Source organism: Camponotus vicinus, unplaced genomic scaffold (genome assembly GCF_025532165.1).
Source record: "Camponotus vicinus isolate PSW18456_S1 unplaced genomic scaffold, iyCamVici1.0 SCAF_13, whole genome shotgun sequence".
Lineage (NCBI taxonomy): Eukaryota > Metazoa > Arthropoda > Insecta > Hymenoptera > Formicidae > Camponotus > Camponotus vicinus.
In genome coordinates this window covers 9,996,273-10,068,361 of record NW_028141949.1, presented here as the reverse complement: position 1 = coordinate 10,068,361, position 72,089 = coordinate 9,996,273, and the positions used below count along the sequence as shown (strand labels likewise).

At 36.0% G+C, this 72,089-nt stretch overlaps 2 protein-coding genes and 2 pseudogenes across 2 annotated transcripts; 3 read left to right on the top strand and 1 right to left on the bottom strand.

The window, feature by feature from the left end:
• Positions 1–23,016: 23,016 nt before the first annotated feature.
• Positions 23,017–28,493, top strand: LOC145964368 (uncharacterized). The gene is made up of 2 exons (XM_083087022.1): positions 23,017–23,739; positions 28,275–28,493. Exons 1-2 carry the CDS (start codon positions 23,157–23,159, stop codon positions 28,283–28,285), a joined length of 594 nt encoding a protein of 197 aa, XP_082943148.1. The 5' UTR covers positions 23,017–23,156; the 3' UTR covers positions 28,286–28,493.
• Positions 28,494–33,400: 4,907 nt separating this feature from the next.
• On the bottom strand, positions 33,401–55,216 carry LOC145963950 (uncharacterized; annotated as a pseudogene).
• On the top strand, positions 48,497–49,108 carry LOC145964574 (NADH-ubiquinone oxidoreductase chain 5-like). The gene is given in 1 exon segment (XM_083087516.1): positions 48,497–49,108. A coding segment is annotated over 1 exon segment (612 nt).
• A 745-nt stretch (positions 55,217–55,961) lies between the features above and the next one.
• LOC145964530 (uncharacterized) lies at positions 55,962–57,663 on the top strand (annotated as a pseudogene).
• The last annotated feature ends 14,426 nt before the right edge of the window (positions 57,664–72,089 follow it).

Genomic DNA, 72,089 nt, shown 5'->3' with positions numbered 1-72,089 from the left:
TTAGAACTAGAGAACTGCAGAGGGCACAATAAGCATGAATGGTAAAGAAATTTTTTTCGACCTCCTTTTGAGTCTTGATATACTTCGGTCGGTAATTATATTGCGATCCTATGATTATGAATATTTCTCGGGAGTGGATGATGGTTTAAACATAAAAGCAGAGAATGATAAATTACGTTCATAGTCTATGTGACACTAGGACGAGATATCTATACGAAGAAGCGAGCAAGATCTACGCCACACTCGATGAAGTGTTTCTAATTTCCGCTTCAAATATATTCGAACCAAAAAATCCAGTCGATCCAGACTCAGGCCAATGCGAACCAATTGAATCGAAAACAAAAAAATCCAGTCGATCTTAAACCAATCGAAATAAACTGAATTCAAACTAATCACGTTGAATCTAATCTGTCAAATATATATATATGTATTATAAAAAATCGTTGAAAATATGAACAATCATATACATTGCAATAATCATATGCATATATCCTGAAAAGTTTAATTGAAAAAAAAAAAAAAGGAAATGATAATACAAAATACAAAATTAAAAATTATTAAAAAAATTAAAAATTAGAAATTAATAAAAAAAAAATAAAAATTTATATAAAAATTACAAATTAATACATATAAAAAAATTTTAGTTAAAAAACTTAGCGCTGCTACGTTTAATAATGTGCTAATGAAATTAGCACTATTTTGGAGACAGGTTTTTTACAATAGTTTTTTACAGTTAATAATACACTATTTTGCAAATACATATACTGTTTTTTACGCGGACTTAGCACCTTTTTTTACCTTTTTTTTAAAAGGGTAAGTTATTACGAAATTATAAATTATAAAAGAATATATATATATATTATATGATAAATTAATCCATATCGTTAACTAACAAGATCCAACAGTAATGCATTTTTTTTAGCAAACTTTCAAGCCTTCAAAAGGGAAATAACAATATGTATAATACATATTTAATTAATAAATAATCAAATAAATTCAATAATGAAGTTAAAATTTTTAACAACTACATTTATTAACTTTTACAAACAATATATAAGTATATATATATATATATATATATATATATTCTATACAATTAACAAGTAAGGAATATATGAATAAATTATAACGAATGAAATTATTAAATCGATTTATAAAGCGTTATAAATTCACTCACCAAAAGATAAGCGACCCTCCGAGCTTCATCCGGTGCAGCTGCACATGAGCTCACTCAGCGATAAGATAAGGCCTGGCGCGACTGCCTGGCGCGACTGCCTGGCACGGCGAACACCTGCATCCGGTGATAAAACAGCTCGACACATCCTTTGTTCCAAGAGCTGAATAATAAAAAGAATAATTAATACACTTTTATATTATAATGTAACACAATTATTATTAACAACTATCTAGACCATGCACCCATATGCACATACATATATACATATAATTATTATATAGCAAATTGTAATTATAATGGTTTATAACACCAGAATTTGTTTATAACATTGTTAACTAAAACTATATAATTAATATAAAGAAAGTTAAAAATCAATTCTAAACGGAACATGCTAGAACGATCATTCACACTTCTATTGAAAGAGGTTGAAATTCTACATTAAAAAATATATGCATGCAAATTATTAAAATTCTGGTGACTAAAAACCTATTGTAAAAGCCTTACCTTTTGTAAAATGAATTAACGAGCTCGATGCACGGACAATACTGACAGCTCCGTCGTCCCCACTATCCCCATGCAAGAGCGCGGCCACCACGTCATAGCGCGCTCGAAGAAGAAGGACAGCTATAGCGGCAAGCGGCGGTCGAGCCGCCTACGCCCGGGAGCGCCGCATTCTCCTACCACTGCGGATAGCCGGCACGGAGTAGGGACCAGAGGGTACCTCAGGGAGCGCAGCTCAGTCTTCCGCGCATTTGACCTGGAGCTCTCGAGAAGAAAACAACTAAAGCGATCACGAGCGTATTACAGAACATTTTCGAGTCGAAAAAGAACTTAGTCGCAGGATATTTTTCCGGACTAAGAACTTAGTCTAGAGAGCAGTCGAATATTATAGTATACTTTAAGAAAATAAAGTGTCTTTGAACCATCACTTGGGTCTTCTGCCAATCATTTGTCACCGGCTCCTCCGACTCTCCTACAGGGACATCGCCGAGGCAGACCGTCCTCCACGGAGATTCATCGCATATCCTGACAGCAGTACTTTTGGGTAAGTACTCGTTTTAATTATTCAATATTTTCCTTTTCATCTCTCGTGATCTGCAACCATCAACCGAATATTATTATTATTTTTGCATGACATATTGAAGAATTTTATTACACATAATAGTCAACAACTTACCTTCATACAATTCCAACGTCTTCTCCTTCCGATAACACGAGTACGTTGATTGCCTTTGAACGTTAAACGCTCAGTCTGTCTTTAGTTTTATCCACAAGAGTGAATCGTCGCCTTCGACTTGTCAATCGATGTGCATTGGGTAGTCTACTCTACCCCTCTGCCGTTTCCGCGAAGAATTTTCTCCAGGGAAATTTCTTTACGGACTCTGTGCCGCTGTGACGTGACGTCTTGCACATCGAAACTTGTCGTAGAGCACGGGACGCGCTCTTTAAGGACCGACTGACACATAGTATGATAACTCTGGTTTAGTATAATATATTAGAAGAATTATTTTATAATAATAAAACTAAACCAGCAGGTACGGTATCCATCTTATATTCAAATATCCCTACACACCCTTCTTTACCACGTCACTGCATGAGAAGTAACTAACTAATAATTTTCTCTTATAATAAATGAGGAGTCGCGATTTCAGAATCTGTCCTGTCTCTTTCTCTAAACCGGTTACGAAACTTTAGATTCACGCGGTACATTCTTTTTTGACAGGTGACCCCTCGAAATTTCCATCGTAAGTATTAGATGCCGCGAAATAATTTCAAATTATCCTTTCGATAAAACAAATTTTAAAACTTAAATTATTTCAATAATAGATGGTAAACGCATTACGCATCGATCCAGTTCTCCGTCGCGAGATCCCCTTCCATCGGGCGGGTATAAGGCGTCGCGAGTATTTCCGACAGCGTCTGTTGAGAGACCGACATACTGTTCCTTACCATTTATACATAGACCGAGATGAAATTCCGAGCGAGATAATTCGAGCAGTCAATGATCGTGAAAACACCCCACACGACCTTTCATTTGCCCCTTTGCCCTCCGAACTAAACCCCGAGAACAGCAGACAACCCCAAGCGATACCGGCTGGAGAAGAACCGGAAGAAGAACAGGAATCGTCAGATAGTTGCTCTGTCAGCTCAACAGCTTCCACGATTGTCCTCGACCCGGATGACCTTACTGCTGGAATACCACGGGGATTACTCCGAGCTTGGGAGGCCAACGCCGAAATAAGACGGGACAGGCAGGTCCAAACGTCTCCCCGTCGCCCCGATAGCCCGGCCTCATTTTCAGATTATTCAACCCCAGATTATTCCCCGGTTAGACCCGGAGAATTCGGGTTTGACCCCGTGGATATCTCCCCAGCAGAAGAAGGCTTGGCGGACCAAGCGGTTAATCATTTTCTGGACTATCTGAACAGCGAAGAATTCTTAGATACAGTCGACGACATGTACCATACCTAATTCAACGATAAACTGTTCACCTAATATATTTCTAAAGCTAACCAAATATATTTCTAAAGGAAAAATCTAATATATATATATATTGCGACGTCTTTTTATTTTTAATTTTTCGATCCTCCTCGGGTGTTGGAGAGGAGGATGTTAATGGGGAGCGAAAACGCCGTCAAAAAAAAGACACAAGGTGGATAGAGATACTCGCGCTCGGAGGAACTCAGATGAAGGGTGTTCTCGCGCGAGCCGCGGCGAAGCGAAGGCCGTCTCGAGATCTTGAAGTTGGGCGCCAGATACGGTCTTCCACGTATCAATTCGCAAAATCGTCAGAATAACGCGAAGAACGTTAGCCTGTTTCGCCACGGGCCGACTAGCTCACCTAACGGTAGAGGGGCAGGGTCCGTTGAAAAGGATCCAGAATTATTTTATGCGAGGCGGTCGGTGATTACGAAAATTGACGAACACAACGGGATTTAACGCTCACGACAAACGAACACTCAAATAAGTTACGCGAATTTAATAGAAAAGAGAATGTAACAAATTTATTTAAATAAAAGAAATATAATAGAAAAGAATATAAAGGGAAAGAAATAACAAGTTCTAGAAAGAAATAGTAATAATGACATAAATTAGCGAGACTGAATTAACGAAATATAACTGAGTTTAAAATAAATGCGAAAATTTGAAATAACGTACAACAGATCGACAGCGGTGATAACAATAGCAATACGAAATCGAGATCATAAGACAGCGGAGATATTTATCGTCCTTCAGGCCCGTTTTTATGGCCGGACTTTGCGAAACCGAACGGCGTTTCGAGAGCGTAACGGAAATTTCGACAATCTCCTCGAGGACGCATTTAACAGATCTATTCCCTTTGTTACTCGCTCTTTTAATCGACAGCACTATGTTTGAAATGAGGCTTAATAATTGAGCGATAGTAATCAAGCGATTTGCGAAGACGAAAAATCTCGCTTGCTACGAGCAAGATCGATTCGCTCGGAATTCGATAGCCGTCGGACGCCGCTTCGCCTCTTTTCGGCGTACCGCTTTCTATCTATGCGAAACCCTCGAATTTCGACACTTTCTTAATCTATTATGCACCGCGACACACTCCAACGTACGACAAATACCGCGCAATAAACGCAATTCGTACAAGTATCAAGAGCGACAAGGACAGCACGACATTTGCCACGTCGTCACACGCACACGGTCACACGCTCACATACACGCTAATTACAGACGAAAATTGCCCGGAGATCGATTGCGGGGATGTCTTACGCGGTTTCGACAACTCTTTTCGACAGCACGGATAGCGGACGCATTCCCCGCGATTTACCGCGCACGTGGTCGATATACGAGAGCCGGTCACTACGCGTTTTACGACACCCCGAATCCCGGAGAGAGACGAACGGTTCCTTATCAGCTACGGCCTACGTTACGATCGTCCTTGATGCCTCGGTCGCTTGTCTCCGGTCGCCCGAAATACACGAAAATCGCGAGCTCGGTACAATGCCCGAGCGACAACGAGACACGAAAATGGCGACGGCGACAGAACGGCCGGTCCGCGGACGGAATCGCGTACGTGGCGTACAAGATAGCGATGGGCAACCTCACCGATACTCGCTCCCGTTGACAAGGGATGATCCTCGGTCTCGTCCTCTCGACAACCTCGGCTACGACACACACAAAACGACAACGACAAAATACGTTTCGCAGAACGACTACAAGCTGAGAGCGCCCGCACCAGAGTGAGTCCCTGGATCTCGCGATCCAGGGTCGATAGCGGCGTCAATTCTGCGCGCAGGGGTGCGCGGATTAGCGGCTAATAGCGCCGCGACACGCGAGGTATTACTGCGCCCCGCGACAACGCCGTATCGGGGGCCGTAACGGCCCCGATAATTTAAAATTCCGAATCTCGGTGACCCTGTTATCCGCGGTCTTCCGGATGCTGGTCCTTCGTCCTCCGTCCTTGGAGGGTGGCGCCGATCCGGTCCGGTTACTCCGGCTCAAGACAGCTGTTTCTTGGCTGTTTTCCCTCCGTTATTTGAAGGGGGCGAAATCCACCCGCGACTCTGTTCCTACGGCGTTGTCGTATCGGCTGTCGTAATGATTCCTCTTGGGCCTCTTCTGGTTTCCCTCCGGCGGGTTGCCCGACGTACAAAAATGATACAAAAAAAATAATTAATACTAGCGCGAAAAAGTATAATGGCTCGTCTCTCCGGAGATTTCGCTACGGCTCTCGCAATCTTTTTCTGGCGCGGCCGCTCGGCTCGCGCCCCGTGAAGATTTCCGGGGCGGATGGACGCGCCTCGGGACGGCAACGTCACAATATATATACACTGCGATTTTGTATCCTCAATATAACCATAATAAATAGGGAAATTTTATAAAGGAATATAATAACAAGGATTCAACTCATATTTATTTGTCAACCTGAACACCTCAGAATAAGCTTCCTATAGATCCTAATCTCTCGGCGTCCCAGGGTATAGCCGGCGTGGCAGGTTGCCCTGAAAAACAAAATAGAGAGATATAATATTGTTCGTCCCTGCACGGTGCGCCCTGCAGAATCGTTGAATAAACGATCGAATAGGACGTAACATCGTACAATAATAAACCTCGTTTCGCCCTGAAAGCACAGGGTGGTGTGAATTGAATTCATTTCGCGTGTAAAGTTGCAAACCCATGTGGAACCGTACAATAATAGACTTCGTTTCGCATTAAAAGCACAGGGCGAAAGCATGTGTCCGATCGGGTCTGTGTCCGATCGGGACTGTGTCCGATCGGGTCTGTGTCCGATCGGGACTGTGTCCGATCGGGTCTGTGTCCAATCGGGAAATGTCATCATGTCCGATCGGGAAATGTCATCGTGTCCGATCGAGAATGTGCGCAATTAGGACGATCCCATAATAAATTAGATTTGACAAGGAATAATTATATTTTTTTTAAATTTGTATGTATTTATGAAAAATATATTTCTTAAGAGTTTCTATCTATTTAAATTTATCTCTTATTTATTATCTTATTTTATTAATTATATTTCTATTATATACCGTTATATATATATATATTAGGGTGTCTCTTATTTTTCGATCTCGGAATTTTTTTGCTCTCATCCCATAAAATCTTTTCAATGTGGATAAAAATAAGCTCTAATTTTTTTAAATTTTTTTTATCATTGTTAACCCGTGCCGACAAGCCATTGATGTTTTTAGAATAGACTGTTTAAGTAAAGATGTTCTTATTAAATGTATTCTTATAATTTAATATTATATTCTTATAATTTCTTATAATTATGACATCAATTAAATGTAAAAATAAAAAATATTAATTAAAGTTATTTGTAAAAACTTAAATTTTTTTTAAGTATCCAAATAGACCGATGTACGTAAACTTTATAGGTACGTAAACATTATTAATTCACGAAATTTATTAACGTTGAATTTCTAATGACTGATCAGACTTAATTTATATTTCTCATATTTAGAATGACAAAAAATGTGAAAAAAAATAATCACAATTTACGCCAAACAATATGTCAAATGGCACGTATAATATGAAAATCGAAATGTAACTTTTAGTGAATTTGTTGCTGCATCAATACAACAACATTATTGTATGACGTTCTATATTGTTGTATGATGTAAATTTAATAATTAATTCAATACACAATAAACACACCACATTAGTGTATTTACTTCATAAATGTAACAAAAAGAATTGTAAAGTTTTCATGATTAATTTGTCTCTGACGTCGTGATAGTTATGAAAATTTATTTGGATGAAGGCACTGTTTCGCAAGTTTTTTGTTTTTGATGTGTTTTTGTTGATCGTGCGCTGACATGTTGAAACTTGTGTTAAATCAGTCAAGCACAAGTTTAGCTCCTTGACGGATGTTGTGCATATAAACGAAGTTAAATTTTTTACTAAATTTATTAATATGGCTGTAGTACTTCGACGTGATACTAACATATTTTTAGTTGGTAGTATAAATACTCAAATTCTTGGTTCAAAACTACCATCAAATAGACAAGTGCTTTCAGTATTATTTTATAATATAAGATGCGTAAAATTAAATGTACGTGAAAGTGCAAACTTAGCTGTTCGTGAATGTGTCATTTTTTGGGAAAAAGCAAGAATTCCTATCAGGGCTCTTCAACACTGCGTGCCTAAATTAATAAACTTGTATGAAAAATGGCGTTCTTTACAAAAAAATTCAAAAAAAAATGGAGAAATTTATAGGCAAAAGGAAATAGAGTTTATGGAAAATTTGGATAACTTATTTGACATTGCACATTTAGATGCTTTAAATATTATTAAAATTGAAGAAGATAAACAATTTTTAATAAATCAAAGACAGCGAGAAAGGATAGGCTGTCTTGGATCGATTGATAAAAAAGTAACAATGATAGAAGAAAGATCACAAGAACGTAAGAACAAGGAAAATTCAGTATGAAAAACAGAGAGAGATAGCACTTCAGTCAACAACAGCGTCAATGTCATTATCTGATAAGTTTGATACAGAATCAAATATTTCCGAACAAGATTCGAACAATGCAGAGCAGTCAGAATCAAATGTTTCCGAACAAGATTTGAACAATGCAGAACAGTCAGAATCTTTATCACCACCTGCAGTTAAAAAAAGGAGAGGTCGCATCAATTTTATTACGCCTAAGCTCGTTGGAAGTTTAGACAGATGTCGATTAAGTGTGAGAGATTCAGTGTATGTCCTACATGCAGTGGCGGAGGCTTTAGGGCATAATTCAGATGATTTAATAATAAATCGATCTTCAATCCATCGATATCGACAGATTTTAAGAGCTGAGCGTTCTGAAATCATTAAATCTAGATTTCAAGAAATATCACCTAATTATGTTATTGCTCATTGGGATGGAAAGCTTTTATCATCATTAAATGTTAGAGACTCGCCTGTTGAACGTTTGCCAATAGTTGTAAGTAGTCAAAACATGGAACAACTCTTTGGTGTACCAAAATTAGAAAGATCCACAGGTGAAGAAATAGCGATGGCCGTGTGTAATGTTTTGGAAAATTGGAACTTTTCAGACATTCTCGAAGCTTTATGTTGTGACACTACAGCTTCTAACACAGGACGATTAAATGAAGCAATGATTTTGATAGAACAGAAATTTAAGAAAGATCTACTTTATTACCTTGTCGACATCATATTTATGAACTTATTCTCCGAAATGTTTTCGAATGTAAACTTCCACAGGTAACATCAAGCCCTGATATTCCACTATTCAAGAAATTTCAGAAAAACTGGAATAAGATTAATAAGACTAACTATGTGTCAGGCATAGAAGACAGTGAGTGTTATACTGCTTTGAAAGATGTAAAAGAAGAAATTCTCAATTTTACTCAGTGCAAGTTGCAAAATAAACATTTTAGACATGATTATAATGAATTACTTGAATTGGTGATTATATTTCTTAATGGCGATTCAGAAAGCAATTTAAAAATTCATCCTCCTGGTGCAATGCATCAAGCTCGATGGATGAGTCGAGCAATTTATTGTTTAAAAATTTATTTATTTCGTAAAGAGTATACGATTTCTTCTGCCGAAAGAAATTCGCTGCGTGATATTTGTATTTTCATCATCCGATTTTATGTGCAAGCATGGTTTCATTGCCCATTACCACACAAAGCTCCATGTCAAGATTTAAATTTTATAAAAAACTTAAAATTCTATGAAAAAATCGACCCAGACACTTCAAAGGCAGCAATAAAAAAATTATGCGGTCACCTTTGGTACTTATCCGAAGAAACAGCAGCTTTAGCGTTTTTTGATGATACTATATCAATTGAAACCAAAAAACTTATGGTAAAATCGCTTCAAAATGAAGGCACTATTAATCCTACATAGCGTTTCATAATCCTGCCAAAAGATATTGATCATAATTTTACAGGTATGTTTCAGTTTCTCGGTTTTGAATTTATTGTCACATTGAATTATCACCAATAACTAACTAATCTAACTATTTAAAATATAATTTATCTTTAGCTAATAATTTTATTTTATCTTTTAGAAAAAACTATAGATGTGTTCATTTCACATAATAGTTTAAAATTGTTTTCACGATTCAGAATCAATACAGATTTTTGAACTAAGATCCAATTACATGGAACACAAATGTTAGTTATCTAAATGGAAAAGAAGTTATAAAATCCTTAAAAGTAATAAATGATATCGCTGAAAGGGCAGTGAAGTTAATTCAAGATTATAATGGACGTGTTGTAAGAAATGCAGAGCAACAGGAATTTCTTCTGCGTTGTGTACAAGAACACAGACGTTTATATCCAAATTGTAACAAGGATACTTTAAAAGAACCCTACTAATTTTAAAAGTTATATTTATGTTTCTGGTTTATTAAAAAATATTTTTTGCTATTTAGATAATTATTTATCATTAATTTATAACCCTACTACCTGTTATATAAATTTATTAGCTATTTTGGCATTTTTGTTTTTTAAAACATAGAGCTCAAATTCTTTTGCCTTATTATTCTATCAAATATCTATTCTATATAGTAGTAGTAGTAGTAGTAGTAGTAGTAGTAATATCATTTATTTTAATTCCGAGGAATTACAAAAAGGCGTTTGTAGGGACGTACCCAACCCTTTACAAAGCTTCTCTTACACTACCCGACCTGGCCATAGGCGACCTTTCACATACTGAACCCTCCCACCCCTTCGCGGGGACTTGGTTGGACTTTTCTACGGGGGACCCCTTCTCACACACACTCATACTCCTCCGACCTAACCTAACCCCCTGTCCTACTTGACTCTGAGCAACTCTTCTGTTCCTACTCTCCTTTTTCCTTTTATCCTCCCACTCCTTAAGCCATCTGTAACCTCCTTCTGTCTCCTTCTCGCCTATTATATCATCCAACACTACTCTGCTAGTACTTTTCCATACACACCGTTCCATCAGATGTTCCAGAGTACCCTCTTCCTTATCACATATGTTACAATTCCTTTCCTCCTCTCGTAACCAGTACCTGTTTCCTAACTCCTCATTCCCGCATCTAGCCCTCGCCCTTCTTTTATGACTACCACTCTCCTCCTTCCTCCTCAAGTATTCTGGGAGCCCAGCCACCTTGATCCTCCTGTATCGTTTATTGTATCTGGCCCCCTCAATTAGAATCTCTTGCTCTTCCCTTTGTCGCCTTCTATCTTTACTACTTAGCTCTTCTGCCACACACCTACCCCGTTCTCTCCATTGTTCCAGATCCGCCTCTTGTACTCCACACCTACTTAAGTATTCCTCTCTCTCCGACCTCCCTCTTGTCAATGTTCCTCTTCCCTCCCTTTCCTTAATACATTCCACCACCCATCTTCTCCGACCATATCCTTGTCTTGCCTTTTCTTCAAAGTTCACCGCCAACTTGGCCGTCCTTATCCTCATCTTGTCCCTCTTGATCTCCTCCAGGACCACATAACCTGGTGTGCATCTCTCCAGGCCCAGTGACCATCTCAGATACCGTGCCTCCACCCCTTCCACGTTACCATGCTCCAACCAACCCCACACTTCTGCCCCATATACCATCACGCTGCCTACTAAGCTATCGAACAACATCATCCTCCTCCCCCAATCGTTCGCAAACTTCCTTTCCCCCAAGCTCCATGTCTTCTTCATCACTATCGTTGCTCTTCTTACCCTCTCCCTAATATGCTTCGTATGACCTCCATTTCTCTGCAGTATGAAGCCCAGGTATTCAAACTCCTTCACCTCTTGAATCTTCTGGCCTTTCTAATACCAGTCTTTCTCTTTTTCCACACCCCCTCCCCTTCTGAATTTCAGGATCTTGGATTTTCCCACGTTCAATTCCAGCTTCCTCTTCCTCAAGTACTTCTCCAGCCTCTTAATCATCTCCTCTAGCGCCTCCTCCTCTCTGGCCAGCAGAACGATATCATCCGCGTAAGCCAGTGTCCAAATCCTACCCTGTCCGATTCTCATGCCTCCTACCAATCCCCCGGCCATCTCCTCCTCCAGGTCTGATATAAAGATGGAGAACAGCAGCGGGCTCAAAGGACATCCTTGTCTCACTCCCTTTGTCGTCCAAAAGGAGCTTGACTCCCTGTCCCCCACCCTAACCTTGTTACTGGTCTCCTGATAAATTTGCTTCACTCTCTCTGTTAGTCCTCTCCTTACCCCTCTCTCCTCCATCATCCTCCATAACACATTCCTGTCGACCCTGTCAAAGGCCCCCTTTAAATCAATAAAGAAGGCATTCACCTTCTTTCCAGCTCCATTCAGCTCTCTGTCGACCAGGTGGTTCAGGATGAAGATGTTATCCATCACACCTCTTCCCTTCCGGAAGCCAGCCTGGGTCTCCGGAAGAATCTGCTTCTCCACCACATCCTTCATCAATCTCTCCGCCAGCACCGCCGCATAGATCTTATAGGCCATACTTAATAGGGTAATTCCCCTGTAATTAGCGGGGGATTGTTTATCCCCCTTTTTATACAGCGGGGAGATTACTCCCTCCTTCCACGAATCCGGCCAACCTTCACCTCTCCACACCCCCTTGATCACCTCCTTCAGCCTTTCTCTCACCTGTCCTCTGCAGAACTTCCAAGCCTCACTCCTTATGCCATCCGGCCCCGCCGCTTTCCCTCTCCTCAATCTCCTTATCTGTTTTTCGATTTCTTCATCCGCGAGGTCCTCTTCTTCGTCACCCCCTCTCCTTTCCTCCCCTAAAATCCTTTCATCTGTCCCCTCTAACCATAAAATGCTGCCTCCAACCCTCCGTGGATATCTCTTCACTCACCTTGTCCCTGACCTTCCTTTGCTTGTTGATATATTTCCAAACTTCTGTCTCCGTCCTAATTCCATTCAACTCCTCCACTTCCCTTTTACTCCACTCTTCTCTCTTCTTCTCACAGAGCTCCGCTAATTCCCTTTTCGCCTGCAACACCGCTTCCTTGCTTCCACCCCCTATCCTCCATCTCTTTAGCTTTCTTTCTGCCTTTCTTTTCTTTCTGGTGCACTCACTGTCCCACCATTTCTTGTAACCTAGTTTCCTTTTTCTCCATCTGACCTTCTTCTCTACTACCGCCTCACCCACCTTACCTCTTAGTTCCTCCCATTTCTCCAGCAAGCCCCCTTCAGACAAACTAATCTCCTCCGTTCTTCCAGCAAAGGTTCTAGTGCTCTCCTCGTCCCAGCACTGTATTATCCTCTCTACCTGTCTTCTTTCCTCCTTTCTCCCCTCCTCCTTCAGGCCTTCTTTCGACGTCCATACACTCACCAAAGACATATGGTCTGATTCTATCCTACTCTTGACTTCAAACTCCTCTAGCAGGTCCCACCCTTCTGTGTTAACTAACAAATAATCTATAACCGACGCTCCTCTCGCCCCTACGTACGTGAATTCTCCCTCTTCATCACCCTGCTTTGTACCATTGGCCAGACACCATCCCCCTTCCTCTACCCACTCTAACAAACACGCTCCCTCCTTGCTGACCTTTTTGTCCTTAGACCTTCTTCCTTCTACTACCCCATCCCTGTACACCTCCCTTCTTCTCCAGTCCAGACGTTAAAGTCCCCTCCAATTACCATCAGCTCTTCCGGACGCTGCTGCTCCGAGCTAGCTATGTCTTCCTTAAAATCCTCGGGACCATCCTTAGCGTAGACCGTACTAATTGTCCACTTGTAACCACCTCCTCGTCCCTTCCACTTCACCAAGCCTCTCCTACCGTCGTCGACCTCCTCCGTCATCATTACCCCTTTTCTGTTTCCAGTAATTATTCCCCCACTTCCCCTACCTCTGCTCTGCTCTCTCACCGCATATTGCACGTGCCAGTCGAACTCCGAAGGTAGATTCTTTATCCAAACTTCCCCCTCATCCTCCCTTATCCAAGTCTCCACCATACCAACAAAGTCCAGCTGTCTTATAAACTCCCAAAAGTCCACCCCTTTTCCCTTAAGCCCGGCTACATTCCAGAACCCTATCTTAATTTTGCCCCTAACCTTGTCGGAAATCGAGCTTCTCGGATCCCGCTGTCTCTGCCGCGACTTTTCGAGCGTTTCCTTCTTCTGCTCTTCCCCCCTTACTCCGAAGTTTCTCCTCCGTTTGCTCCAACAGCGAGACATGTTCCTTTCTCTCAATCTGTCTCCAACTGAACCATCTATCCACCAAAAAGACTCTCCTGAATCTGACATTGGTGTGCTCCCCCCATCCTTTAACTACCCTCGCAATGCCTCTCAGTCTCCATTGAATTTCTTCCTCCTCCTTGGATAGCAATTCATCCATGAAAATCGGCTCCTTCCCTAACTCCTTCTTCCTTCTTAGTATCTCCATTTTTGCTGCCAGGTCCTTCACTTGAACCCCCAGTCTCCCCCCTTCTCTTGACTTTCCTCAGGCCGCTGATCCTCAAACTTTTCTTTCTTTTCTGCTCCTGATTCTCCTGTTTCCAATCCAATAGCTCCTGCACTTTGGCTTCCAAAGCTGTCTCCTTTACTCCTGTCTTCGTCTTCTTTCCTCTCCTCACTATCTCACTCCAGGAATGAGATTTTTCTTCCTCTTTTCCCCCCTCCACCACCTCCATTTCCTCCTCTCTAGACTCACCATTCTCCAGTTTGAGAATCTTCTCCCAAAGCAGCTTCTTCTCTTCTTCCCACTTTGTCTCCTTCCTCTTCATCTCCTCCCTTAACTCATCTCTTTCCATCTTCATCTTCTTCTCCAGTTTCTCAATCTCATTTACCCTCTCTCTCTTCAGCTTTGCCACCTCCTCTTTCACCCCCCCCCCCAGAATTTTCTGCAGCTCTGCAATAACGCTTTCTTGTCTGTTCATTCTGTCCATCCATGCTCCTTCAAATTCAAAAACCGACCCCAAGTCGGAGTCAGTCTTCTCTCGGTCCCTGCCATCCCCCTCTGATACTGTCTTTCTCTTCTTTCTAACTCCTCGCGCCATATCTACCCCCCCTCCCCCCTGGCCAAGCCACTTCTCTATGTATCCCTTGGGAATACCCTTCTCCCTATCCAACATTTCCCTGTTTGATCTCCTCCCTCTCTTAACTACCCCCTCTGTAGACAAGAATCTAGTAACCGGGGTTTCCAAGCTATTCCCTTCCCCATCCTCCGCATTACCTTCCATTACGTTATCCCTGTCTACTACATCGAGTGATTGGCCCGCCGCCTCACTCGGCTTCTCATTCGTCGCCGCGCTCTCAACTTCGCTACTCGCCGCTTGGCGCTCCGCACTCGGCCTCGCGTCTTCCAGCGGGTCGCATCTATCGACGAGTATACTCGGCACGATCCCTTCCATCCCGCTCCGCCTGTTGTCTCTCTCTCTCGCTCTTAAACCTAACCTGCTCCCCTTCTCGCCGCAAAACTCCGTCCCTCCACGCGTGGCGCCTCCACTCTGCCCTACTCCAACCCTATCACGCGACACACACAGTCTCCGCCATCCAAAGAACACACCACTGCCAAGCCTCCACTCCTCTTTACAACAAACCGCTCTTAATATTCTCGACAAACAACACACGCATGCACACTCTGTCGCACCTCAATATATATATATCTATCTATTCTATATATTATAAATATATATATTATATATTATATATTATATTGTAGCGACACACATGCGCTACGTCACCCTCATCGTTGACCGCGTATGGACGATTGTCTCCTACTCCGCTTTCACTTTCGTAAATTTTACAACCCTTGCATGTTATGCAGCCTTCCATCGATCCCTTACATCGCCGACTAACATATGGCAAGCACACGGTTTTTTCCTACACAACGGTCACTCGTCCCTCCGAGAATCTTTCCGATTATAAAACTTTCTCCCGAATCGTGCATGCCGAATCCTGGTTTTCCAGGATTCATTCAGTATCCCGCTTTCGAAGAGTGATTGTCGAGTCGCAAGAGAATCTATCTCGCGCCTACCGATAGTTCACATCGCGCCTTCACACAGTACACACAAGACTTCGCATAGTATACAAGACGTCCAAAATTATAGATCAAAATAAATTCGGAGCTATTTAACTGAGAAACGTTCATTTCTTATATCCTGAGATTACCCACAATATAATAATTATTTGGGGTTGTAAAACATTATTTGCCTACAGAAATTAAAAAATTCAATTTTGATGTTTTTTTTTAATTACGTTCTGTTTTATCAGACTTAAAGCCTTTGTCGGCACGGGAAGTAATTAATCTAGGAGGCTGAAATTTTTTGTGTGTGATTCTTATACCAATTGTAAACTTTTTAGAGGGTGAGACCGAAAAAAATGAATTTTTTTTTATCATGTAGAAATAAGGGACACCCTAATATATATATATATATATATATATATATATATATATATATATGCATGTATATATTTACCATTTTTTTGAAGGAGGAGAAATACTTAACACATATCCCATTGGCCATCCGGCGGAATAATATGAGTATCCACTAAACCACTCCTCCTCTCTTTTAATCACTCTTAACCACTACATGATTCGAGAATCGTGTATTACTTCTAAGAATGTATTATGTGCTGCAATATAAAATGGCGTTGAGAGATTCTGCGGCATGCCTCTTCATTCAATAGAAGCTGAATGCTTGCAATAATCCGCTTTTCAGACAACTGTTTCTTTCTAAATCGACCTGCAACAATAAATAATTTTGCTACGCACATAGATTAATATCAATATAACAAAAGAAAATTATAATGAAAAATTATTAATTTAAAAAATCTGAAAAAATAACATTAATTATGCATATTAAAATTTGACATAATAAAAACATGGTTCTTTACGCTTACGTCGGAAACACAACAACAAGAGCGCTAGAACATATATTCTTATTCCAAAAAAAGGAATGTAATAAAAAATGTAATATAAATATGAAAATATGATAGACATTATAATAACAAGTATAACACAACAATTAATATAAATAGCAAAAATGATAAGCAAAAGTTTTATTATTATGTGTGTAATTCTTAACAATGCCACTGCATTATAATTACATACAATTCTTATTCCATAAGAATTGTAATTATAATGCAGTGGCATTGTTAAACATTACACATAATAATAAAACTTTTGCTTATCATTTTTGCTATTTATATTAATTGTTGTGTTATATATATATATATATATATACAGGGTGAGCCATTTTAATTAACGCACGCAATTATTTCGGAAACAAAGCATTTTAGAGAAAAATGTTTCAGACAAAAGTTTTATGGTTTCGAGGGGGCCATAAGATGGTATCATTGGTTTGACTTTGAAGAGTCATTTGAAGGTCACGTGAAGGTCACTTCAATTTTTTTAAATGGGACACCCTACATATTTTTGCACATTCTTGTAGCTTATCTCGAGAGCTTTCCAAAACACTATAATTAAGTACCTTTTCGTTAAGTACTTTTTGAGTTATGAGGCTTGAAATAATTTCTTAATTCTACATAAACCGTAAAATATCTAGTAAAATATTCATTTTTCGATTATCTTACCTTAATACTTTTACGTACAAAATAATGAGAGGAATCAATTGGTGTAACACATAGTTGTTTTGAAGAAAAAATATGTAATTTGCAATTAACAATTCCATATTTTTTCTTAAAAACAACTATGTGTTTTTTTTACACCAATTGATTCCTCTCATTATTTTGTACATAAAAGTATTAAGGTAAGATAATCGAAAAGTGAATATTTTACAAGATATTTTACGGTTTATGTAAAATTAAGAAATTATTTCAACCCTCATAACTCAAAAAGTACTTAACGAAAAGGTACTTAATGATAGTGTTTTGGAAAGCTCTCGAGATAAGCTACAAGAGTGTGCAAAAATATATAGGGTGTTCCATTTAAAAAAATTGAAGTGACCTTCACGTGACCTTCAAATGACTCTTCAAGGTCAAACCAATGATACCGTCTTATGGCCCCCTCGAAACCAAACAACTTTTGTCTGAAATATTTTTCTCTCCCGGGCTTGGTTTTCGACATATTCGACTGGTCGGATTAAAATGAAACACCCTGTATATATATATATATATATATATACAGGGTGGGCCATTTTAATCCGTCCACTCAAATATCTCCAAACCTGTAAGTTTTAGAAGAAAACTTTTTAGAAAAAAGTTGTTTGGTTCTGAAGGGGACAGAAGATAGAAATATTAATTAGACCTTGGGTGGCGTTGTTACGGTCATATCAAGGTCACATTGAATTTTTTAAATTGAAACCTCTATCAGAGAGAAACCTGAGAGCGGCCACCTCGCTTTAACGAGCACATTGTCCTAATGCGCCGCCTGACAAAGTGGACGTCAACTACGTCCGTTACGCTCGATAATGATACATAGTTCGTGTCCGAGCTATGGTTCATGTCCGAGCTATGGTTCATGTCCAAACTATTCACATGAGATGGACATGAGAGTTAGACAAGAGCCGATAATCTATCGTTCTGCTTTTGTCTCACCAACGATGGCAGACCACGCGGCGGTAGGCATGAGGCGAGCTAGTGGTGATTTTATATCGTAAAGCTCATGTCTCCTTCCATCCCTCGTCAGCCCCATTTCATCTTTCACGCGCTACATTTTACATAATTCGGATAGGATTTCGAGACGACTTCGGGCGCCCAATACATAGAGACAAATTTATTTATTTATTATAGATTAAAAATGTTTTTTAATAAAACCTTTTCTTTTTATTTAAAATAATTATATCTGTATTTCATAAATGCTTGCAACTCTCATATTATTAATATTTTATTTTATATATTTTTTAAATAATTAATTCGAAAAATATACATGTCGATGCGAATGATATCTTACTTTGATGCATTTGCGTGTTAGTGTTAGACATGAAAAACATAATGTAATACAACATCTAGCGTATCGAATGCTGTGAACAGTTTTCTGGTAAAAAAATAAAGTTTCAATAAGATTACTCACACGTATACGGCACAATACAGCATCCAATGCGCTAGATGTTGTATTACATTATGTTTTTCATGTTTTTATGATAAATATCATCCTGGCTCATGTCTTGATGAGATCGATAATTCGGATGATTAATTTTATGTAATCATTTTTTATGTAATCATGTTTAATTTTGAAAATAATAACAAAAAGATAGATAAACCAGTTTGTGAAACTATAATTCTTTGTATGATGACATACAAAATAACTTTACATTAACAATAAACAGATTCTTTAATCTTTTATTAATATATAAAAGAATTACGTTTCAAAGTGTCGTGATTTCGCGGCTATTTGATGCTATGAAACAAGTAAAGCGCGACAACACGCTGAAAATAATCAGTCAGCGTAGCGAGCTTTACAAGTGACGTTCGATTCTGCGGTGCTTCATTATCTGTGCATAACAGATCTCTTCTATTGTTTTAAATTTATATTTTTTTTAACGATCTGTAAGATCTGTGTATTTTGCAACACGTGTTATCGTTTCTTTTATAGAACACGACACATTATCTGTAAATATTTTTGCGTGTACACGTACGTGCGTGTATGCTTTTATTGTGTCGGTTGGTGTAATTTCTTTATTTTTTTATCACGTATTGTATTTCTCTTTTATTTCTATTTTTAAGTTTTTTTAATTTTATTTTTATATTTTTTTGTTTTGCATTACAATAAACAATCACTATGTCGAGTCAGTGCCCTGTAGATAGTTATTATGATAAGTGCGTGTACAAAGAATGTAAGAATGGGAGATTTTCGCATGGGAAACGGCTATTCCGATTTCCAATGCAGAAGGATACAAGATGCAATACATGGATACGCAATACAGGTATGTTTTTGTGCAATAATTGTCATTATTTTATTAATTTTTTGCCTTTTCTGCTCCCAAATTAAATACATATTATTTGCTATTTTATTATTATAAAATAAAAATAAAAAAAAGACAGCAGTGAGATTCGAACTCGGATCAGCGCCGTGACAAGCAGACATCTTTTTTTTTTTTTAAATTGTTTATTAAAGACCAATAAAGAGATACAAATTTTAATGCTACATAAACAAAAGCAAATATATTAACATAAATCTTTTTAACAAGACTAATCGGCTACGCAGAGCTCTCGCTGTCATGTACAATAATTTATTGAAAATAAGTATGTGTAACTTATGGGTTAATATTAGTATCGAGTAATATAGTCTACTCATTAAATATCTATATAATGTTAGAATTACCAGTAAAAAATCAGGTCTAGTAAAAAAACTGGTTTATCATATAATTTTAACTATTCAGTTAAAACAAAAGAAAAAAAAGAGAAAAAAAAGGGATAGGAAGAGGATAAATATAGATATATCTACTTATTTACATTTACTTGAACCTATATTCATTCTGTATAATAATATATACATATATACATATATAATTAATACACTATAATTAATGTTTATCGCAATGCTGATTATTGTTATGATCACAACGCTACCAATATTTTTTTTTATTCTTTAACAGGTAATTATTGTTTACATCCTTGTCAGATAAGGCCAAATTATATTGGAGATATACAGGGTGTCCCATTTTAAATAATACGCTCAAATATCGCCGAAACGGTGCGTTAAATAAAAAAATGTTTCAAACAAAAGTTGTATGGCTTGAAGGGGCCCATCAGATGGTGGCAATGATTGACCTTGGAGAGTCATTTGAAGGTCACGTGAAGGTCACCTTCAATTTTTTAAACAGAACCCCCTATTTTTTATTACTTATTATTATTATAGCTTACCTCGAGAGCTTTCCAAAACACTATAATAAAGTATTTCTTCATTCAGTACTTTTCGAGTTATGAGGCTTGAAATAATTTCTTAATTTTAAATAAACCATATAATATCTAGTAAAATATTCATTTTTCGATTATCTTACCTTAATACTTTTATGTACAAAATAATGAGAAGAATCAATTGATGTAAAAAAAAAACAGTTGTTTAAAAACAAATATGTGAATTGCAAATTACATATTTTTTCTTCGAAACAACTATGTTTTTTCTTTACACCAATTGATTCCAATGATTATTTTGTACATAAAAGTATTAAGGTAAGATAATCGAAAAATGAATATTTTACTAGATATTTTATGGTTTATGTAAAATTAAGAAATTATTTCAAGCTTCATAACTCGAAAAGTACTGAATGAAGAAATACTTTATTATAGTGTTTTGGAAAGCCCTCGAGATAAGCTACAAGAATATGCAATACAAAATAAAGAGTTCCGTTTAAGAAATTGACGGTGACCTTCAAATGACTCTCCAAGGTCAAATCATTGCCACCATCTGATGGCCCCCTTCAAGCCATACAATTTTTGTTTGAAACTTTTTATTTAACGCACTGTTTCTGAGAGATATTTGAGCGTATTATTTAAAATGGGACACCTTGTATATTTGAATTATTGCTGTTTATATTAGAAAGATATGTGATAGTTTTTTGGTTCTTTCGAGCAGACATCTTACGTGCTCTGCCACGCGCTATTACGAAGTAGCGCTTTATCGAATTGATTATAACCGACACGCCCGACATAGAAAATTTTTTTTTACCAAACACTGGTATACCAATTGCTATGTCAGCTTGAAGTAAACATGTAATCGTAATTTTCATAATGTGTTGTATTTTTGTTACAGGAAATACAAATTTGGAAAAATTGTCTGCCAATACCCTTAGAAAATTAAGATTGTGTGAAGATCATTTCTTTATTACATCATTTACAAACGCAACAAAAGGACGATTAAGAAAGGATGCTACACCAATTGCGTATGAAAACGCTGGCTCAAATTCTGCAAACGAAAATGTTGAAGTAGGTGAAATGCAAAGAGATATTACAGAAGCACTTTCACCCAACGATGAAAATCTAATAATGGAGGAACAAATATCTGAAGAATGCGCTCTACGGACATACAGGCCTGCAGCTTTAAATTTCGAAATATCTGCGGAAGAGGAAAACGTAATGGAATGGGTACATTTGGAACCACTACATCAAGATATTGAATGTAAAAGCAGTGAAAGAAATGTTGAATGCGAAGATGATAGCATTCCAAGAAATAATAAAGAAAAAAGTGATCTAAAAGCAAAAAACAAAGCATTGAAAATTGAGAATTTGAATTTGCGGCAAAAAATTAAGCGCTTAGAATTTCGAATTCAAAGGATGGCACAAACATGTAAATGTAAAAATTCAAATAAAAAGAAAGAAAAGAAAAAAGTGCTAAAAAATTTAATAAATGCACAAGAACTGCATCCTGTAGTAAAGACCATGATACATTTACAACTGCATACATCACGTACACGATATACTGAGGAAGAGAAAATACTTTCAAAACAATTATATTATTATTCAGCATCAGCATTTTGCCGTTTAAAGAAAGCAGGTTGCAATTTTCCTGGACAAAGAACAATTAGAAGATGGGTAGAAGAATATAATATAAAACCAGGATTTTGTGATATTATATTTCAAAAATTGAAAGAAAAAATTGCACAAATTCCTAAGGAAGAAAGAGTGCGTGCCTTGAAATGGGACGAGATGTCTGTTAAAAGCTATGAAGAATATTCCTCAAAATTAGACGAAATAGAAGGTCTTGTTGATCTAGGACCTTTGGGCAGACAAACAGAAAGAACGAAGTGCGTTTTTGTCTTTTGCCTTGATAGCTTAAATGCACGTCATCCATGGCGACAACCATTGGCATATTTTCTTCCAGGTAAATGTATGAAATCACATGAAATAATTCACTTAGTTGAGATGTGTCTAGATAAATTGAATGACACGGGTGCGAATGTGAAACTTTTGACATGTGATCAAGGTACAAATAATCAAGCCACTTATGATCAACTAGGCGTTGATGTAAAAAATCCATATTTTATATATAATAATAAAAAATATTATACTTTATACGATTTTCCGCATCTAGTAAAAAGATTAGCGAGTTTTCTTAGAACACATGGCAATATATATTGCAAAGGAGAAATAATTGCATCATATTCTGATTTTGTGAAAACCTGGAGCATTGATAATGCGACAAAAGGAGGCTCTAATTTATTGTCCCATATTTCAAGGGCACACATTCATCCAAATTGTTTTGAAGCAATGAATGTAAAAAGAGCGTTTCAATTATTTAGCCATACATTCGCATGTGCAATTAAAATAGCCGGTGACTCAAAAGAATTAAATTCAAATACATGGGAAGCGACAGCTGATTTTGCAGAGCATATGAACAGCGTAATTGATGCTTGCAACTCCTACAGTTTTATTGTCACATTCGGCGGAAAACGATCATTATCAAGGAAAAATCCAGATATTGAAGATCTGTTGTCAAACTTTGTGCAGTGGTGTTCAGGATGGTCAAAATTTTCGGACAGAATATATCAAGTTCCTTGTTTCAAAAGTTTTATCATTACGACACAAGCAATTCTTGCTCTGTATAAAGAACTTGCAAGTAAAAATGAAGAATTTGAACTTGCAACAGGTTTATGCAACCAGGATTCAGTGGAACATTTATTTTCAAAACTTCGGCAACGAGGAGGATTTAATCCAAATCCAACTGCAAGAATGGTCCGACTATCAATTAGACATATATTATCCACTGGTTACATTCAGACAAGCGATAAAGGCAATGTGCAATGCTCTGAAAGTGAAGCTCTCATTAATAAACCGAATCAAGTTATTAAGACGGTTGAAAATTGTATGAGTGCAAATAATGTTGTTGCTGTTGATGATGTTGAAGACGATGTTGATGATGCCGATTTAGTAACAGAATTACTTGACAAACATTCAGACATTCTCGAGGAATATGATGTGGACATAAATAATGTAAGTATATTTAATAATTATGATGATAATGCAATAACATATTTTGCAGGGTATGTCGCACGACGATGTATTGAGAAAAATAATTGTGTGAATTGTCGTACAACAATGTTAAAAACGCCAATGGAGGACGCAACGCCAAATGAAAGATACATTGAATACCGTGAATATCCCAACGCAGACGAGGATGCTCCAACAGTTACAAAATTAACTCGACCAACAAGCCTCTTTATAAATATAATTAAAACACAGTTGATGAGCTTCAATCGTACGTGGCAACATCAACGGGGATCCACACAGATTCTTGAGAAGATTGCGAATGAAGGTATGTATGCAACGAATAAAATGCATGCCGGATGGTTTGATATAAATGATAAGTGTTACAATCACCGCATGCAAGCGTCAAAATTTTTAATGACAGTTAAAATATATTCCCGTACGCGATACAATAATCACGCTGCAAAGGCAGTGAATACATTTAAAAAAAAAATAAAAAACTTGTCAAATAAGTAGTTTTATAAAAAGATTAAAATATTATAAAATAAAGAAAATAAGTAACGTAGAACGTACTTTAAATTTATATTGTAACTTACATAAAAGTACGAAAATATTTCCTTCATTTTTTATATTATTAGTATCTTAAAAATCGTTACATATATCTTAAAGATTGTTGTACTAATTAATTTAAAACTGATTTTTAATTTACTGACATTTTCTGTTCAATAACGGGAAAAAGAAATATGCAATTCCCAATGTCATGGAAGATCGCAATCACAGTTAAAATTATTGCATAAATGTCTGAGACTAGCAAATCTATCACGAAAAGACAAAAAAATAAAACAAAAAGTTATAATGCGAGCATGCCATGAAATTGGGAAATCATATTTAAATGTCTTACTATTAATGATATCCTAAGATACGAATAATATAAATATTTTAAGGAAATGCATTTATGTTTGTCTTATTACTCGTTGGCACACGGTATTCATACATGAATATTCATATATAATTAAAGGGAAAGATGTAAATGAATATCGTGCAGATATAACAAATATAAAATAAATCACATAAAAATATATAACAATGATTTTGAACAAATCACAATCAAAAGAGACGTCTATAAAAATACAATTAGTATATAATTAGTATATAATTACAGAAAAAGAGACGTAACATACACATTCATACACTTCAAGGAAATCTACATATAGATTTCCGCGTGATAAGATTTGCTAGTCTTTCATTTATGCAATTTTTTTAACTGTGAGTGCAATCTTAACGTCATGCTTAATAATGTCAACGAGAAATAAATTTCTTTTTCTAAACTTCGAATTTAAATACACGTTCTATGTTACATACAATAAGAAATATGGATAAAATTATTAAATAATCATGGAGACTAAAATTAGTACACAGAAGAGACAGCTTACTATAAGAGATTAGAATCTCAAACTTAGTGATATTGCAAAAAAAGTCACTTACATGTGTTATGTACATATATGTTTAATTACAATTAAAAATTAAAATTTTTATGTATAAAAATCTAAATAAAAAACATTATACATGTTATTTGAAATGAAGCTACTACCTGGTTTCGCGAATAACATCTATATGTATACTTCTATTTATTTGTCAATTTGTTTTTCATTCTGGTCGAATTATATTGATATACAGGGTTTAGCAAAAGTGTGGAAACCCCTTAATATTTCGAAAAATACGCATTTAAAAAAAAAATGTTTCATACAAAAGTTATAGGGTTTTATGTGGCGCATTACACAGCAACATTATTATGACCTCGAATAGCGTTGTCAAGGTTATGTGAAGGTCACCTCCAACTTTTTAAATGGGATACCCTATATGCTTTTGCATATTCTTGTAGCTTATCTCGAGAGCTTTCCAAAACACTATAATTAAGTTAGTTTTCATTAAGTACTTTCCGAGTTATGAGGCTTGAAATCATTTCTTAATTTTACATAAACCATAAAATGTCTTTTAAAATATTCATTTTTCGATTATCTTACCTTAATACTTTTATGTACAAAATAATGAGAGGAATCAATTAGTGTAAAGAAAACACACAGTTGTTTTAAAAAAAAAAATGTAATTGTTAATTGCAAATTCTTAAAAACAACTATGTTTTTTCTTTACACCAATTGATTCCTCTCATTATTTTGTACATAAAAGTATTAAGGTAAGATAATCGAAAAATGAATATTTTACAAGATATTTTATGGTTTATGTAAAATTAAGAAATGATTTCAAGCCTCATAACTCGGAAAGTACTTAATGAAAACTAACTTAATTATAGTGTTTTGGAAAGCTCTCGAGATAAGCTACAAAAATATGCAAAAGCATATAGGGTGTCCCATTTAAAAAGTTGGAGGTGACCTTCACATAACCTTGACAACGCTATTCGAGGTCATAATAATGTTGCTGTGTAATGCGCCACATAAAACCCTATAACTTTTGTATGAAACATTTTTTTTTTAAATACGTATTTTTCGAAATATTAAGGGGTTTCCACACTTTTGCTAAACCCTGTATAATTACTTATTGGCGAAGCCAGATATTAGTATTATTTATTTACAACCTAATCTGTCCTTATTCCAAATATTTGTTCTATATTTTCCTTATTCCCATAATATTTTATCTTAATCGACACATATATTAAATTACCACAAATCTTTTCTCAGTTTAAACATCATATATGGCACATTAATATTTTTAACATGGATGTATCACATATATGACTGTCTTCGTATCTCAATGAAATAATTATGATATATTAAAATATTTGTGAAACATTAGTTTTCGTTAAACAATATAATTTATGTTCTAAAAGTAATAGAAAAATTAAAAATTTTATTAAATAAAGAAAAAGAAAAAATTAACACACTCTTCATATAATAACGTAGACTGTTGCTAAAAAAGCGAGATATACTACATGCTCCTTACATTTAATATATATGTAATACATTTATAACTGTGCACACAAATATGAGTTGGAAGATTGTCTCACTCGTTGCAAGACTCACGCAAGATGTAAGTAGAATTGTTTTTTTTTTATATACTAAAATCTTGTATACTTAAAATGTACTAGATTTATTGTCAGATAAAGTTAGATAAAGTAAGATAAAAGTTTTTTTATTATGTAAAGTCCTTCAAGGAAATGTTGTATTAAATTGTACAAAAATTGGAATATTTTTGGGAACAACAAATAAAATATATAATTAAAATATATAATTTATTATATATTTTAGATTATACATTAATTATACAAATAATTTACAATTTGTATTTTATACAATATTAAGAATAAAGAATAAAGTGTGATTATCATTGTCTGTAACTTTACAATCTAGCGATTTGATAGAACGCGCGTACATGCGCATGTCAGAAATTATTTGACTATCTTTGCGTCTTGCTTGCCATCAACGTTTACGCGATCGGCGTTTTCGGTGATGCCAGATTCGAGACGCTGCCCGCTACGCACACAAGGAAAGAACCGTGTATGTGTGCGCTCGGTTAACTTCGGACAATAGAAGGGCGCAGACAATAATTCGCTGACTCTTTCTTTCCCGAGCGGCTCTTTCTTTGTCAGCGTCTCGAATCTGGCATCACTATCGGCGATCGGATTCACAATTATTCGTTGCCTGGAAGCAAAGCTGCCAGATCTTCTCCGCAAGCAACATGCAACGCGTAGTGGAGGGGGTAACGAGGATGTGAGCGTAAGTGAACGTGTGAGCTCGACGCTTCGGCTAGCTTCGGATAGTAGAAGAGGACAGAATACAGTCTTCTGCCTCCTTCCAAAAATCATTGAATTAGCAAATAAATAAATTCAATGATTTTTAAGTATATTTTATAATTAAAATAATAATTTGTTAAAATAATAAAAATTATAAATATAAATAATAAAAATTTGTTAAAATAATAAAAATATATAGCACAATAATAAAATAAAAAAAAGTCAAAGGTAAGATTTGAACCAGCGACACGCAGCGTACCAATCAGGTGCCTTATCCACTGCGCTACGCTGTTAGTTTAAAATTCGTTCTTTCCGCTAGATACATAACGAGCATGTAAATTTTGGACGCTGCTCGCGTTTCGATATCTCGATACATACGACAGCGTTAAACGTTTTTCTCTTTTAGCTTGTTATATTATAGATATTTTTTATAACTGATAAATATATTATATATATTTGCTAATTGTAAGAAAATATTGTGATATCTTTTCATATTAAAAAATCAAATCGTATAATTCTTAAAAATGAATATATATATACATTTGTTTATAAAAATTATGCCATTTAATTTTTCACATGAAAAAATATATCGATATTTTCTTACAACTGATAAATGTATAATATGTAAAATATATTTATCAGTTAAAAAATATATTAAAAAGATTAATGTTTATCAGATAAAAAATATATTTATCAGTTAAAAATATGTGTATAATATAAAAAGCTATAAGGGAAAAACATTTAACGTTGTTGCACGTATTGAGATATCGAGAAGCGAGAATCGTCGCGCATCGCCCGTCTTTCGTTGCCAGCTTGGTAGGAAGGAGACAGAAGAATGTATTCTGTCCTCTTCTACTATCCGAAGCTAGCCGAAGCGCTGAGCTCACATGCACGCTTACGCTCACATCCTCGTTACCCCCTCCACTACGCGTTGCATGTTGCTTGCGTTGAAGATCTGGCAGCTTTGCCTAGAAGTACAGAAGGAAGGATAAGGAAGGACGGCGCTGAGTTTAGTGAGTATCATACATATAATTATTCATGTTATACATATAATTATACATGTTATTTTAAATACATAAATGCTTATGTACTTTATTAATATTGAATTGTTGCAGCATACATATAAATATAATGACGACGATGACGACGACGGCCCCGACGGCTACGGCGGATACGGTGGCGACGACGGCGACGACTGCGGCGGCCACGGTGTCCACGCTGGCGACAACGACGACGGCCCCGATGGCCTCGATGGTCTCGACGGCGACCACGGTGGCGACGGCCCCAACGGCCACGGCAACGGGCCCGATGATCACGGCAACGGGCCCGATGACCACGGCGACCACGGTGGCGACGGCCACAGCATCGGCTCCGATGACCACGGCGACCACGGTAGCGATGATGACGACGGCCCCGACGACGGCGACGGCGACGGCCCCGACGGCCACGACAACGGCCCCGACGGCCACGACAACGGCCCCGATGACCACGGTGGCGACGGTCCCGACCGCCACGACAACGGAGCCGATTGTATTAACCGTAAGTAAAGATTAATACATTTTATATTATAAATATTAATATTTTGACGGCCGCACATATATCACACGTGTAACAGCGGTCAACAGTGTTAATAAAAGAAATCGTGAAATGTTTTGCTTTGTCTTGCTTTCATGTATATTTACATATTACATGTTGTTTTTAGATATATATACATATATACATATATATATATATATATTTATATTTGACGCCTTGCACGAGGCTGTTTCAGAGTTCGCTTTTCGAGGGTAATATAATATTTATCTCTTATTGCAGCAAGAACAATTACAATCAGTCATACAAGCAGCTGTTGCTGCTGCGCAGAGAGGATGGAGAGGTAGAAGAGGAAGAGGAAGAGGTAGAGGCCGGGGTAGAGGTGGAGGCGGAGAAAAAGGGATTCAAATTTATTATTATTAAAAATAAAAAATAATGTATAAATAAATAAATAAAAAATAACTAAAAAATATTTTTATAAATGTATTTATTTAATGTTAACTGCCCGAATTTTTTAAACATTTTCTGTCAATTAACCTTTTAAGGACGGGAGTGGTCGAAATATCGACCACCCAAAGGACGCAAAATATTTGATGTTTTCCTACGTAATTTGATGCACTGAACACGAAAAAAACAGTATTACGTCTCGCAAAAATCATCTTCAAGGTGAATGTAAGGCCGAAAATTGAAATTATCGTTAGTTCCTATCAGCAGGTTAGCACTTGGTTGTTTCTTTCTTGTGGAGGATTTCTTACTATTATAATTATTATTATAATTATTATTATTGGCACTATTATTTTTGACACTATTGTCAAAACAATATATCAGATTCTTATCTTTGATGAAATGGCTGAAAATAAAGCTTGGAGTAGCGGTGAGTCCGAACCAGAGGTACAAGACACGGAGAATGAAGAAATTGATGATATTGATTTGGAAGACAATGATTATGCCGAAACTCAAATTTTCGAGGACGCGAATTTTAGACCATCAATCAAAGATTTTGAAGGTAGCTCTAAAATAAATCCGAATATCTCTATATCGGGGAATAGGCCAATCGACTATTTCAAATATTTTTTTGATTCCTCTCTGTTTGAAAGGATTGTAGAGGAGAGTAATTGTTATAAAACTTAAAATCCTGGAGTTCGACTTTCCCATGAGAAAAGTTGGTGTCCTCTCACAAAAGATGAGTTAGAAATTTTTTTCGGTCTTTCAATTCTAATGGGCCATATTCGGAAAGGCGATTTGAAAAATTATTGGTCTAAAGATCATTTGCTGCATACTCCGATTTTTGGTCAAACAATGCCTCGCGATAGATATCTTGCAATTCTACGTTGTTTACATTTTCACAATAACGAAGATGACTAAGAAATCGCACATCATCCTTTACTGAAAATAAAGCCAATAATAGACCACCTACAAAGTAAATTCTCAGCAGCTCTAATTCCAGGCAAAAATCTGTGCATAGATGAAAGTCTTGTGTTATGGAAAGGTAGGCTTAAATTCAAGCAATATATTCCCTTGAAGAGAAATCGTTTTGGCATCAAGCTTTTTGAGTTAGTAAACTGCGAGACTGGATTCGTATTGGGCTTTATTGTTTACACTGGTGCAAACACTGATTATCAAAAGTTTGATTTGGGTGTTACTGGCGATATTGTCGCTCACTTTTTACAACCTTATTTTTATAAAGGTCATGTTGTATATATAGATAATTGGTATACATCTCCTACTTTGGCAGAATTTTTGCATGATCGTGATACAGGTATGTGTGGTACAGTAAAAGCAAATAGAAAGGGAATGCCAAAGTTAGAAAACAAATTAGTGCGAGGTGAAGTACAAGTCGCTCATAATAATGTGTGGATGGCAATGAAGTGGGAAGATAAGCGTAGTGTTCGCATGCTTACAAGTGTGCACGAATTTGAATTCTGTACAACTGGAAAAAAACATTATGAACAAATGAAGACATTGTAAAACCAAAGTGTGTCCACGAATAGAATCAAAATATGGGTGGTGTAGATAATGTAGATAGACAATTATCTATAATGGAAACAGTGAGAAAAACAATGAAGTGGTATCGCAAGCTATTTTTTCACCTTGTTGATCTAAGTCTATCTAATGCTCATGCTTTATATAAAATGAAAAGTGAAGGACAGACGTCATTTCCTTCATTCCGATTAGAGGTTGTTAGATCATTATTGAAATTGGAACCTACTGATAACATCTCTCGCCTCGTTAGCCCTCCTACTCGATTAGTTGGCCGTCATTTCCCGAGGCATAGTACAAGTCGAAGGTGCCACTTGTGCGCTTTGCGTAATATTGTACGTCGAACGATGTACATATGCCCTAATTGTAATACTCCTCTATGCGCAGCACCATGCTTTGAAGAGTACCACACACAAGAGACATTACCATAAAGTCAGGTATTCCGACGTGAGAGGCAAGGGGACTCACGAAAATCAAGCACCCCAAAGGGATCATATTTTCGCCACATCCACGTTGTTGATCCTGAGTCACGCTAAGAGCGAAAGCCGGAGTACTTCTTTCATAGAATTCGATGGAGCTACTAGTTTTTTTGTCAAACTCAATTTTAGAAAGCCATTGTCCACGTTCATATGGAAGGGTTTTACGTAAGAGAGACTGAAAAAGCCATTTTCCACCTTCAGTTCTGTTGGGTTTCCTGAGTTCAGGCCTTGAAAAAGTGGGCTTGAAAAAGTCATTATTTGAGAAACAGACGAGCAAAAAGAAGTAAAAGGGCTTGAAAATAATGTACAAATATTCAGCAGTCTCTTCGTGACATACTTTAGGCAGTAAGTAAGTTTACTGCCGAATACTTTTTCTATAATAATTGGTGTCCTTGAAATATTCTTGAGGGTTACATTTGTGACACATATGAATATTTTTTCCATACTCAACGCATCAAAAAACGTGGGTATACCAATTTTGAGGCCGAAAAAGCAACAACAATAAATTTAACCTTGAATTTTGAGGCCGAAATAGCAACAACAATAAATTTGACTTTGAAATGCGATTTTCAAGGTCAAGCATGCTTCCAAGATTTTTTTCACAATTTTTTTCGTATTCAGCGCATCAAATTACGTAGGAAAACACCCTCAAATCGTCAAACTAAATTTTTTACAGTGGACTTTCCGTTACGGCCCGGACTGGTCGATATATCGACCAGCAATTTGGTCGGGCACGCCACGTGAGAAATTAATTGATTTTAAGTACAAATTTTGTGTAAAAAAAAGGTCAATTTCAACGTAAAAATCCCCGTCCTTAAAAGGTTAATAACGTTAAGCAGTAAAAGAACGTAAAAGCGGGACGAGAGGAAGGGGAAGGGAAAAAAGATAAAATCGTAAGCTCGTCGCGTGGCAGTCGCGTGATCTGTCATTGATGAGACAAAGGCAGAACGATGGATTATCGGTTCTTATCTGACTGTCCATCTCATCTGAATAGTTCAGACATGAACCATATCATAGACACAAACCATGTCTCGTTACCGAGCGTAATGGACATAGTTCACATCCACTTTGTCAGACGGCGCGTCAAGCGTCGAGAAATGTGCCCGTCGAGGCTGGTGGCCGCTCTCAGGTTTCTCTCTGCCTCTATTTTTTATTGCATATTCTTGTAGCTTATCTCGAGAGCTTTCCAAAACAATATAATAAAGTATTTTTTCATTGAGTACTTTTCGAATTATGAGGCTTAAAATAATATCTTAATTTTACATAAACCATAAAATATCTAGTACAATATTCATTTTTTGATTATCTTACCTTAATACTTTTATGTACAAATAATGAGAGGAATCAATTGGTGTAAAGAAAAAACAGTTGTTTTAAAAAAAGATATGTAATTTGCAATTAACAATTACATATTTTTTCTTAAAAACAACTGTGTTTTCTTTACACCAATTGATTACTCTCATTATTTTGTACATAAAAGTATTAAGGTAAGATAATCGAAAAATGAATATTTTACAAGATATTTTACGGTTTATGTAAAATTAAGAAATAATTTCAAGCCTCATAACTCAGAAAGAACTTAATGAAAACTAACTTAATTATAGTGTTTTGGAAAGCTGTCGAGATAAGCTACAAGAATATGTAAAAGTATATAGAGTGTCCCGTTTAAAAAGTTGGAGGTGACCTTCACGTGACCTTCAGGTGACTCTTCAAGGTCAAACTAATGGCAACATCTTATGTCCCCCTCGAAACCATACAACTTTTGTCTGAAACATTTTTTCGTATCTTAGACTTTACGAGATATTTCAGTGGCAAAGTTAAAAAGGAACACCCTGTATATGTTTAATATATTTTATATTTATCTGCTTATTACTATATATTTTTGAAAACAATGCATTGCAAAGCAACAACTATTTAATAGACACTGCGACGCAATCACTTTCTCAGTTCAAATTGCGATCTAATCTGTAATGCATTATTTTCATACATCTATTAATTTAAAAATAAAAAATAACACTATGATAACATGAAATAAAATTGCAATAATAAACTTTATATTTAAATTATAATATGTAATGTTTATATAACATTTTTTTACATAATTTAGTAATAAGCAGAATTTTTCCTACCACCTCTTCCCAAGGGACTCAGGATGTCATTGACCAATATATTAAAAATATTTAAAAAAATAGAAATTGTATATAATATATGTATAAACATTTTATATATAATAATTACATGTTTATTGCTCAATGACACTCTTTCTTTTTCTGAGCCGCTTCCTGTGCTTGGATGACATACTGAGGTTCCCGAATTGGCATATTTCTTGCCGCTCTACTATCGATTATTTCAGGAACCAAGCAATCCTCGTAGAATCGTTTGAGCAATGGTAACATTTTTGATTCCCAAAATCTGTCATCACGTTCAACAAACGTGTACTTTAATCCAAATGATGTCCACACAGCAACATTTTTGATTCCCAAAATCTGTCATCACGTTCAACAAACGTGTACTTTAATCCAAATGATGTCCACACAGCAAAAATACAATAGTTTTTTTGCGTTATGTGGAGCTGTCCCTGTACTTGGAAGTATTACGCGTGTCTTTGATTCATACGAGTGTCATCCGTTTTATCAAAAATTCGATGAATGTTTGCAATTTTATTGAGCACTGCATCAATGGGAGATACTTGCTGCGCCGCATAAGGATATTTAATCTCAACGATAGTATCGTCTCCGATAATGCCGTCAGGCGTTGCAGCAAGATATGGGATGTTTTCATCAATGAATATTTCACAATCATTGATTTCTATCCCCAACTCCACCTGCAATTGCTCTCATGCCACCATCTCTTTTTCTTTACCCCACTCAACAGCCACATTCGTCAGTCGAGGAGGATAAAGAATTGCTTTTACAAGATTTTGGCACGAAGTTGTCTCTCTTCTACTGCAAACTTTCCCAAAGTTTGAAGAAGTGAGAAGATTTCGTCGTACATTGTGCCACGTCCGATTTTCATGACCTCGTGTAGCACATTCTAATATATCACGATTACATTGCTGATCTTTTAACATTTGATAATGATTAGATTTCAGCTGTTCGTACATGTGACCTTCTATATCTGATCGTTCTGCATTTGGCTCGTAATCTTTGTCGGTTGTCAATCTTTTGACAGAATATTTAGATGTACGAATAGAGAGATCCAATTCTTTCGCAACACGTGTTCGTTCATGTTGGTTGGCATTTTTTATTATATATGTTCACGCACGTGCTTAGACTCGCGCGAAACGAGGACCGGTGTCGCTCCAAAAGAGCGAAAAGATGATAGCACGACTGAGTGATGGGAGTGCGAGAGGAAAGAAAGACTTTCGTCCGTGGGAGAGACAAGGACGACGGTATGTTTTGAACTAGAGAGAACAGCTGATCGAGATGTTGAGAACACACAAAGAGATATCAGACTAGAGGATAAAGGACCGTTAGAATTTAAAAGATCATTTTTAACACGTGAATTATTTATTACACAATTTGTCCGGGAGTACACTTGAGAATGCAGCTGATGACACTATGCTAGCATCTCAGCAACGTGTAATAAGAGCGCGAAAACTGACAGTCGCGCACCGAAACATCGTTGGCTCTTCACTCACAATTTTACTGTCCTTTTATCGTATCCACGACAATAGTCAAGCCACTATACAAAATACGAATAAGATGTACAAAATACGAATCAGATGCTCCGATTGTATCGATAATCGCCGCGTTGCTTCTATCGAATCGCTTATCCTCGAAATCGCGCGTTCTCGTAGCCGGACAAAGAAGCACACACACGGCGATCGTTCTCGATGATCGTGCTCGATGACTCGCCGAAGTTTTATAATTTTTGAAAAAAGGAGAGAGACTCGCGTTGCGTGGTACGATCTTTTTAGACCTACAACAATTCCTCGAGAGGGGCGAGTTCCCGCGCTAACACAATTTGATTCACATAGAATACACGGAATATAAATCTTACATACAACTTTTTAATTCAACCTTAACATACCGCCCGCCTCGAAACGATAGTTTCGAATATGTTATGAGACGCATGAATAACTGAATATTCATGCTGAATATTCAATATATATTATATAATATTTGACATAAGGGAGGAGTAACGAAAGATGAGAAAAAGAAACAAAAAACTAATTCGAGGCGAACATTATATTATTTACAGAGGTTGATACATTAATTATTAATTTGAATTTTCGATTTGTTCGATATCGATTGGTAACGGACAAAATTTAGATAACGGGCGCTTATATTCGGATGAAGCTGTTTTGATGATTACTACTCATACAAATCCGTCAGGGCCCGCGTGACATTGTATTACACGGCCCAACTCCCATTTGCATGGAGGTAACAAAGAGTTTCGGAGTAGCACAAGTTGTCCGACACGTATGCCCGTTTTCGCGATTCACTGCCATTTTACTCTTTGCTGTAGAGTATTTATATAATCGCTTTGCCATAATTTCCAGAATCGTTCGGTTAATTGGCGTACTTGCTACCGTGATAGGCGATTTTCGGCGACATTTAGCAGAGAAGGCTCAGGAATCGTAGTGAGGACTGAACCTATCAGAAAGTGCTCCGGAGTGAGGGGATCAGAATCGTCGACGGTGTCATGGAGCGGCGCAAGAGGCCGAGAGTTCAAACACGCCTAAATATTGCATAGAAGAGTCGTCATTTCCTCAAGTCATGGTATGCGAACCAACTACACGACGAAGATGATGTTTCACGCTGCGAACTCCCGCCTCCCAGATACCTCCGAAATGAGGAGCGGCTGGGGGAATGAAATGCCAAGACACTTGTTCGGAAGCTATCCGGTTGAGGAAATTTGGATCTCGTATTGCCGTTCGAAACGCAGAGGTGAGCTCGCGATCCGCTCCAACAAATGTCGTGCCATTGTCAGAGTAAATGGACGCCGGGAGTCCTCTCCGCGCGCAAAAGCGCGCATAGGCTCCTAGAAATGCGGGCGTAGAGTAACCGTTTACGACTTCGAGATGAACCGCTCTGGTAGACATGCACACAAAGACGGCTATGTACGCCTTTCGAGAGGCTCGGCCGCGACCGGCCATGGGCACTGGTCCGGCGTAGTCCACTCCACAATGCAGGAAGACGCGTGTCGGTCACGTGACGCGCACCGAAGGCAAGCTTCCCATAATTTGAGTGGGGGTTGCGGATCGCTCACGGGTACACGCTACGCACCGATGAATGACTGTTTTTACAATATTTCGAGGTCGCAATATCCAAAACTCTCGTCTTAGAGTGGCAAGCGTTAGTTGCGGCCCTGCATGTAGAGCCTTTGTATAAGCATGTTGAACAATGAGAGTGACTAACGAATGAGACGCCAAAAGAATCGGATGTTTTGTTTGAGTGGGCAATGGAGCGTTTGATAACCGCTCGCCAACGCGAATTAGTTCGTCGTCGCCGATAAATGGGTGGAGCGAGAGAAGGGCGCTCTTGACGGAGATCGGCCTTTGTCGTATTAGTATTTCCTTTTCGAGAGGAAATGATTCCTCTTGGATACGTTTCAACCAGAATTCTCGCGCCTTTCTACACTCTTCTGCCGATAGAGCGGAAGGAACTTCTACTCTCTTTGAACGAGAGCCTACTATGTCACGGAGGCGGGAAATGTATCTCATCACGTACGCAGTGATTCTAATAAGTTTAGGCCACGACGAGTATCGTGATGCGAGGTCCCATTGAGGTCGCTTGAATTCGTTAAATTACTAGTTACGCGAGGGTTTTGCTCTATGGTATCGGATGGAGGCGCGACATGGCGTTTGCGATGGCCATTCGGACGTAGAGAGACGCAGCCATGTGGGGCCTTGCCACCATAAACGATACGATGAAATTTGACTTCCGTGAATCCCTCGAGACGCACAATCAGCAGGGTTATCTCCGGTAGGCACGTGTCGTTATGAGGCATCCGGAAGTCGAGATTGAATCTCGGAAGCGGTTTGCGAATGTCTTCCAACGCGAGGGATGTTCACTCACCCAGGCGAGTACGACCGTGGAATCGGTCCAACAATGACATTGAGCGGAAGTCAAACTAAGTGACCCCCGCACAAATTCCATTAGTTTTACTAATAAGACGGCAGCTGCTAATTCCAATCGAGGAATGCTCAATGTTTTTATTGGTGCTACTTTAGATTTTCCTGCAAGCAACGTTGAGGTTACGTCTCCCGAGAGAGATGTGATTCGAATATAGACTGCTGCCGCGTAGGCAGTGCTTGATGCGTCCGAGAAGCCATGAAGTTCACAATGTATCGTATCGGATCCGCGCTGGATCCATCGCTCGACTTGAAGGCCATTTAGACTTGTTAATGAAGATCGAATGGACTCCCATTGATTAAGAAATTTAAACGGAAGCGCTTCGTCCCAATTTAAGTTGCCAGAGTTGTTGCAGAAACGTCTTTGCCATCACTGTTCCTGGGATACTCCAGCCTAATGGGTCGAACAGTCTTGCGACAGTAGAAAGAATTAGTCGTTTAGTATTGATAGGAACAGTAGGAAAAGATACGTGAAATTGAAAAACGTGGAGGGATGGATTCCAACTCAATCCGAGGATTTTGAGTTGTTCATCGGTTTGCAGATTTTTATTGCAGGCTAATCTGTGATTTTCGACAGATAGATCGCTTAACAACTTTTTTGAGTTACTCGACCATTTTCTTAATGTGAAATTTCCACGGTGCAATAACGCATTTACTTGGTCGCGAATTTGACGAAGGAAGGGAACATCGTCCGCTCCAAACAGAACGTCGTCAACGTAGATGTTTTCTTGCAAGATCGGAACGGCTAATGGAAACAATTGTCCTTCGGTGCGGAAGCAATGGCTGCGTTCAGCAGGAAAAGCTGCTTTGCAACTGTTGTAAAATTCGTGAATTTGATTGATGTATGCTCTTAGATTCAGTCAAAATTAAAAGCATATGCAAATCAGACTCACGAATTTTACAACAGTTGCAAAGCAGCTTTTTCTGCTGAACGCAGCCAATACCGTACGTAACTGTTAAAAGTTGATAAGCTTGTATCGATTCAGTGCGATTATCGATCCACAATATGCGTTGGTAGTCAATGTCACGAGGGTCAACTAGGATTTGGCGATACATTTTCGCAATATCTGCCGAGTAGACGTATCGAAATTGCCGCCAGCGGAGAACAACGGCAGCTAAGTCGGACTGTAACTTAGGACCTGTTAAGAGATGTTCGTTAAGCGACGTCGCGTTCGTCGTTTGGCTTGACGCATTGAAAACGACTCTTAAGCGAGTGGTTACACTACTATCTCGAATCACAGGGTGGTGAGGAATATAAATACATTGAGATGAGGATGATGTGCACATCGGCACCTTTTTCATGTGTCCGAGACTTTCATATTCATTCAAAAACTCGGTATATTCTGATTTTAAGGCCGGATCATTTTTAAATCGACGCAAAAAAGTTTTTAATAATCGTTCTGCAATGCGATAAGACTCACCGATTTCGATTGGGGGGCCTTGTTTGAATGGGAGTCTAACTATATATCGCCCGTCGAAATTGCGTGAGTGCGTCGAGAAGAATTGCGTGAGAGAAAATGATTTTCGCACTGTTGTTCCTCTGGCTTGAGTATTTAACATCGAGGTATTTCCTCAATCTCCCAATATTTTTTGAGTTCTTGTTCGAGAGATACTAAGCATTGCTGAACTGTGATAATTCGATTCTGCGAAGAATGCAGTGATGTTGGGCCTGAAAGCACCCAGCCGAGAATAGTATTTTGAGCGCTTGGTTCTCCACGGATTCCCTTCTGTATGCCATCGAGCATCAATTCCCCATAAAGATCGGCACCGATAAGAATGTCAATGGTGTCCGCGTTAAGAGGATCCGGATCTGCGAGGGTGAGATCCGCTAAATGACTCCAATTGATTAAAGAGCATGTCGACGCCGCGGAATATTTCGTGAGCGACTTTAGAATTGACGCGGTTGTTTTAAATGCGAGATGAGATTCGTGAAGCGAAGAGATTTGAATACGCGCGGCATGGCGGCAAGTTCCGGCGTTGACGCCGCCGACGGCGGAGATTGTAATCCGCATTCTGAAACGTCGAAATCGTAACTCTTGTGAGAGTCGTTCGGTTATGAATGTCATCTCTGACCCTTGATCAAGTAACGCTCTAACGACAACTGCGCGGCCATTTTCGGATTCGACTTTAACATGGGCCGTCGCCAGAAGCACAGAAGGATGAGATGGCATTTTTAATTTTGAGAACAATGAATTGACAGTTGCGGGAGCAGCCGTTGCCGACGGCTCAGTCGCAGTTGTCGCAAGAGAGTTTTCGCTTGAAGACGAAGCCGAATCAATATGAAGTAGTGTAGTATCTTTTTTGACACGTTCGACAGGAGTATTTACTTGGGCATATTTTCGCTGTGTGTTTTGTACTTAAGCAGTTAATGCATCGATTAGATTGTTTTATAACTTCCATTCGTTGATTCGGATTTTTCTTCGAACTGCGGACGAACTGCGGACACTTATTTATAAAATGAGCAGATTTACAAATTGGACATGAAGCCGAAGTGACAGTCGACGCAGTAGCGCTCGTTATTTTGTGTGATCGCGCCGTTTTATTTTCATTCGGCGGAGCGAATTCTTCGAGCGCGCGCGCGTGAGATGCAATGAAATGATCGAGATCGTCATACGTGGGGATCGTCGTATCATCGCCTCCTTTCAATTTCCACGCTTTTCTAGTGACGCTGTCAAGTTTTTTTGATACGCTGTAAACTAGCATGTCGCTCAAGATTTCGTCTGGTGAACGATTTAAGTTTTTTAAAGAAGCGATTGCGCGATTTGCTTTATCGCGGAGTTCGTTTAATTCGTGCACCGATTCGCGAGAAACAATCGGTAAATTGTACAATAAGGCAATGTGTACTTCTATTAGTCGACGCTTGTTTTCAAATCGTGATACGAGCGTGTGCCACGCGATTTCAAAATTATCCGCGGTGATCGGGATATTTTTAATTGATTCGAGCGCTTTTTCGGTTAGGCTGGATGATAGAAAATGCATGCGCGCGAACGCGTTTTTCAATTGTTAATTGCAAATTACATATTTTTTCTTAAAAACAACTGTTTTTTCTTTACACCAATTGATTCCTCATTATTTTGTACATAAAAGTATTAAGATAAGATAATGGAAAAATGAATATTTTACTAAATATTATATGGTTTATGTAAATTTAAGAAATTATTTCAAGCCTCATAACTCGAAAAGTACTCAATGAAGAAATACTTTATTATAGTGTTTTGGAAAGCTCTCGAGATAAGCTATAAGAATAAGTAATAAAAAATAGGGGGTTCCATTTAAAAAAATCAACTTGACCTTCATATGACCTTGAGTACTTCATCCAAAGTCAAATTTTTATCATCATTAGGTACATTTTATTTAGTCCTACAACTTTGTTCCTTACATATTTTTCATTATAGTTGATTGTTTTCGAGATATTTTAGCGTTCCGGGACTTTTTGAAGACCCTGTATATGTATATAGTATATATATATATATATATTTACATTTATATATAATTTAAAATTTATATTAATTACACACATATATATACATATTTTAATACATATTTTTGTTATATAACCTAGACAGCACAAAAAGGCCAAAAGATGTCTAAAAGACGTCTAGAGGACTTTAAGACATCTTTAAGTCGTCTTTTAGATGTCTTTTGGACATGTGTGCTGTCTGGGAATATATAATTTTATACATAATAAAATTGTATAAACTCCGGTTAAAGCAAGTTGTGGAACTGGGCCTATAAGCTTTTGGAATTTGCGCCCAATAAAATAATTCATTTGGCGCAGGCGCGTTATTAGTCTTTTTGCCGCTATAACAATAATAGTGAGAAGAAGACGTTTATATTGATACACAGTGCAATCGTCAGATAAACCAACAGTGCAATACGTAGTCTCACAATCAGTGAATGTTTCTAGTTTGCAGTGCAAGCACTGATTCCAAGTGTATTATTGAAAAGCAACCGGTGTAACAAAGTCGAGGTTATAACCCTGCCCACTGCGAGAGAAAAATTAAAAACAGATATTTATATTTTATGTTTACATATTTTATATTCTTGATTTTTGATGATCTTTTTTGTGGAATAAAATATCGAAATAATAACAACATACATGATTAATCGGTTTTAAGGTTATGCTTATTATGTGTTATATATTTTATGTATGTAATATTATTTTATACATGTGCTTATGTTGGAGATGTTCATAGGAATAATGCGATTATGGGCGTGCTCCTTTAAATGTTATTTATAATAGTTTCTATTTGATTTGTAAAATTTTATATTTTAACTTGTATAATCCTCATATGCTTTTTCGAATAAGCAAAGAAAAAGCTACATTGTTATTGTATTTGCATTTCTTCGCTTATTTCTAAATAGAAAAGAAGTACATACAATGCCCACTCCATGGAAAAAAACGTTCCAAAAATATTCGGAACGACACTTGAGACATTTAATTGCTAAAGAAACTAAATTTTATTACATATTATTATCACCAAATATACCAGGATGCTCTCAGTGGCCTGATGCACAAAATGATGTACATATTGAAAAAGAAGTAACTGTACAGTATGTATTACATATATGCTATGATATACAGAATGAGACACAAAAAGTTAAGCTATATTCTCAAAAAGTATTTAAACAAAATATATTTTTGAATATATTATTTAAACAAGCAGTTTTTAATATTCTACAGAAAAGTGATATATGAGATTATACTTTATTAGTTCAGATTTTTTTATATTTTATTTATTAATATATTTTGATACTTAATATGAAATATCTAATAAAATATTCATTTTTGAACTATATTAAACATGACTGTTCAAAATATTCATAAACAAAATAATGAGATAAATCCATTAATATCGAGAAAATATTTAATTAGTTGTTTGGAAAATATATACGTTTTGTAATATCTAAAAATAAATATTTTACAAGATATTTTACATTATAAATATTAAAATATACTAGAATAAAATATAAAATAAATTATAAACTGACATAACTTTATAATAGTTTTTTGTTTAGGATTAAAAACTATCAATTAATGTATCCAAAAGCATGAAAATATTTTATTTAAAAAATGAGAAAAGCCTTCCGCTTTCCTGCAAATTCGATAGGAATTTAGAGTAGATAACTCTGAGAACAACAAAGATAGAGATTACTCCATAAACAGAGTCATCCCCATATCACATAAAAAAATTCCAATGAATTCTAAAAAAGATCCGCAAACAAAAATCATCCCTATTTAATACAATAGATCATCACTATTTATAATGAGAAAAGAGTTTATAATATTAATATATAGCCCATCATGTATATTAATTGTGTATCATTATAAAGGTTACTTTCTAGTTCTTTTGCTTCAACAACTAATTCATTTTATTTTTTTATAATTTATTAACTTATTTACAATTACAATTTATTAACTTATTTTTTAATAATATTAAATAAAATATTATTTACAATCTTAAATATATTTAAGTTCACAGTTTTATGTGTAATTTTACGTGTTTATAAAATGTATAATCGAACATTTTAAAGTAAGAAAGTTATATAACTTTTAATTTTTTTAATTATGTGTAAATAAAACACACTATAGGTTATGCCTATAAATTATGTCAACCTTGCTTTAATAACATATATCATTAACATATAACATGTATCATTAGATTAAGTCCATTTTATATTTGAAATATTTTGTAGTAAACAAAAACTACAATTTTTTGTAACACTGCTTTTATTAATGAACAGTTATTATTTATTATATTATAAAGTTACTATATATTATCAAGTTAATGATAATGTAAATTAATATATTATTAATGGCCAGATTATTTTTCTTAAGTGTTAATATAATTTTTTTAGTTTTATTTGTATTGTGTGTAAATTTATTTATATTTAGAAAGAAAATGCAGAGAGATAATATTCATTCAGAAGAAGTGTTGAATGAATCAATTCAATATGACGACAACATAGTACTTACCAAGAATAATGATAGCAATAGTGACGATACAAGTTACAATAGCAAAGACAGTTCAAATAACTTGGATATTTCTTTGTTTACAAAAATATATGAAAGAAATGTAGGCAATGAAGATGAATTTAAATATAACATCCAAAAATGGGCTGTTAAATTTAAGATTCCCCATAATGCCATCAATGCACTATTATTAATCTTAAATAAGTATACGAGTTGTAATTTTCCAAAAGATAGCAGAAACTTGTTACATACGCCTAGATGCACAAATATTGTGCCTATAAGTGGAGGTCATTATTATCATTTCGGCTTGAAGAGAGCAGTCGAAGAATTGTTAAATAATCGCGAAAAGATTACAAATAATGAAACTGTTCGTCTTTTAATTAATATTGATGGATTGCCATTATCAAAAAATATTGAAGGCTCAATTTTTTGGCCAATTTTATGCTCAGATAACGTTTCGAAACAAGTTTACATTGTTGGATGTTTTTGCGGAAAAAATAAACCAACACATGCTGAAGAATTTTTACGACCATTTGATGATGAAGCTGTCGAATTAAACCGAGACGGTTTTTTATATAACAACCCTGCCGAAAATGGTCGATTAAAACCGATTAAAATAAAAAGTAATTCGAATCGATCGGGATTTCTGCACCGAAAATACGGTATTAAAACCGATTGAAAATATACCCTGCCGAAAATGGTTGATTAAAACCGATTAAAACAAAAAGTAATTCGAATCGATCGGGATTTCTGTATCAAAAACGATATTAAAGCGGATTGAAAATAGTCAAATTCTGGCGGATTAATGTTGGGTGATATACATCCATCTCAATCCGAAATTATACGATTTCATAAGTTATAATTAAATCGGTTTTAATGCGTTGTGAATCTATCGGAGGACGACAAAAATAATCCGTTGCTATTTAAAATTCTACGATTTTGCGGATTACATCGCGATAGACAATTAAAACAGTGTCAAATGTCTTGCTTATATTTCATGAAAATTTTATTTTAATTATCACATTCTACAAGAATACTGTCATATATTTTACGATACTGCTTGGTTGAGTTTCCTTTAACACATTAGTTTTAAAACCTTATAATAAACTCATATTATAACAAAACGTAATTAAACTTATGATAAATGAATAACATAGTTCATAACTGTATGGTATAAAACTTCAAGTAATACAAACGATTTGTATTAAAATTGGAAATAAAATCTTCAAAAACACAAAATTGTTTAAACATAAACAAAAACATTTTAACAAAAGAAACAATTTTTGTTTTACAGTATTATTCTTATACAATATTATTTCTATATATTTTTCTTTTTTTTAATTTAAAATACTTTCATACTGTTGAAAATTTGCAAAAGAAATTCGGAACACAACTGATATTTAAAAGAACAAACTTTTCTGACCATTACAATGAATGAATTTCGGGTAATCGTAAAGACGACTATCTTCGTCCTCAACATTTACGTCTTCCTCGCTTCGTTCGTCAGTCTCTTCGCTGCTTTTACTTTTCTTGCTTTTGTTTTTATCGCTGTTTTGTCGTCGCTTTTTCGCATTTTCGTCGATGACTTTTTCACGCGAACTTTTCTTTAAATCAGCAAGTTTTTTTCCCACGTAATAATAAAATTTTGATAATTCTCTCATAGTATTGTCTTTGTGAGGAGCGTCAGCAAATTGCTCTTTATACGTGTTATTTATCCAATGCTTGTATATATCTGTATGAACAAAAATAAAAATGACAAAAATACTTTAACTCAGTACTATGTTCTTAAAAACAAAACATATTAAAATAACATAGTATTCTCAAACGATTAATTATAAAACGCGATTACCGATTACTAAAATATTCCATTGATCTTGTTTAGAAATTATTAATGATAAACGTTACATTCTTATATATTTATATTGATATTATATGTTGTACAATTAAACACGTTTTACCTTCACAAGCCCACAATTTCTTTTCGTCCAGTTTATTGCATGGTCTTTTTTCACCGTGTCATGCACTAGTGTATCCTGTAATAGTGCTAGTCATGAGCAATTCATCGTCGAAAACAGGGAAAATAATGTTACTTGCAAATTGGCGAGGAGTTTTCGACGAGTTGCACACTCTGTTATTTCACTAATCCACTCGTTTCGCCCAATGTGGATCTGTAGTGCATACATTTATTTTTATTACCACGACGAACAATTTTTATAAATAATACATGGAAAAGCCTGTACTCATTACCATTCCATTAGACTGTCTTGCAAAAATTGGTGGAAAATTATTTTCATACTGCATGTTGATATTGGCAGTCAATATGGTTTTCAGCGTTGCTGTAAAAATTAAAATATTTTGGTTATTTTTATCTATAGTCATAACGATTAAAAAAAGTACAAGACTCTGCTCAGACAACACACATGTCTAAAAGATAACTAAAAAGATGACTTAAAGATGTCTTATTGTCTTTTATACATCTTTAAGATATCTTTTGGCCTTTCTGTGTTATCTGGGTAGCCATACAGAATGTAATATCACTTAAAACGAAAATTAAACAATAATAATATTAATATTGCTCGTGTGTTGCAAAGCAATAATAAAAATTAAAAATTCTAGGGCCAATAATACGAGCTAATTACTAAGGTCTAAATAAAATAAATACATATAATAATAAATTCGTTTAATAAAAACAAAAACGTTTCGACTTTACTTAGTCTTCTTCAGTAAGAAATATAATATAATAAAATCAGCGAATGAAATGATCCGTAAAACAAACGTTAGAGCGCTATAAATAAATAAAAAGAAGCCAATAGAAACCCATGTAATAGAGCATGTTTCTCCAGCACAAAAAATGATTAACCCGGAGTGACATTTGGCCTCCTATTCAAACAACTTCTTCGTTGGAAAGCGAGAAGCTCCTAATTTGAAACCGGCCATGACCAGCTGTGTCCGAGTCCATCACCTTCATGCTGTAATTGTATTATTACCATCCAAAAATTGTTATTGAAAATTAATTGAGATTGACTCAGAAAAAAGAAAATGAGTTAATTTAATAAACAATAATGAATTAATAAGCACTAAAATGATAAATATTATTCGTGATAAAATAAAAACTAATTGAAACGGTCAAGAAAAAATTAAAACTGCTTACATAAATTAATACACATGTCTCTACAAGTCTCAAGATATTCTTAAAGGCTTCCTATCATCTCGGAGTCAAGAACATAACTGTTAGTAAATGTCATGATAACAGTTAAATGTCAATAATATGTAGGTGACAAAAAATGAACACAAACTAACAATCATCCGTTGGACAACTCATTTAAAATATCATCATATGCGCTATCGAGTAATTCGGTGTCTGTATTATAATTAATACCATGTTTTTGTTCTTTAATATGTATCATTTCGGAGATGAGTATCTTCCTGTAATTAGACTCTATGTCCAATATTTTAACATCTTCCCAATCCATGGTATGTTGTGTATTGAGAATATGTTCTGAGACCACCGAATGCCTCGAAGATTCTAACATAATATTCTTTGCGTGCTCCCTCAGTCTAGTGCCTAATTGTCTTTTTGTTTGGCCCACATATGAGGCTTCGCAGTTTTTACAATTGATTCTATAAATGACATTGGACTTAGATGAATGATTGTTCTTGTCTTTTTGGACTTTAATAATTCTATCAAGTCTGTTGAGACAACGATACCCCACTAAAAAATCCAACCTTTTAATGTTAGATGCAACCAAATCTGAAATGTTATTAATGTAAGGAATGACAAAATAATTGTTATTGTTCTCATTCTCCGTGGTATTAATTGTCTGAGTTAATTTTTTGTAAATCGTTTTTATTCTGCGATTGATTTCATTAAAAATTAAATGTATAGGGTAACCATTGCTCAACAGAATGTCTATGCAGATCTCTATATTTTTCTTGTGGAATATATGATGAGATAGCAGCATTGCTTTATCAACGAGGTTATAAATCGTTCCAATTTTATGGCAATTAGGATGGTTGGAAAAGAAAGATAGTAATCTCCCTGAAAAAGTATTTTTGTGGAACCAGTCAATGTAAATAGTGTTGTTGATAATCTTAATATTTAAATCTAGAAAACTAATGCTATGATCCACCTCATACTCCACTGTAAATTGTAATCTTTCATGATAACCGTTAAATTTGTTCAAAATGTTGGTGACTTCACTAACGGGTGCAACTAAAATGATGTCATCAACATAGCGGTGGTAAATTGAAATACCCAAATCCAAAGTGTTGAGTATCGATTCCTCAAAATCTTGCATTACAATATTCGCTATAATAGGAGATAATGGCGAGCCCATAGGAGTCCCATGAGATTGTTTATAAATATTGTCATTAAAAGTAAAATATGTGGAAGACAATATGAACGTAACCATCGAGATAAACTCACTTTTTGGAATTGTCGTGTACATTTCAATAAAATTCCACCTGTTATTAATACTGTCAATTGCAAGATTTGCAGGAATGTTAGTAAATAGCGATACGACATCTAAAGATATCAATATATTCGACGTATCTATTGTTTTACCAGAAAGTGTGCCATATAATTCAAAACTATTATTTACATTACTTTTGGCTTGAGGAATACTAATTGATAGAGTTTTGTATAGATAAGTAGCAATGGAATATAATGCGGTGTTAACAGAGGAAACGATGATTCTGAAAGGAATATTTTCTTTATGAATTTTCGGAAGGCCATACGCTTTAGGGAGGAGAGAATCGCTGGATCTTAAAAAGTAGTAATCTTTTTTAGAGATGTAATCCTTTTTTAATCACCTCTTAAGAGTGTTATTTAACTCCCTTTCTATTTTTAAGGATGGATTTTTTTTGATAATGGAGTATGTATTGCTATCATTTAGTAGATTCTCCACCTTGCCAATGTAATACTCCTTGGTCATTGCAACAGTGACATTGCCCTTGTCAGTCCTTGTGAAAAGGATATTTGGATTGTTCTGACAAAACTTAGTTGTGAATTTATGCAATTTAAAAAGTTCATCCTGTGTCCGGTCCATTTTCTTTCTATTATGTAGAAAACGGGAAAATTGAGGGACTATAATGTTGCGCACTGTCATTAAATTCTTAATATTCGACCGTTTCGAGTTACCTTCTAAGTCCTTGATAAATTCGTGAATGGCCAACTTTTTATCTAATCGTTTAGGGGATGTGGGATTATTAATATCAATTAGGTTAGTTTTTATATATGGAAGATGAAACATGTATTTTTTATTAGTGTATAAGGGCGGGGTAATTATATTAATGATTTTGGTGGCAGGTTTAACAAAAAGAGCTCAGATTCCTTTCTCTGTGTGATTACCATTAGCTATAGCAGCTCCCACTCCAATTTCTGCCCTGGTTCATTCTTCTACCTTAGTTACTGCTGGAGTTTATTTACTATTTCGATTTAATAGGTTTTTAATTAGATTTGAGACTCGAAATGTATTATTATATATTTCAGTTTTTACAATATTTATGGCTGGGTTAATAGCTAATTTTGAAATAGATTTCAAAAAAATTATTGCTTTATCTACTTTGAGTCAATTGGGTTTATTAATAATAATTTTAAGGTTAGGTGTAAAGTTTTTAGCCTTTTATCATCTTTTAACCCATGCAGTATTTAAATCTTTATTGTTTATATGTGCAGGTATTATAATTCATTTTATAGATAATAATCAGGATATTCGGTTTTATGGAAAATTAAATGAATATATTCCTTTTACAATAATAAGATTTTATGTGGCAAGATTGGCCTTAATAGGATTTCCTTTTTTATCTGGATTTTATTCAAAGGACTTAATTATAGAAATAATTTATATAATAAATTTTAATATTTTTATTATTAGTTTTATTATTATATCACTAATATCATAAATTATTTGCATCACTTCAAATCATAAATTATTTGCATCACTTCAAATCAGAGAAAAAACTAGAAGGTTTGCTATTTAAATTCAGAAATGGAATCTTAAATATTGAAATTGGGGACTTATACAGACTAATTGATTCCTTACAAAGAAAACTCTTAGATAACACAAGAATCGTATCCTGTAGCCTTCCTAATTACATATGGAGAGAAATTTGGAAACATCATTTTATCTCTTTCAAGAATTTTCAAAAAAAGCTATATTATACCCATAAAAACAAATTTTTATGGTTACTTCAAAAAAAGGAAGATGACTACATGAATAATATTGAGCCGATTAAGCTTCGTCATCCTATTAAGGATAATAACATGCCACAAGTCTTGATATCCACGAATAACAAACATTTCACAGATTTAAATAGCACTAACACTAACAATTCAATATTTCCCAATCATATTCAGACAAACATCTAATCCGTTAAACTGCACAAATAACAAATGATTCATTAATCTAACTAACACTGAGATACCAACTAAGGTATCTAATTTATTACAACTAGGGAGCAAATTTAGCCTTCCTATTAATAATAATAAAAAGTTGGCCATTCACGAATTTATCAAGGACTTAGAAGGTAACTCGAAACGGTCGAATATTAAGAATTTAATGACAGTGCGCAACATTATAGTCCCTCAATTTTCCCGTTTTCTACATAATAGAAAGAAAATGGACCGGACACAGGATGAACTTTTTAAATTGCATAAATTCACAACTAAGTTTTGTCAGGACAATCCAAATATCCTTTTCACAAGGGCTGACAAGGGCAATGTCACTGTTGCAATGACCAAGGAGTATTACATTGGCAAGGTGGAGAATCTACTAAATGATAGCAATACATACTCCATTATCAAAAAAAATCCATCCTTAAGGATAGAAAGGGAGTTAAATAACACTCTTAAGAGGTGGTTAAAAAAGGATTACATCTCTAAAAAAGATTACTACTTTTTAAGATCCAGCGATTCTCTCCTCCCTAAAGCGTAGTATGGCCTTCCGAAAATTCATAAAGAAAATATTCCTTTCAGAATCATCGTTTCCTCTGTTAACACCGCATTATATTCCATTGCTACTTATCTACACAAAACTCTATCAATTAGTATTCCTCAAGCCAAAAGTAATGTAAATAATAGTTTTGAATTATATGGCACACTTTCTGGTAAAACAATAGATGCGTCGAATATATTGATATCTTTAGATGTCGTATCGCTATTTACTAACATTCCTGCAAATCTTGCAATTGACAATATTAATAACAGGTGGAATTTTATTGAAATGCACACGACAATTCCAAAAAGTGAGTTTATCTCGATGATTACGTTCATATTGTCTTCCACATATTTTACTTTTAATGACAATATTTATAAACAATCTCATGGGACTCCTATGGGCTCGCCATTATCTCCTATTATAGCGAATATTGTAATGCAAGATTTTGAGGAACCGATACTCAACACTTTGGATTTGGGTATTTCAATTTACCACCGCTATGTTGATGACATCATTTTAGTTGCACCCGTTAGTGAAGTCACCAACATTTTGAACAAATTTAACGGTTATCACGAAAGATTACAATTTACAGTGGAGTATGAGGTGGATCGTAGCATTAGTTTTCTAGATTTAAATATTAAGATTATCAACAACACTATTTACATTGACTGGTTCCACAAAAAAACTTTTTCAGGGAGATTACTATCTTTCTTTTCCAACCATCCTAATTGTCATAAAATTGGAACGATTTATAACCTCGTTGATAGAGCAATGCTGCTATCTCATCACATATTCCACAAGAAAAATAGAGATCTGCATAGACATTCTGTTGAGCAATGGTTACCCTATACATTTAATTTGTAATGAAATCAATCGCAGAATAAAAACGATTTACAACAAAAAATTAACTCAGACAATTAATACCACGGAGAATGAGAACAATAACAATTATTTTGTCATTCCTTACATTAATAACATTTCAGATTTGGTTGCATCTAACATTAAAAGGTCGGATTTTTTAGTGGGGTATCGTTGTCTCAACAGAATTGATAGAATTATTAAAGTCCAAAAAGACAAGAACAATCATTCATCTAAGTCCAATGTCATTTATAGAATCAATTGTAAAAACTGCGAAGCCTCATATGTGGGCCAAACAAAAAGACAATTAGGCACTAGACTGAGGGAGCACGCAAAGAATATTATGTTAGAATCTTCGAGGCATTCGGTGGTCTCAGAACATATTCTCAATACACAACATACCATGGATTGGGAAGATGTTAAAATATTGGACATAGAGTCTAATTACAGGAAGATACTCATCTCCGAAATGATACATATTAAAGAACAAAAACATGGTATTAATTATAATACAGACACCGAATTACTCGATAGCGCATATGATATTTTAAATGAGTTGTCCAACGGATGATTGTGTTTGTGTTCATTTTTTGTCACCTACACATATTATTGACATTTAACTGTTATCATGACATTTACTATCAGTTATGTTCTTGACTCCGAGATGATAGGAAGCCTTTAAGAATATCTTGAGACTTGTAGAGACATGTGTATTAATTTATGTAAGCAGTTTTAATTTTTTCTTGACCGTTTCAATTAGTTTTTATTTTATCACGAATAATATTTATCATTTTAGTGCTTATTAATTCATTATTGTTTATTAAATTAACTCATTTTCTTTTTTCTGAGTCAATCTCAATTAATTTTCAATAACAATTTTTGGATGGTAATAATACAATTACAGCATGAAGGTGATGGACTCGGACACAGCTGGTCATGGCCGGTTTCAAATTAGGAGCTTCTCGCTTCCCAACGAAGAAGTTGTTTGAATAGGAGGCCAAATGTCACTCCGGGTTAATCATTTTTTGTGCTGGAGAAACATGCTCTATTACATGGGTTTCTATTGGCTTCTTTTTATTTATTTATAGCGCTCTAACGTTTGTTTTACGGATCATTTCATTCGCTGATTTTATTATATTATATTTCTTACTGAAGAAGACTAAGTAAAGTCGAAACGTTTTTGTTTTTATTAAACGAATTTATTATTATATGTATTTATTTTATTTAGACCTTAGTAATTAGCTCGTATTATTGGCCCTAGAATTTTTAAGTAATATCACTTATTAGTGCATTTATTATACTTCAAGAATTTCTGATACTTTTATAAACTGATAAGAAAGATGCATAATGTATACACAATTTCTTACCTTCGCATTCGTCAGTTTTATCGATCAACGCCGTTTGCAGTCGTTCGTTTAATTTTCTTACATTTTTCAACTCGGACATTGCTTCCTCCAGCTTTTGTTTTATTTCTTTACGTTCATTTCGTAATTTGTCATTGCGTTCCTGTAATTCTTCAATTCTTGATTGTAATTTCGAGGTTTTTGCAGGGAGCAACGATTTTTTTTCTTTTAACTGCAAAAAACGAGTACAAAAATTTAAGTTATAAATGTATAATAGAGTACTACTACTATAGTAGAGTACTATGTATACTGCAGAGAGGAAAATGTATCCAATGTAAAGACATATGAGTTAAAATAATTTTCATCAATATTTCAATTAAATATTTACAATATTTCGACTAAACATTTACTATAAGCTATTATGAAAATTAATTACAATAAAAAACATTTTAGCTTTAAAATCTTGAACAACGTTAGTTATCTTCGCACAAAAATGTCGCAATGTATAAATGACTTTTGGGATCTTTTTGGCATATACTGATTACAGTAAAAAATGAGTACTTAGAAAACAATGCATGATGAAAGCAATGATGAAATTATTATATACCTCTGAAATATGATTGTCTACATCAGTGGTGCTTTCTTCATATTTAGAAATTTAAAAAGACACAGTGATATGAATTCCAATTGATCAATGCGTGTAGCAAAAATAAATTGTTAATTGCAATAATAAAATTAAATACATTAATGGTTTCAAAACAACGTGTGGTCAAATTGCAGAAATTATTAATTATTAATTAAATATGTACCCTCGAATCATTCGTTTGTAATGGATCGTTTACCGAATCATTCGCTTGTAATGGATCGTTTTTCGAATCATTCGCATGTAATGGATCGTTTTTCGAATCATTCGCTTGTAATGGATCGGTTTCTTCAAATTCAATCGTCTAAAAAGTAACGTCATAGAATAAAGTTTAATTTTTAATATTTACCTCTATTGTCATAGAATTAAATACCAATCCAAAACTACGTTTTTGCCTTCGCGTTTATTTCAAATATTATTATTTATCTGAACATGCAAAAAATATATTGGTTATAAAAATAGTGTTATTAAGTTCTAATGATTTATTTGTAATATACTTAAAAATATTGTACAATACCTCCAAATTAATGCAGCCCCCTTCTAATGCTGGTTCTATACATTCCGACGACTGTGTCTCAGGAATTTGTGGATCCCAAAATCCTTTTAAGAAAGAAAAGATATTTTATATAACATTTTATACAATTATATAAAATTGTATTTTATATAATGTATCATAAAAGTGATGAGAAATTATAATATAACATTATAAATATACCATCTGGTGTTTTAGGTCTCTCATACTTGTGCCGATGCCGCGAGCATTCATTTTTTCGTTTCTGCAATTTGTCTTTTGACAGTGATGAATTCTTGTAATACTAAAAGATTACATACAGAATTAGAAAAATTAATACTTCTTTATGATGAAAATATTTCCTTTATGTGTACATATTTTGTGTAATTATATTTTGATATTACTTTTTCACATTCCCAACAATCCGAACCATTTAGCTTTGCTCTGTTAGCTTTGCGTCGTATATCAATCTGCTCTGCCTCCTTGTTATACTTGATTGGAATTACAAGCCTAGATTGCTTCAATCAAAGCCTCCCATTGAAATTGCAATATATTTACACAGTTAAAATATTGATAGCAAAATATTCTACATTTTTTATACTCAATTTCGTATGATTTTAACATAAAAGTTGTCATCAAGCTTTAGAAAACAGAGCAGATGTAGATCAATATATTAATTAGATTTAAAAACAGAATAATAAAAAAAAAGGAAAAAGACGAGAGGAAAAAACAAGAAACCAAAACAAGACGAAAACGTAAAGTAAAATTAATTCCTGAAATTAAAAGCGTGTTTCTGTAAAAAAAAAACTACAAAAAATGTTACAAAAAGATCGTAATTGGAAGTTAATAATAAATAAGAACAAGCGGGGCTCAGTGTTCGAAGCACAAATTGATATAGAATAAGTAAAATAATTTCATTTATCCCAAAGATCCTACTAATACAAAAAACATTAACTATAATTTAATTACTTATAAGAAACATAAGAGAAATAATTAAGTAACACTATGTATTTTGATGAAAATACTTTGGAATATATGTACCTAAAATTTGTTGCAAACAATTTATGTTATACCTGTTCATTAGCATTTTCATCGACATCTTTTATTGTAGACGACTGTTTCGATAACTTTTCCAGTTTCACTGATAATACATTTTCCAAAACCTTAAACATGAATGTTAATATATAAGATATATAAAATATTATTAACGATTCTGATTATTATTTATATAATATATCGTATATTATACAATTTGAACATGAAAAGTATAAACTTACGGAATTACTTTCTCGTGTACTTTTCGAAGACGTCGTACTGTTAAGTGATGAATTAATGATTTCATCTGAGGATGATGAACTACTCGATGCCGTTATCATCAAACGTTCCAGAATAGTAGGCAACCTTTTCAGAGTTTCCAGTCGCTTTTCGATATCATCTTTCGAGTCTGCAAAATAATAAATTACGCGTTTCATATCTGATTTAAAATAAAGAGGTATATTAGTTTCATATTTTTAAACAAAATAATTTTGTTAAGAAACAAAATGTGCATTACATACCTTCCAATAACATAATTATTCCTGAGCACATTTTTTTCTTCACCTTCACGCGATACTTAACATTGTTTTTGTGTTTATTGAAAAATTTCGGATTTCAGAGATACGCACAATTATTTTTTTTCCCTCTGTTAGGACCTTCAATGAGTTTCACATACGCGTACATTTTGTTCTTTTGTTATAAAAAAATTTTAATTTATAAAGAAAACAGTGAAATGTGTGTGAATATTGTAACGATCGACCTGGTATTACGAGATTAAGCGGTTTCCAGACAAAATCTGTCCTGCACACATGCAGCAGGACGCTTTGAGCAGCACATGTACGCGCTTCCCGCTTCGACTCGAGTCCTGATATCACGCGATGGAAGTGAATGACAGAGCGCATGCTCGATCGGTTGTCGCTTGTCGCAACGGTCGCAATTCAAGCGCCCATAATCAAAGCGAAGTAGCCACTGCACACGCAGACTGCCTAACATAACCGTAATCCAAGAATAAAGGTTACGCGGGGTAAAGATTAGTGATTCTTTACAATATATTATTACGAATGCCTATAATAACAGTGCAACATCAGATTATTGTCACACGAGTATTATTGTTCGAAATACACAGTTTTTGCAATTTGCGCCTTTCTTCGCTTTTGATGAGCTCTTTCCATTTTTATCGTTGCGGCGTTCTCAACAAAATTCAGATGCAGTGCGACAGGAACACGTGGTTGAATTTTGTTCATGATTGAACTATATGTAGAAAATAAATAAATTCTACTATTTGCTGATGCACAATTAGTTCAGGTATGCGTTAAAAATAAGTTGTACATAATGTTTCACGCTGCATATACAATACTAGATTTAATATTTTATAACCACACATGCACAGACGAAAGTATATCAGACAGTATAACGACGATACCCCAACATGGAAAATCGTAAAAAGATAAAACGTTATAAAATAGTTTTATACAAGAACTACGAAAAATTATACGAGTACAACGTATCTCCACGCACATCTGCAATATGGGAAACTTGCCATAGCTCGACATTGTAATATTGAAAGTGAGTAAATGTCATAATCAACACATTATGAATTGTGCATTAATATGATTTTACTTTTTGTAAAACGGTTTCTTTGAAAATGAAAACAGTACAATAATAGCTTATCTATTATGACCCAGTAAGCAAAATGTGCACAATATGCCAACAGATTGGCAACAAATTCATTTACTAATCGTAAATTTGTCAAAATATTTTTTTCCCTAGAAGAATGGATATTTTTTTCATTCATTTTTTAAATAAATAGTATAATTGTTACATTATATTCAGCAATAATGTTATAGGATTGCAAATATTGTAAGTCGTAACACGTGTTGTTCGTGTAGGAAATAATTTTTGCACCGGAATAATGTCTCATTCATCAGTTCTTATATATCAATATATATATCATACTACTAATATATCAAAAAGTTAAGAAAATATTACATATGAACTTCCGCAATATTTTCCTCATTTCTGAAATACACTTTATTTACAACAATCGCTTAATTTTTATAACTGGGTTTACTCTACATTACAATTCTAAATTATATAATTCTTATACAGATATTACTGGAGTCCATGAAGGCATCAGAAATGCTGCTTGTAGAGACGATTGCAATAACACTGCCGAACAACTTGGGGATTGCAGCGGGAGATCTGATGCGAATGACATTACCATGCAGTATTTCCCATGTACGGCAAAGACAGCAAGAAATGAAGGAGATAATGACAACACAATTAACAGTAATAAATTTAACAGTAGTGACATAGGTTGCATCGACGATGAAAATGAAATAAATAACGAAGAAAGTATGGATAATAGAATAATGGATGACTGTGACGACAACGAAAGTGAAACGAGAAAAGAAGCAGCAAAAGATGACGAAGATAGTTATACTACCGGAAGCGATGTGGACAACGATGAATGTATTGAGGAGCAAACGAGTGAAGAAGACGATATCGCATTCGACGATACTGTATTATTTCCAGAGTCCAATTTGACAATACGAGACATAATGATAATAGTCGTCGCATTTTTGCTCCGATTTAAGCTGTCAAACGTTGCAAAATCTGCGCTTATAAACATGATAAAATTATTGGCCGGGCCAAAATTCGAAAAAATTAATATTTCCAAATACACTTTAGATAAAGCATTCGATCCACCAGACAGCAAAGTAGTTTATCACTATTTCTGCGACAAGTGTCATACCAAAATTCTATATTCGACGTCGAGAAAAAAATTTATAAAACAATCAATAACGTGTGATTCTTGTCAAAAAAAACATGTCATTGAGATCCAATAATTACTTCATGTCAATTGATGTAAGATATCAATTAGAAATGCTTTTTTCTCACGAAGCAACCAAAGTTAAGATATTCGATTTTATTTCATCAAAAAGTAATAGTCATACCAATAACTTAAATATTATAACAGATATTTACGACAGTGAAATTTATAGAAATATTTCGAAAGATGTTAATTTGATAGTAACATTCAATTTCAGTACTGATGGCGCCCCTTTAACTAAAAGTGGGAAACGAGGATTTTGGCCACTACAAATAATTTTAAATTGTTTACCACCTAAGAATAGATTTAAATACGTTCTTTTAGCCGACCTACTAATGTGCACTCACGAACCGAACAGTAAATTACTGGACTTGTATTTTTTAAAATTCAATGATCAAGTTTCTTACCTTTACAATAACGGTATTACTGTTCGTGGTCCTAATAATAAAAAAATTCTTGTAAAATTCTGCCCCTTAGCGTGTTCCGTTGATTCCGTCTGCCGTTCAATCATGCAAAATAGAGTGCAATTTAATGGAAGATATGGCTGTAGTTGGTGCTACCACCCCGGAGAATACGTCGCAAAAATACATGGAATAAGATATCCCATACGTGAACATGATCCACCTTTACGGACTGCTGACAGTCATCACAAGAATGTTCAACTTGTACGTGATTTAAAAAAAAGCAGTGAAATGGACGTACGAGGTGATATCTCAGTATCTCAAATTCCACAAATTGACATGGTTTGGTCATTTGCTTATGAATACATGCATGGTATTCTCTGTGGTGGTAAGCAAATACATTTGGAATCAGTGGACTGCTTCAGATTCTAAGTCGTGTTTTAAATTGAATAAAGCCGAGCGAGATACTATTAACCAACACTTGAGTTTAATAAAACCAACTCAAGATATTCATAGACTTCCGGAATCTTTGCATGATCGGGCAAAGTGGAAGGCATCAGCGGAAAAGTCATGGCTATTGTATTATAGTTTGCCATGCCTTAACGGCGTTTTAAATCAGGATGCATTTACGCACTATTCCTTACTTGTAAATAGTTTGTACGTATTGTTAAAAACTGAAATAACTGCAAATGAACTGAAACAGTGTGAATACGATTTATTGAAGTTTGTAGGTTATTTCGAAGTGTACTATGGACGACAAAAGATGACTTTTAATGTGCACACTTTATTGCATATAGTGCAGTCGGTAAAAAAACGGGTCCTTTGTGGTCGTCTTCTACATTTCTTTTTGAGAGTAATATATATAAATTAAAACAATGTATGAATGGTCCAAACGGAATTGACCAGCAAATGTCGAAAAAGTCCTTGGAAATATTGCACTTTCTAACGGATAATGTAGATTACTGTGATGTATCTGCCGTGCGTGACTACTGCACAAATTTATTTCAATATAAACATTTATCAAAATCCGATACGTATGATGACAACAATGTCGCTTTCATTGGCAAATGCTATAAAGTAAAATGCGATGATAAAATGTATAAAGCATATAAAAAATGCATTAGAGGCGTTGTATTTCACAGCCAGAAGTATCGCAAAGCGAGAAGGATGAACGATACAATGATTCAGTTACATTCAGGCGAATATGGTCAAATAATACACATCATTCTATTAAATAATAAATGTCACATGCAAATATCAAAAATTACAATTATTTCCAACAAACCGTTTAATGTGTCGTACATGGATAGGATAGAATCAGAAGATTATGTACACAGCTCAATAGTTTCCATAGGCGATGTCAAAAGTAAAGTTATTCACATAGATGTAGGATATTGTAGATATTTAAGCAAAACCTCCGAATATATTTGAAATTCAATGATAAATAAAACTTTGTAATAAATATAATTTTGTTTCTTCATTTATATACACACAGTCGAATATAATATTTATGACAAAAATTCGATTTAATTGCATTAAATACGATTTCATTTTCATCCGAAAAATCTTAGAATTTCAAATTAAAACAAATTACTGTTGCTTACACGAAAATTGGATTTTTATTGCATTAAAACCGATTTAGTTATTATCCCTGAAATCGGTGAATTTTGGATTAAACCGGATTACAATCAACTCAATTACTAAAAATTGGATATTATTATAACGAATTAAAATTGCATACTAGGCGGATTATTTTTCGCAACTTTGGCAACTTCTGACAACCCTTTAGCTTCTACTTATCCTTCTGACAATTTTTTTCCTACTTTCTCTCATGCTCCTCGATACCTATGCAAATTTTTAGCGGTGTCAATTGACAGTTTTTTTTGTCGGGAAATCTGCACGTTCCGTCGCCCGCCCACGCATTTAGCTTCCAGACTGCCTTCTGACGGTCGGGCTTTCACTTTGCCGATTGCAATCGAACCTTTTCCAGGTAAGATATTTCGTGGACAGAGGCATGTTGATCGCTCTGTAGCCAGCTCTTAGACTATTAAAGGTGTCAAGAGTAACGTTGTCGCGAGAACGATAACGTTTGACGATTATACGCGGTGTTTAAACGAAGAAATTGAAATGACGCGTCAGCAGTCGTGTATACGATCTAAACTGCACCAAGTATACACGATCTACGAGACGAAAATTGCTCTGAGTCCGTACGACGATAAGCGGTATATCGTACCCGAAACCACCGATACGTTACCGTGGGGACATTATAGAATACCATTGTAAATAAATGTATATTTTGTTTATTATTAATTGTATATTTTGTACATAACCATGTATATATTTTTATATTTTATACATTTTATATATTTTTATATTTTAATAAATTTTATATTTTTTATACACATATTTTATATATTTTAATAAATATTTATAATACATTATTTTTATGTATCCAAGAGTTGTATGATTTATCCATTCCCAACCATTTCACGTATACGTCATCACCCTTTTCTCGCAAAATTTTTTCCACGAGATATACGTCGGGATTAGTGACGTGTTGTAGTTCGTATTCGTAGAATCCTCCAGCGACGGAATCTCCACGCGAATCTTCGAGTATGAATGTCGCGGGATTAATTTCCTGCACCTCGACAATCTTAAAAACTTCGGTCGTCCAATTAGGTGTGAAACCTTTTTCAAAGATGGTCTTGTATTTGCTCACGCGAATCGTCTACCTTAAATTTTGTCGGAGCCGCAATTTTTACGTTGCTATACACCGTATTTAAAAGTTTTTCGGCGATCGCTGGAGTGACATCGACAGGTCTCATACCGATGGTGCGATGTTTTCGCGTATTGTACTCTGCAACGAGTCGAGAAAGCTCGTCCATTTGTAATTTCCGTTGAGCGTAAATATTTTCCACATATTGTTTTTCAAAGTACGGTTGAATCGATCCACGACCGAGGCTTTCATAACGGAATATGTCGAGTAATGATTAATGTTGTGTTTCTTCATGAGTTTCTGCACATTCGCGTTGTAAAATTCTTTTCCTCTGTCGGTTTGAAAATTTTTCGAACACCTTTTATCGTCTCCAATAATCTTTGCAATCGTTTCGGACATTTCGTTTCCGCTCTTACTCTTGAGCGGTACGGCCCACGCATACTTGCTCAACACAACGATAACTGTGAGTATATATTTATGACCCTTGTTGAGTCGAGAATACGAACGCATGTCGACCACGTCCGCCTGCCACAGATCGTCGTATCCGCGTACAATGACGCGTCTTCGTGGAAAATTTCTTCTCGCCGGAGCATGTAATTCCTCGACAAGTTGTCGCTTTTCGGAGGTGTTCTTCTTCTACTTTCGCACATTTGATCGAGGCATAATTAATATTGCGATATTAGTATGTCTCGTTTACTGTGTCGAGTCAGATGTTGCATATCTCAGCACATTCTTTATCTCATCCATCATTATTCGTAGCGCACGTGTGTTTCAAGCGCGATAATTTTTTGCTCAATTTCTCCCTGTCAATCTCTCAAAAGTTTATCCACGTATCGTTTGTTGACGGCGTCAGTATCAGTTTCCGGTTGCGCTACACGTTGAATCTTGCGCGACCTTGCGTCAAAGCCGGTAGTAGTCTGGCAGAGAGCGTTATCGCGAACGTAACTTCTCAATAATCCATTCCATTGATAGTACAAATTATTCGACGTTCCGAGCGATAATCCAAATTTATTAATCGACATTTCGGTACCGAGAACTTTGACCGAATGACACGTATCGTCGACACATAGTTTAATTTATAATAATGCCGGCCTCGCGAAGTTCTTCGATAATTGACTAGATTTCATTGTCGTGAGCATTGTTGCCGGCTCGACGCGAGGTGTTCAGCAATCGCAAACGATCTACCAATTCGTTGGGATTGTTACGTCCCCAGTTCCTCAGGACTGGTCTGGAAGTCTTACTTTCCCAGTTGGACGCAATTAATCTCTCAATTTGTTTTAGGGCAACCTGCTTGGCCGGCTATACCCTGGGACGCCGAGAGATTGAAGGTCTATTGTGCTTGGCAGAGAGGATTCTAGGTGGAGAGAGAATAAACGTTCATACTAAATTTTATAAGTTTATTTTGTTCAAAATATATTTTTTCTTTTACAAATTTGAATATCCTTTTATTCCTCCCTCGGGTAACCGTACGATTCTGGTAGAAAGTAAGAATATTCGATGCTTATGTTTGAGACGGGTCTTTCTGGGGAAGCTAGGGAAATATCTAAGGGCTCGAAGGGGTCTGGGTCTTCATATGTCACGGGGGAATAGCTAGGAGAACTATATAGGCCGTTTTCCTCGGGATAGTAGTTGTATAGGGGTACGGTATCAAGATGTTGGAATGTCCCTGAGATGGAAGCAGTCTCTGGATCCTGACTCCAATCCACTGAAGGTCCGGGGATGGATGCCTGGTCGGAGTTTAACGAGATGGTTGAACAGTTGCTCCTATCTTCGGTAATTCCCTCTACTAGATTGGCGGGAGAATATTGATTATGTGGGACTGGGATAATTTCGTGGCTTTCTTCCTCAATAGTGATTATGGGGATAGGTGACTGAGGTTCTAAGTCGATGATCTCGGGAACTGGTGCAATGATTTCATTCTCAAGAGTGATGATAGGGAAGAAGGTACGTCGCGTTTGCCTATTTCGTCTCACACGGCGTAGAATATTTCGACGGGTATCGAAGTTACCTTGTCTCACTCGGACCATCTATCGTTTAACTAATTATAAACCTATCTATTTAGTATTTGAGTCTTTGGTGATTTTGAAGTCACTTACTTTTGCGTAAAGTTGAATTTAAGAATACCCGATACCTGTTAATAAAAAAAAGAAAAAGGAATTCCATATAAATGTTCAATTTATAATTGTTATCCCGAGTATAGTCAGATAGATGTCCCCAAAGTTGATAGAAGTATAGACCGGCAGAAATAGAAAGATTAGGATAAAAAATTTTATTGTTGGTAACGTTGACTCCCGAAAATTACCGACCGTCGGTAATGTAGATTTCTGTTTTACCGACCGATGGTTAGCGTCACTTTCTGTTTTACCGACCGATGGTAAGTTATCGACTGATGGTAAGTTAGATTTCTGTTTTACCAACCGATGGTAAGTTATCGACTGATGGTAAGTTTTGATTGATGACTATTGGAAAAATTACCAACTGATGGTAAATTAGGATTATCGAGAATTTATTTGTTTGAAATGTTAATGTGTTATCTTGATTTCAAATAAATTCTTATTTTATTTTGATTCTCTGAAAATCGAAAGGGGATTCGAGGAAAAATTAGGAGTTTGGATACGCTGACAAGGTATCCACCTATCATACGGCTGGCTTAGTATTAACCTCGTAAGGTTAGGTTATAATTGCAAGTAGTGATAATGATTCAAATTGTTATAAACTAAGCCAGTGTATTGTCTCTAAGTCCTGGGATGTATCTCGTATTTTGAAATTAAGGCTAAATTCAATCCAAGATCAAAAGGTCAACTTCTATCATTGGGATAAATCCCTCAAGATAATTGCCTATTAATCAAAAACTGTATTTTCGCCTACTCAAACGTCGATTGACAGGAGGCCGCTTATTTTTTCTATTGCCTCACCAGCTCTAGGTTGAGAAACAACCTCTATCATGGGAATAAATTCCTCAAGATAATTATTTTTCCACCGAGCCAGACTTGGGTTCGACCTGCCGCTGCAATTTCGCACTCGCTCACTGTCTATCGCGTCGTCTTATCAAAGAGATAAGTCCCAGATAAATTTTCCAATTGGAAATGATATTTACTAAGTTGAATAACTGGATTAAGGAATACGGGTAATCAAAGGTAAGGTTCCCGAATTGTCGCGCACTGTTTCACTGAATTTAGTTGTTAGTAGAAATTAAAGGTTAGATTAATGACAAGTGGCCGGATATTTACCAGTGTCTGAAATGTCCTAGTGTGTGAAGGCTGCTTCCCTTCACTAGGCTGATGAGTGGATGCTGCTTCCTTCCGCTGGATACCGTCTACCTCAGTGACAGTTCGGGATGGAGGTTGCAGTCCAGGAGTTTGATTGAGAAACTCAATGTTCAATAGTCACTGAATTTATTAACTGAATACGCGTACAAAATCTCGGAGATATAAGTATTAACTGTGAAGATCGTTGGGCAAAGTGCCAAGTTAACACTGTGAAGATCGTTGGGCCAAATACCGGAGGTAGTTGAATGTTGAAAACGTTGGGCAAAATGCCAAGTTAACACTGTGAATATCGTTGGGCCAAATGCGAGGAGGACCGCTCTGCACGGGTTTATATAGTCGTCAGTCCCAGTTTTGCACACGGTCATAATAGTAGGAGATGCGCTTCTCCGTGGAGGGAGTCGAGCAGTGATTGGTTCCCTCCTCTGCTTCTGGCTGCGCGCGCCTCGAAAGATGCGTGCGCCTCGAGGGATGTGCCGCGTTGTCAACGGGTGATTGGTTTTCTCTGACGTGATTGTTGCGCAATGATTTGGGATTGGCTCCCGCTGACGTGACGGATGCGCGCGCCTCGGAAGATGCGCGCGCCTCGGCGTGGGCGGCGCGGTCGCTCATTGGTTCCCTTCTCCGGGCTGGTTGCGCGCGCCGCTGGCACGAGCGTGGGGAAGATGCGCGCGCTGCTGGGCGTTGCCGCAGGAATTGGGCGTAGTTTGGGCGTAGTTTAATTTGTAGATGGTGGGACTCTTCAGAATTGGAGTGGGGGTGACGGAGCGGTCAGTATAGAATCGGCTATACTGGTTATATTGTATTTTGACACATAAGTTTTATAATAATTATTAGACCATCAGAATTTCTTTGCAGTTTACATGCATATATTTTCTAATGTAGTTTTTTAAGCTCTAGCTGTAGAAATGTCAACGGAGTTTCTAGGATGCTCCGTTCGAAAGTTTATTTTTGTCTCTATGTATTATTATGGAAAATGCTTTTAAATATTGTTAATAAATTCTGACATCATAATTATTATAATTACAATTATTTTAACACATAAGTATTTATGCGGTGGGATATAAGTATATAAAGACTATAAATTATTTCAGTAAATGGTGCAACAATTTTTATTCTTTGCTTTTATTTTTAATATTTATATCTATTAGGTTCTTAAATAAAAATTATTGCATGTACTTAATATTAATGTTTAACAATAAGTTAATTATTTCGTTATGTTGCGCAATGTTCTCTTGAACGGATTTTTTGTGGATTAATATATAAATGGAAGTTATTGCATACGCTTAATAATAATAAATTCATTTGTTACTTAATGATAATTAATTATTTCATCATGTTGCGTAATGTTGTGCAATAGTATTCGAGCGGAATATTCCATAGTCTTAGTTTGGAATGTGATGATGACTCATAATATCGCATACGGAAAATTAGATTTAAAACTTCGTTTATAAAATTAGTAGTATTGGAGTTTTCATAATTATGTATACATGTGTCGGTCTGACTTTTTATGCTCCTTAAGGGAAAATTGTTATAAGATTTTTATTTATAGTATATTTCGAGTTAATCTGGAATCAATGATTTTTGATATAATTTAGGCCCCAAAATAACTAGATATACGTGTAGTCGGTGCTGAGACGTGTTCAAAAATATATATATATATGTATATAAAGTCTTTTGGTTTTTGATTTGTAAAATTTCTTGTGTATCAGGATTACATATTAATAAAGGAGGTATTCTCTTATATGTCGGTAAAGTTAGTATCATCGCTACCCCAGAGATGGCGCTGCCCTCTGTCGGTAATGTGGGTACGGGCAGTCTTCACTGTCGGTAAGATAGAAAATGACTTTATCCTCAGTCGGTAACGTCGGTAACTGTGTTATCATGGGTCGGTAATTTTCCTGTCGGTAACTTTTGCTCGGTCGGTAAGGTAGAAAACCTCCTTATCGACCGTCGGTAATTTTCCTGTCGGTAACTTTTGCTCGGTCGGTAAGGTAGAAAACTTCCTTATCGACCGTCGGTAATTTTTCTGTCGGTAATTTTTACTCGGTCGGTAAGGTAGAAAACTTCCTTATCGACCGTCGGTAATTTTTTCTGTCGGTAACTTTTACTCTGTCGGTAAAGTAGAAATTTATTTTATCGACTGTCGGTAACTTTTGTGTGGGTGATTTTGCCTATTGTCGGTAAAGTAGGTAATTTTTATGCGGATGATACTATATGTGGGCAAATACTTAAAATTATTTCTATCATTCCTAAGTGAGGTTATGTTATGTATAGCTAGTTTCTTAACAAAGAAAGATTATTTTCGGAGATATTGACAATATTATATCGCGGGGCGGAATGATATTGATGTACTATAAGTATTGGTGATATTACATTGCGCGGTGAGATTTTATAATAAGAAATATTGGTGATAATAGATGGCGTGATGGAATTTTAATTAACAACATTAATTATATTAACAATAATATGTTACGCGGTGGGATTAAGATTTATATGTTCGTCGGTGGAATTATAGTTTAAATATTATAGAGGCAAATTTTGCGTGTTTAAATAAAAATAAAAATTTTGTTGCGGGACGTAACACCATGTCGATGTCAGTAAGCAACTCGAACGTAATTTTCGTATGCTTCAACATGGCATTCCACGTGTATCCGGGGAGAGTATAGTAATACGCGGGGTCGAGTCCGTAACTTTCGATACATTTATCTCGAAAGTTTTCGAAAATATCGGCTAATAACAAGACATCAATTTTAAGGTACGCTATATTCGCCTAGCGTCCGAATGGAGAATCGCGTCCAGATGTTCTCGGCGTGCGCGTAATCTCTCTCGGATACAGTGTCACCGGTCAAGGAACTGTAAAACAATTCGCGCGGTGGTAAACACGTATCTTTCAACTTGTCAACGGAATCGATGTATTCGTACGGAAATACACCTTTCCGCGTTAACAAATTGAAATTTTCTGTTGATAAATTTTGATATTCTGATTTTAAAATTTTGAGTTTGTCTTTGTCCAAAAACGATGCCAATTTGTCGAGACTCGATGCGAGAAATTTGAATGAATCAATAAAACGTAATTTTACATGATTTTTTGATTCTTCATCCATACAAACATCTTTTGTGAATGAAATATATTTCTCTTTTGTTATCGGAAGTAACTCGATTTTCCCTTCGAACGATGTGGCTATTTCCTCGATAATAAAGTGCGAATCGTAACCTGATAAATTATGAAAAACTATGGGAATACAAAAAGATTCTTTATAATTTAAATTGCAATTTGAATGTGCTGGACCTCTGTACCGCCCGGTCAGATGGCAATGATCGCGAACGCGTGTATCGTCTTGCACGAACGATTTTTCGCATATATGACATTGAGTGGCGCTATGGAATTTCTCCCACTCCTCGGGTGTTAAATTTATCATAGGGACATTTGTTTTTAAAATATTTTTTACATGTAACGCTAAATTTTTGAGGTCTTCGGCGAACCATGCTATACAATCGGTGCTACGACGCGGCGGTGGTACGCCGATAACGATTCGTCTTACGAACAATGTACATAATAAGCTATACTAAATACTTGGTGATATTGACGCAAATTTCGCTGTTCTTCCTCCGTCTTGGCCAGAACGCATTCCAGGTCGGCGTAGACCACAAAACCGCTCCTTCCGATTAAAGTTATTGTACGATAACCACTTGTCCTTATCGCTCGGCAATCGGACAGCGCAATCGTTCATCTTTCCGATCGTATGCGACTGCAACTTGGCGTCCGAACCAAAGTAATGTAAGCATCTGTAAAAGAAAAATTTTTTAAAGATTTATATACAATTTGCTACATAACTTATAATTATTTAAATTAAACTTACCGGTCGCAGATATATTTCTTGTGGTCCTTTTTGCTCAATTGTGAGCTCACGAGCCGGGATAAATTCTTAATCCAAGCGAAATGTCCGACGCTGTTGTCGTCTTCAATGTACAGCAAGTTGATATGCTTATCCCGCTTCTGCTGCGAAAGACGCATCGGGACAATGCTGTTCTTGTCTTCGATGCTGTAGACGTTGATCGAAATGTTATTAACATGTTCAAAATTTTTTATTTGGTTTACAGTCACTGGAAACTCAATGTTCTGGAGATTCAGCACTGTCGTGTAATGTGGGTACGATGATTCCCGATTCGTGTCTCTTTCAGCGGGGTATAGTGCGGCGACCACTGCCCACGCGAAACATGCATTGTCCTTTGATTGTACGTTAAGTACCGCTCTTTTCAACATAATCTCCCGCGGTAATTTGATGTGAAATCCCGCACGCATAGGATTATACTTATTTATATTTACAGTTAAATTTAGTATTCGCGACAAAGCCCACCCGCTGTCGCGTTCCTGAAACTCTTCCAGAGACGCTAGGGTGGGTTCAATAACGCGCCGTTCGTACCACTCGCGTAAATCAGATGTGCGAAAGAGTTCATAGTTTCTCGTATTGATACTTTTGTTGGCGCGTTTATCCCCAGCCACGAATTCGCCGTTAAATATTGTGTTCACTTTCACATTATAATGTTTTTTCATAACGTCCTGCACATGTTCTATTACAATGTCTTTGGCGTCATCGAGAAATTGGCGAGGTTCGATGTAATTATAATTTATCACCGCACCAGTCGATACGCGACTCTCGAACGCCGTATCAATCTCACGCCACACAAGTCCATTTTGACGCGCGCTACATCCGGCACCCGCGTGTATGAAACGTCCACGTACCGAAATTTTCAACCCTTCGAGGCGCGCGATCCGAGTCGATTTCCGATCGATAATCGCGGTCGCTTGATGTGACTTTGCTCTTCCAACAACTCGATGTATTGGTCGCATCGTTGCTCCCACACAATGTAGTCTTCCAGCGAATCAATCAATGTGGATTGCTCTCGTAAATTTTGTTCCTCCATATTGTATCAGACTTGCGAAAAGCGCTTCCCAATGATAGTTCCGGATGTACTTTAGCGAAAATACTGGCAGGGTGTGCCTCTTTATCATGATTTATATACTGTCTCCTGCATATCATCGAACATTCTAGAATGATTTCATCTTAAAATTCCCCGGAATAGCGTGTGCAATTTAACCTTAATAATTTCGTGTTTTGTCACGTACATTTGAAAAATCTAACGTGGTTGCATCAGGAGCAGCCGTACATCGGCGCTCGATTTTAGCGCATTCAGCTAAATCTTTGTTCCGATGTGCAATTTAACCTTGAAAATTTCACGTTTTGTCATGTACATTTGAAAAATCTGACGTGATTGCATCAGGAACAGCCGTACATTGGCGCTCGATTTTAGCGAATTCAGCTAATTCTTTGTTCTGGGGATGATGTCATCGCAACCGTACATCGGCGCGACAAAATTTTAGAGGAAATTAAAATGTCGTGTCAGCATTAATCCCCTCTACATTGCAATTTGCGATACTATTTGAATTGATATTAATTCTAATACGATCAGTATTACATCAATCACGCGTGTGAAAGGTTCACTGAAGAAATCAACATGAATTTTTACGTTCCGAATCGAAACGGTGAAACTCCACCGTGTAAGAAGCAAAAATGTGACACGTAAGTTTCGATCGTTTAAAAATTTTATTTATTAATTTTTTTAAATATTGATCTAATTATTTATATTTTTATAGCATTCAGCCTCATCGTGCGACTCGCATACTTGGAAGAAGATACGCTCTAACCCCAACGTCGTACAAGTATTTGGACATTGGAATAAGCGTTGGAGCTGTATCGTACGTGGAACTGATTCTCGGCGATAATCGAGGCAATCAAATAGTGTTACCTTTTTCAACGTGGAATTTGTTGATGCAGAAGCAAGCAGACATTGAACAATTTCTACAATCGACTGCTCTCCCATTAAGGATTGGAGATTTATCGATCGAAATGTATCAATCGAAAATTGTAAAACTTGCATTATGTGACAATTCTTTGTACATGAAACCACAAACATTATTACATTTATTTAATTTTGAAAATTGCATCGATCATATGCATAATTGGTTATGCGAGAATACGTATCTCGTGAATGAAAAATTTAAACAATTTGAAACTGTTTTACGACGTAACAATATTACTACTGTATGCGATGCTGTAAAAACGATACGCGAGAGTGATGTCTTTAACAGCGAATCATTAATCGATTGCGAATTATCATACAATAAATTATAAAAACTAATGAAATGTCTCTTTTTCTGTTGCAGGAGCGGCTTCCCCCTTAGCCCGGCGCATCACACTCCCCCCCTTATATATCTTTTTTATATATCTTTTTTATTTTATTATTATTATATTATTATTATTATATATTAAGTACATGCACACGCATACACACACACACACACACAAATGTGTTTACACATTATAATAAATTTTATTTTAATTTAAAAAAAAAATGTATTTATTTACGCGCCTCTCCTTGCGCTCCCATCTTTTGTGTCTCTCTTGCGCTAGTTGTAAGTATAGCGATATCTTCGTTTCTCGCACGTTAGTTGTAAGTCTCGCAATATCTTCGTTCTCTCTCGCATGCGTTGTTCTCGCGCTATTATCGTTCTAAGTCTCGCGATATTATAGTTCTCTTTTGTATGCGTTCTCTTCGCGCTATCGTTCTCTCTCGCACACGTTGCTCTTGCAATATCGTTCTCTTTCGTACACGTTGTCTCGCGATATTATCGTTCTCTCTCTTTCATATGCTCGTCGCTATCACTCACTCACTTACCTTTGCGTCGTCCTTCTCCCACCTATGCAGCATCTTACAATGTGTTATCCTTGTCCCACGTTGACGCCATCCTTGTCATACGTTGATGTCATCCTTGTCACACGTTGATGCCATCCTTGTCGCACTATCCTCTTCACACACTTAGCGCTATCCTTTTCCCACACGTAGCGCTATCCTTCTTACACCTTCGCACCGTCTTCTTTCCGCGGATCCCCCCTACCCGCGCGGACCCCCTCGTCCATCGCTCACGCCGCGGATCCCCCTTCCCCGCGCGGACCCCCTCGTCCATCGTTCACGCTGCGGATCCTCCTTCCCCGCGCGGACACCCTCGTCCATCGCTCTCGCCGCGGATTCCCCCTCCCCCGCACTTGACGTCACCCCCACACGTGACGTCATCATCCCCCGCACGTGACGTCACCCCCCCGCGTGACGTCACCCCCTTCGCCCCTCACCCCCCCCCCCGGAGCCCCTGCGTTAGAACCGGCCTAGACTCACTACTACTATATACTTTGTCATTTTTTAATTTCTTAATATATTGCATATTTGATTCGATTGATTCGAGTCTTCCGATATTTTTAAACTACATGTAGATTCATTATTTTTCTCAGATGTAGGTGTATCTGTAAAAACGGAACAAAACACTTTTATTATAGTATACATCATAAACAAATATTAATATATATTAACGTGAAAGTATAATAAGTATATAAATAATATATATATAAATATATATTGCGACGTTTCTCAAAATTGTTAATTTTATATACAATTCCTCCTCGAGGTGTTATAGAGGAGAATGCTGAAGGGGGAGCGAACACGTCGTCAAAAACACAAGGATAGAGATACTCGCGCTTGGAGGAACTAAGATGGAGGGTGTTCTCGCGCGAGCCGCGGCGAAGCGAAGGCCGTCTCGAGATCTCGAAGTTGGGCGCCAGACGGTCTTTCACGTATCAGTTCGCTAAACGCCAGAATAACGCGAGAAAAAGCTTGCCTGATTCGCCACGGGCCGACTAGCTCACCTAACGGTAGAGGGGCAGGGTTCTGTTGAAAAGGATATTGAATTATTTTATGCGAGGCTTTCGGGAATTACGAAAATTGACAGGCACAACGGACTTTAACAATCATAAAACGCGAACACTCAAGTAAATTACGCGAGCTTAATATAATAGAAAATATAACAAATTTATACAAGAAAAGAAATATAAAAAAAAGATATAAAGTAACAGAAATAACGAATTCAAGAGAGAAATAATGACAACATAACTTAGCAGATTTGAAATGATGAAATATATCAGAGGTTAGCATAACTTCGAAATTTTGAAATAACGGAATATAGAACCGAGTAGTCTTCAATAGCGGTGATAATAATAACAATACGAAATCGAGACTATAAGAAAGCGTTGATTTTGGTAGTTCTTCTAGCCCGTTTTTATGGCGAGACTTTGCGAGGCCGAACGGCGTTTCGAAAACGAAGCGGAAATTTTAATTCTCATCGCCGACTCATTTTACAGATTTTTTTTTCCTTTTATTCTTTCCCTCGCTCTGTTAATCGACGGCCACCTGTTCAAAAAGAGGTTTAATAATTGAGCGAGAGCAATTA

Coding starts and splice junctions, on each gene's coding strand:
- LOC145964368 (XM_083087022.1), top strand. CDS start 23,157: ATGGTCCGACTATCAATTAGACATATATTATCCACTGGTTACATTCAG.